Source organism: Schistosoma mansoni, chromosome 1 (assembly GCF_000237925.1).
Source record: "Schistosoma mansoni strain Puerto Rico chromosome 1, complete genome".
In the NCBI taxonomy this organism is placed as follows: domain Eukaryota; kingdom Metazoa; phylum Platyhelminthes; class Trematoda; order Strigeidida; family Schistosomatidae; genus Schistosoma; species Schistosoma mansoni.
The window spans coordinates 20,269,050-20,341,138 of NC_031495.1; the positions used below are offsets into that span (position 1 = coordinate 20,269,050).

Genomic DNA, 72,089 nt, shown 5'->3' on the forward strand with positions numbered 1-72,089 from the left:
AACGCGATAGCTTTTGAAGCAAACGGTACTCGGTTCGAGCCTCAGAGTGAACATCGACTCTGAGATGCAAGTACATCCATTTGACGAGTTCCAAATAGGACGAAACGCGCGTCCTGGACTCCACTGCTATCCACCACCCATCTTTGCTTATATTGCAAGTTTATCTATGAAATGAAGTCTCAGTGGTGTGAAAAATAGAACATTAGAAATCATTTCAAAATTTTAAATTTAATTTTGTGTAAATAAAACAATATGATTGATTTCTCAGCATGTGATGTTCTATTCTACGCCACAAGTCTGAAAAAATCCTCATAAATGTTCTATATGTTATGAAAAAAAAAAGTAATAACTCACCATGAATCTTCTTTCAAAAGATAGACACATGTTTTAATTTATATACTAACAGCTTTTACGTCTCGAATTCATAATAATCCACACAATTTTTTTTGCCTCTTAATGTACACATATCGAATTCCATGTATTTTGACAAGTTAAATCAAAATTTGAGACAGATTTCAGTTTAAAATTCAAGTTAGTTTTATCAGTCTCATCAAAGACATAACATTCTATAATGAATATCATTTTGTTTTGTTAAATATTAATATCCAAGTGTATGTATATATACCAAAAGAGATTGTTCAGTTCCTCTCCTCAATATCAAAATGAAGATACAAGCATTTAAAAATTAAATTTATCACCGCTGCATAAGTTTGTGACTATTTCGAAACTATGAACCGCGTAAAACGTTTGAAGCAGAAGGCATTAGGTTCAAGTACCGGCATGAACATCAATACTAGGATCAAAGTCATCCAAAAGACTAGTTTTCAATAGAACGAAACTCACATCTTGGATACCATTAGTTGCCACTATCAAAATTAGAATAAACATTTATTAAATATTATTTCGCGAAAGTCTTCACAAGAATTATACTGAGTATAAAGTGATATTTCTAGATCTGCTCGGTTCAATTTTACTGATTACGATAACTTCAATATAAAAGACAATATATACCAGTTATTATGACTGTTCATATCGTATATATATATATATATATATATATATTGGTGGCTCGTAAAATGTATTATGAGTGGTGCTTATCACTACCATATAATAACTAAGATAAAATAGTGCTCTCAATTTAAAGTCAGTAAATTAAATAATAGACTAAGAACACTGAAAATACTAGTTCAAATTCGCTTTCCGTCATTGTATGTGTTTAGTGTACATTATTTGTGCCGACAATTATGAACATTGCATATTCAAGTCAGTGAGGGAACGACTATGTTAATCCTAATAATAATATATATAATTTTACTTTCATTACAAAATGGAGCTACGTAGGTACCAAGGATCAATATTAGCTAAAAACTAGGATAAGAAACTCGAAATTTATTGAGTTTTGTAGATGTAAAGTGAATTAATTTCATGATGGATATGCCCACGCTCAAAACTATCAGTCGCCTACAAGCTTAAAATGGTTTTCACTTTACCAACTGGTTTTTATAAATCCTATCATATTTTTGTAAAACAGTCATTGGCACTAGAGTTATTTCCGAAATCCGTTCCGATTCTATCCAATATAGTAGACTATAGTGACCAGGCAAAAGAGTTAAATACGGTGTCATTCGTATTTAATTATTTAAAACAACTGGAAATTCAACATCTTGACAGTCTTCTCAAGCTATCGTAGTTCACATTAAAAGAAAAGCAGATAACTACTCTGGTGACAAAGGCTTTCAATATGAAAATTTCAATGTGAACAAAACTTGAGTAAAATGGAAAATAAGTTATTCAATTTCTCCGGATAAATATACATTTTTTAGGCAAGGAAAACTTTGTGTTTTGTCTTCTGCTTATTCTAGAAAAATTATCTCACTGACTAACTTCATTTCAATTTCAACATATTTATGCACTCTAACATTTAATATTTAAAACATTATCATACACAAATGGCATTTTCTCTAAATATATTCTGAAAAATATTATTAATCCGTATCTCGGAGTGAGCATCAACTATGGTATGCAAGTACGTCTAGATGACGAGTCCCAAGTAAGACGAAACTCTCTTCCTGGATTCCACTGCTAGCCACCATCTATATCTGCTTATAAAGCTTGTGACATAAGGTAATATCAAAGCAATCTACACAGGATGCATATATGCCAACAAGAGACTAATCAATCGCAGACCTCAACAACAATGGGAAGATATAAGCAAACAATACCAAGTGAATTTTACTATTAATTCATTCAGTAAATCAAATGATAATATAATACAATTTATTTTATTTTTCATTCTATGGTAATATATAATAAATGGATTTTTAATCTAAACATAATAATAACATGTACAAAACAAATATACCGACAATGTTGCACAATTAAAAAAAATAATAATTTGTAGTGTCGGTTGATATGTTAAGCTCATATACTTTATTCTAGCTTCTGGACAAGCCAATTTACCTATCCATCTTGAGTCATGTTTTGACCTTGTTAATTATTCACTTATTAACCCTGACCATTTTTTATATGAGCGTATGTGTGTGTACACTTCTTTTGCTCATGTGCTTATAGCTTTCTGGCCTGCGTCATTAGTTAATAAAACTGTAGTTGCCGCTTCTCTTTGCCTTCTGATTTTATGCACCGTTAAGATTTGTATTATAACGGTTATCGAGTTAAACGATTAACGAAGCACGGCACTACAAATTTACCTGATCATATGTTAGTTTCTTTTTTGCTTTTTGTTTATTTTTTTCGATTCTAAGCGAATGAATGTCAAATTTAACATATAAAAATCATGTATTAAATAGAAATCCTGACATTACATCATAAGTGTGAATGATTTATTATTTAGGAGATTGAATGTACTATGAAATGTACTATAAAATTCCGTAATCTATAAACAGAAAATAATTTACGCTAATAACTAGTTTATTGTTTATATTTATTTGAATAAATTATTATTTCATAAATAGTTTACTTCTAGAAAAAATTCTTTTCTTGTTTTATTTTAAACTAAATGAATTGTTTATAATCAGAAAGGGGTATTGTGGATATTATAGTGATTTATTAGTTAAATTCACGAGTCAAATGGAGCTAGACCACCATGGAAAACGTGGAAGCACTGGACGGCCATTATATTGTAGTATATAACTGCACAACAGTGCACATCCACAATCTTTGTTGTGAGGCAGTAACTTACTGAAGACAATGGCGGACAGTGGCTCAATTTAGTGAACTGTTGTTACTGTTTTTTTCTTACTCCATCACATACATTTTCTGATGATATTAAGGTAATTAATGTAATTTATCTGTTACGTAATAATATTGTTTTTATTTTTAAAAGCAATTTGTCGATGAAAATGGCTTCCTAAAAAGAGAAAACCTGTCAGTTTGAATAATTTGAAATGAACAGTAATAATTACATTGGTAGAAAAAACCCAATTTATTATCTTTTGTGTGAGATAGTAACTCACTTAAGACATTGGTGGACGGTGGTGCAATTTTTTGGATTGATTGCAGTTAAACATTGACAACGTTGAATGCCGGCTTAGTGGTCTAGAGGTTAAGCGTTTACGCGCGAAACTGAGGACCCTGGGTTCAAATCCTGCGAGCTGGATCGTAAATGCGCACTGCTGAGGAGTCCCATACCAGGACAAAACGGCCGTCCAGTGCTTCGAGTTTTATCATGTTGGTTTAGCTTCAAGTGACTCATGAATTCAACTAATAAATTACCATAGCATCCACAAAACCCCTCTCTGTGTATATTTTCTTATTAGTTGTTCACAATCTGTGATATTCTAGAATTGAAACTAGAAAGTGGACTTGGTAACGTAAACATAAAAATAAATTTATTTGCAAGTTTATGTGAAAAATTCAAAATAGGTTAAATGATACGAACTGAATACCATTCATATCATGTACACTAAATTGTCTACATTAGCATTGAGTTGTAGGAATAAATATAAAATACATTACACATACAATTTGGTGTACAACATGTATAAAGTCATTTAATTCATTATTGAAAAATAATTATACCTTCCACATTTTTTGTGTGTTCAATAAACAGATGAATGTATTTAACGAGAGAGTGAAAGAGAGATCCAGATACAATTGAGTGTAAGAAACATGTGTAAATTGTTATACCTACACTGAACAAACAAATGAAGATATTAGCAAATAATAATTTAAAAAAGAACAACAACAGTGAGGTAATCAAAATAGAGGTGATAATAAAACTGACATCGTTAATAATAGTTGAAGAAGGTGATGATGACTAAATAACTTTGTACATACTATATACAAAATTACGTTTTTATGACTTTTCTCTATTCAATTCAATACATATGCAAAAGATTAATAGTACATGAAATGAACTCATTTCATCTCACAATATTCATTGCTCTTCCTGTACATCACTAGAAATTAGTTGAAAGTTGGTCATGAAGTAGTCGGATAATGAAAAATTGTAATTTAACTAAATAGGACCTATTTCGTTAACTGAGAACAACAAACTCTGTTAAATGGAACGGATTTATCTCATTTCTTTTGTTATAAATATACTGATTTGTATAAATAAATAAAATGCTTTATAAATGTCATTTTGTGTATAAGTTGCATAGTAGCATTCATACTACCGGGACAAATAAAGATTAATAAATGATTTCATTTTGAATATATAAACCAGGTTCCAGATAATTGTTAAAAATGGATTCAGCAAATGTCCGAATGATAGAGCATGGTTTTTTGTTTATCACTTTGAAGGACTTTATGTTTCTGTTTTATGTTGTATTCCTGATGTTGTGTCACCAAGAAATATCTAGAATTTACGATGATGAGCTTTACTATTCTTTTTGACTGAAGAAATTTTGAAGCATATTATAAATTCGAATTTGGTCCAAATTTTCGTTCTGCCAACATAGCTGCCTTAGTAACTATTTGTAAATTTATACGCACGAATAATGGTGGCATGAAAAATGTACATTGACGCTCTCCGGCTGAGTTGGTGAATATGCTGTTTTATAGAGAATTAATAATGTTCGTACACAGTGGGTTCTAGTTAATATCATGTTTAAACCTACATTAACCTTCCCTGAAACATCATCACCTGCACTGTTGAATTAAACGAAATTGTAATCTTTATGAAATCTTGTAAATTATGAACAAACTTTATTTTGTCGAATGTTAACCATTGATTTTACTCAAATCATTCTCTAAGCATATATTTTTAAGAAAAAGATAAGACTTGTATACATTAAAATCCATACACTTAAAATTACTTACTGCACTAAGGGTGCTTTATTGAATAAAATGATTAAGTTTTTATTCAAAAAATTGATGAAAGTATCACTTTTCTAAACAACCATTTTAGGCAATGAAACTTGAAACGATTGTTGTAGTGTTAAACGAAGCACATAGTATTATTACGGTTTTGTATTGATTTAAACTAACATAACATGAATAAACATACATTTTTACGTTACAATGGATTCTTTAAGCTAAAACTTAATTAATAAATCCATATTATCGTCCAACTATTTAGGTTAATACAAACAATTGCATTCATTTTCTTTGGATTCTCATTATAAAATCTCGTACTGAAATTTATTACAAACGTTTAAATTTTCACCAACTCGTTAATCCATAAATTGATTCTCGCTAAATAACATTTGATGAAGTTCATGCATGAGCACTAATTTTGTTTTACTCTTCCATTCCTTGGTTAATGAAAATCTTTTCTCTTTGTATAGAAATAGTCATTTACCATGAAGATTAAATTAATTATATCATCCTCAGTTTATTCCATTGTGTAAAACACTTTATCAGCAAGTATTATACAAGGGAATTTAATCAATTCCGGTTTTCTGATTATTCACTTTATTCAATCGTGAAATCATTTTTTACAAGGTAGTAGCCGTTGTACACTCTGCTAAACTTTTATAAGTCATACATTTAAAAATGAAGTAAGAGTTTTATTATTCTTACTAATGGAGACCGATCTTTCTTGATACGATTCAAATAATACAATGATACGAATTGTTGAATACTGACATGAATAACCTGGAAAGTCATCTATGAACTTTATCATTATAGTATTGATATATGAAGAAAACAGCATGGAATCATATTTATGCATACATGAAAATAATTTTATCCTAGATATAGTTTGAATTACAAATAAGTGCTTTATTGATCACCCTAATCAGAAAATCCACAACTAGCTATTGTTTGTAAGTTATCACCGAAATTGGGGTCTGAATATGATATCGTATAGCGGGAAGGTCTTAAGTTACTTTAACCGATGTGACAATTTAATCATCTATTAAACTGTAATGCTTCCTGTTGAAACTACGCACAATCGGTAAATTGCAAATATCGATTTTCCTCAACTATTGTTCCGTAATTCCGACCTCATTCAGTAAGCAGTTTTTAATCGACCATCATTCTTTGCCATAGATGATAATTAACGTAATTGTTATGTGGTCGTATTACGCTAATCACAATAGCCTACAATAACCTGGTGACATCTATCTTAAGTTATTCAATTGTGAACAGTTGGTTATTAAAATAGAAAATTATGTTAAGGAGTACATTATAAGATGAAAGAGAATATTTCCAGCTTAGTATGAGGATATTGGAGTTGATGTAATACCTGAGCCAGATGGATTAGTTGTGAAGCTTTCATTGGACTTCTAAAAAATGTCATCAGCACGTACTCTTGAGTGAAATGAGCCACTAGAATTTCTTCACGATTAACCTGAAAGTTGAGTGGTTTTTATCAATAACTGTCAGCTCTTTGTTCATACACCTATCTAGATTGTTTTCACTCCTTACCTGAACTCTGACTGTGTATTCGCTAATACGTTTTCTTATTGGTTAGCAGATTTGATCGATTTCAATGTACCTATTGATTGATACTTGTTGATTTTTACTTGTATTTCCACTGTTCACTATTTTGACCGTTTTCCTACGAATTCATTTTAACAGTCATCCATATGCATTGATATGAGTGATAACTTTACCCGTCATGAACATCTCCGATTACATGAACCTCAAGTTTATCTTTGAAAAGATTCCTACATTGAAAATAACACTTTGTATTTTACTATTATTCAACTGAAAGCCTTCAAATAGGTGTTTCTTTTTGAAAAATGAATTTATCTTTACCTATTGTGCTATAAGTACCCACTAAGTTTATCTCACTCTATAATCATATATACTGCCTATTGATTCCTCCTTAATTTCATTTTTGTTATAATTTACCAAAAACCCTTTGTGTAAAAAATTTCCAAAATAGTTTCTACTAAATGTTTCATCTGATCTAAAAAAGTGAAACGAATTCAGCTTATAATTGACAAAACGGAGAAAAACATATTGAACACACAGAGAAAGCTTTTGATTTAAATTAATAATCCAGTGTTATTTTCACAATGCAGCATGGTGCATGTTGCGATTTTTGTGAAGTATTCAAGGTGAATCATTACCGTTCCTAAAGAGATCCCTCCCATTGATCTTATAGATCAGCGTAGTATACAGCAGGATAAGATTTTGATGCTGATTGATTAGATGATATCAAGACTTCCAATACGGCTGAAATTAGTTAGACAAAGAGTTTGGCTAAACTTAAGGTCCTTGTAACTTACGTCTCCACAGTGAATAAAAAAATCACAATCAGTTGTTATAGTAGCAGCAGTACAACCATTGGATGGAGCATTAAATATAATTGGAAGAACGTATCATTAGATATTTCATAAATATTAACGTAAGTAGTCCTGAAATTACTTACTTTATGATACGATAGTATCGTGAATACGTGAATAAAGGGAGAATTTTTTCCCATATCTATCGTGATATGATTCTACCTGTTGTGATTTTTTTTTCAGTGTCATGTTCCTCTCTCTATTTGGTCAGTTAAATTAGTGAATTGAGTATTTGTGACCCACCGACAAATTATTTGTTCAGTAAATAGTTTTCTCAATATCTAAAATAATAATGGATGTAAGCTCGTCATCGTATTGTGAAATAATCGAAAAAGCAAAGATCATGAACACATAAGTTCTTCATTACAAGTTGCGATTTTTTGTTGATGAACCATTGATTTTATACACAGTTAACTGTTTCGTAAAACCAAAATTGTCTTATTAGATAATATACTTTGTAAATTGATCCTTGACAATTTTCATCATCGTCGATGATAACTATTCCAAACCATCGGTTTCACTTTCACAGTCTAAACTATTAAGAATTTAAAATGTGAACAACACATAGAATTAAAACATTTGGCAAATAATGAATTTTTTTTATATTTGTTTTTCGTATTGTATTCAAACAATGAGACTTATTATGTTTGTGTACGCTTCTAAAAATTTCAGGTAAACCCATTCAATGTTGGGTACCACAAGAGTTCACACATTCTTGGGAAGAATATGCAGAAAATCTCTGTTGGGTACAGAATACATATTTCCTTCATCCAAGTGATCAAGTCCCTGAAGATGATTACGAATTGACAAAAGTTAGATATATAGGTTATTATCAGTGGATAGCAATAGTATTAGCTGGACAAGCGATGTTATGTTGGGTACCTCAAATATTATGGCGAGTCGGATCAAAACGATTACCCGTTTTACTGCGATCAGCCAAAGAGGCATCGGTACCAGACAGAGAACTTAGACAAAAAGCTATTTCATGTTTGGTAGCTACATTAGAAGAGCAAGCCGAATCAACTGCAAGGCACAGACGAGCAACAAGTACAATTAAACGAATATTATGTAGCTTTCGACCAAATACGCGTATAACTTTTCTGTTTTTTATAGTTCGTATTTGTTTTATCGGTAATTCAGTTGGCCAAATTTACCTCATGAAAAAATTTATTGGGACCAATAGTACAATGTTTGGCATGGATGTTTTAAATGATTTAATTACCGGCCAAGAATGGGAGACTTCAGGTAAATTTCCACGTGTGACATTTTGCACGGTTCGTGTCAGGAAAATGGGGCAAATAAAGCCTGCAAGGTGAGCATATTTTCCCAGTTACATATATATATAATTTTGTGAATGATTATTATTTGAGATGCTTCCATGGTTAGACTTTTAATATATGTACTTATTGTCCTTGAAAATGTAACATTTTACAAATAACTGTATTGACTGAAAGATTTCACTAAACTGAAACAAAACTTTCTAAACCATGTATTCAAAAGAGTTCAGGTTTTGTATTATTTCTGCTCTTCTTTGATATAATTTATACTTTCTTCTTTATCAATATATTATTTAATCATACTTACCTAGTCTTGTCTTATTTTATTAGTATTTATTCTTTTTTTATTAGTGCTAAGATTATCCTAATTTTCGACATTTATTTAGTTATTTAAACACGTAAATAGTGGTACAAAGGGGCACCAGATATATTTGTGCCACACGAAAACTTTTCATTTAATATTAATTACTTTAGGTTATGATACTGCCCGGGTGCCCAGATCAAAGCAGGTGGTTTTATTAGGAGGCCACACTTGGAACCTTTGACCCAAAGGTCTGATTCACAAGGCAGTGGAGCATCGTGAGGAGATGCAGTCCAATGGTAGCTGGTAACCAACAATTGGTTCATACGCCACTTGTTCCATCAGGATACTGCAGCCCATGTGCGCCATTGGTTTAGAATAAGGGTTTTCCAACTCCCCTAGGTAGACTTTCCGTGTCAACCAACCCGGTTAAAGTGTCGGACATTCACTTTTCGTCCTCTCAATTTCGTGAACAACACCCTCGCTACGAGAAGGCAGTGAGTATGACTTCCCTGGAAGAGGCTATATACGCGTGACCATGTGAGAGCATTTCGAGAGGGAGAGCGGACTCTCCTTACTCTCGGCCGTACTAGGGCATTTAGGGGCTTTCGACAATATTGATAATGATCACAGAAAATGAAAAACTGAATATAGTCAGAAATATATTGGATTGAATTGAATTTCAATGTTTATTGAGCAACTCATTTGTTCCAAAGTTGAGTAGTGTATATGTACACATTGAATTTCTAATATTAAAATATACAGCCTTTCAGTACTGATTAATTTTCGGTGAATATCTGACTTAAATCGATAGATGATTTTTGTTTACTTTAATTCAAACATTAAAACTTGTGATTAACCATATAAAACAAATACTATATCAACCATTTTATTACCGACTTTTATTTATAGTATGAAGTGACAACAAAATTGTGTCGTTTCTTTTTTCATCTAAAAATGATTAATCTTTTTATGTTAGTTACAAAAATAAAAATGATTTACTAACACTATCATTTCAAACCTCGTAAGTTATAGATGCACTATTACTAAAGTTCCGATCGACTAAATCAAGTATAAGAAATGAAATCTTTGAAACTAAATTTTTTAACCGTTCTTTCGAAAGTACTACTGAAATCGCAACATATTATATGTTTGTGCATTCTATGTACAAAAAAACGAATTTTTTTATTTTCATTCTCATATAAATCCTTCTTTATCGAATTATTGGTCAATCCTGAATCATATTATGTAATATGAGAAATAACTCGATTTTCCCTTACATGTCTGTTATGGTAATTTGAATTAATCAGGAGATATACATGTGCTAATGAATGTTATCAGAGAATTGAAGGAGGAGAATCATATGGACCTTACACTATTTTACTATATTTATTCGATTATTCAAAGAAAGTTTAACAATTATGTTTAAACGAAGAGAAAGTCAGTATTTCAGTAGAAAAATTAATTCATTTGAAAAATACTAGTATAGAGTATAAATTAATATGATTAAAAAGAGGCCACTTAAAAATATCGCATTCAACATTCCCTGTGCCATTGATTCGTCTTCTATATCTGCCACAAATGAAATTTAGGATGTTCCTTGGGAAAGCCTTAAATTCTTTCCTAATCTTATTGACTACATGAATCACTGTATGACAGATATTGGGGTTTCTAACTTTCAAAACAAAACGTCAAACGTTATACTTCAGAAGATTTCGATTACGGGAGTTTTAAACTTTTACAGAAAACTATTTCTGAATCTTCATGGTATGACTAGTGGTTTAATCTTGGTGCCATACAAATAGTCTTTTAAGAGCAACTATCAACTAATGGTTGAGTATCGTCTCCACAATCTTTATATAACACGTGAATGGGACCTAGCAGTTCGTAAAACATCATACTCATATGAGGTATGTCTGGAAACAACTTGAGCTTAGAAAATCTCCTTTTTATAAAATAAAGAAACATATTTAGATATTAGACAAGCCATCTGTTGCTTTATGTGTTGTCTAGACGATCCTGGCAAGTGTTCTTCACCTGTACAAAGAATTTGATTGTAACTGGTTTAACAGAAACTTATAATCAGTCCAAGAGTTCCTATGCACTTGTTAGATTGTTTTCACGAGTCATTTTTGTATTGAGACATTGTCTATCAAGCCTTCTATTAAGATAATTAGAGATATTTTTTCTGACTCATCCTGAATCCCACAAATAAATGTAGATGTACTTAACTTAAGCAGTTCATACATAGAATGAAAAGTTTTATTTTAAGCTTAATGAGGACACTTCATTGAATAAATTCAAAGAGAAAAGACCGGTGGAGTGTTTGAAAACTATTTATTAAAATTCATAGTTATATCCAATTTGCTTAACTATTGAATTAAGATTAAGATTTCGATGTAAACCCAGCCACTGAAGCATGTATTCTTATAATATATCATTCATTATGAAGCTCATAAACCTTGCGAAAAAAGTTAAGACCATTTATTCATCAGTTTTATTCACATGTTATCATGAAAAAGTATTACTGTCCATTAAGAATATATACGAATAAGTAAATATGTAGCACGAAAGCATTATTAAGTACATGTGTAAAAAATGGGATTGATGACCAAGGGATGCTGAAAATGTCAGAAAACGTTTAAAAATTTATAATGTTAATGAACCATTCATAGGCTATTGCTTATGATAGAGTTTTCTTCTGTCTGCTAGTATTGATACTTATAGTACAAGCGATCAACGATACAAAATAAATTCAGAATATGAAATGAATGACCTCATATCATTTTGTTAAGATGTATTTTGATATTACCGAGCATTTAGAACGTTTCGTTGATTGTGAAGAGTATAATATAAACTGTATTAAGTAGTTTTTAAAAATGAAATATAAACTAAATTGTAAAACGTGTTTTTACTAATGGATAATATTTGGATGTCGTTTTTACCTGCAGATAGTTGGTAACTCTGACATTAATTAAAGTGAGTTTTTCACAAAGGAAACTTGGAGTTTGTTACCTCATGGAATCAATGCTATGTTGTGATATAAACCTCTGGGAAACTAACTCAACAACACTGAACTTTAAAGTCAAAGCACACATCTTTGTTGCATTTCTAGAGTTATAAAAGAATTCTTAAAGCCTCAAATAGCCAATAGTTTCATACATGTTTTTATTTCCAGTGCTAGTTAACTCTATTTAGTACATTTTTGTACGGTACTGAACATTTAATATCATTTCGATACATTTCACTCTCTTTAAATGTCATGATTTTGGCTTCAGTTGAGGATTATGAAAAGAACTAATTATTTATTGTTACTTTTTTTATGTCACTCAGTTAATAAATGATTTTTAAAAAAGTGAAAAGTCAGTAAGGTCAATTGAAAATAGGGAAAGGGAATTTCATTTATCCTATAATGTTACAGTTTATTTAGTCAGGTATTTTAGTGAAGGACTTTTAGATTCGTAAACAATTCACAAAATAGAATGATGTCTTATAGAAAATTAACCAAAAATACAGAAATATGATAAACTGTTTCGTCATATATTATATTCTTTCAGCAATGATCAATCATGAATTCACACACCATTGAATATAGAGCCTCATTGCATACACTGTAGTGTTCAGCCTTAACTTATCACTCCACCAACGGTTCATTTATTTAAAGTGCAATTTACCTGTTTCCATCTAAGAAAAAAGATATTATCAATGGTCATGTAATATATAACTGTCTCTATGACATTATGAAAAACCAAGTCTTAAAAGTTACCACCTAGATCTCTGTATATAAATCTTTCTGATTAGTAGATTAGCCAATTTATAATCATTTCAAATATAAACTAGCTTATATGTATAATACCTATTCGTTAGAAAATTAAACATTAAATGCAAAATAAAAAAATAAATACTAGACAATGGAACCTTTTTTTCAGTTTACCAAAATATCTTTTTAGTTTTTTAAATCATGTAAAGTTACGAATGTGAAAGATCTTTTTACATTCGATTGTTACTAAAGTACAACCCCCCCCCCAAGAAAATTCATTTATACAAACAAATGCTTTTAATGCTTGACAATGATTAAGTATTTAATTTATTTTTCATGTTTTATTATAGCCTTATAAGTAGATTGATGATCTTATGATCATAAGGACAATGCATAACTTTTCCTAAAAAAAAACAAATACGTTACCTATTCTCCTCTCATTTTCATGTTTATAAATATATAACTGTATTAAGACAAACTAGTAACGGCATAAACTATGCTTCTAACCTTTTTTTGAACACATTAAGAAATGTTATAAATTTATTAGAACATTGAAGAAATTACAATTACGAATAGTGACCAAAATCATGTTTATGTATCTTTTTAATGACAAGTAATATAAAACTTATATCTAAGGTTTAGCGTCCACTTTATGTAACTACCAGCAAGGCTCTCTGATGCAACACAACATGCACCAATTAAATCATACTTGATGGGGAAGCTTTGGAGGATGTAAAAACCTTTATATATCTGCGCAGCGTCATTGATGAGGACGGCGAATCTGATGCAGATGTGAAGGCGCGAATCAGCAAAGCAAGAGCAGTATATTTACAACTGAAGAACATCTGGAACTCAAAAACAGTTGTCAACCAACACCAAGATCATAGTTTTCAACACAAATATCAAGACGGTTCTACTGTATGGGGCGGAGACGTGGAGAACTACGAAAGCCATCATCCAGAAGATAAAAGTGTTCGTTAACAGTTGTCTATGCAAAATACTTCGGATGCGTTGGACGGACACTATCAATAACAACCTACTATTGAAGAGAACAAACGAGATTCCAACAGGAGGAAGAAATCAGGAAGAAGTACTGGAAGTGAATTGGACACACATTGAGGAAAGCAGCCAACTGCGTCACAAGGCAAGCCTTCACATGGAATCCTGAAGGCCAAAGGGAAAGAAGAAGACCAATGATTACATTACCCCGAGAAATGGAGCCAGATATGAGAAAAATGAACAAAAATTGGATGGAACTAGAAAGTAAGGCCCAGGACAGAGTGAGTTGGAGAATGCTGGTCGGTAGCCTATGCTTCGTCTGGGTTAACAGAAGTAAGTAAGAACCTGCACAAACCTAACAATTTCTAATATCTCGGACTGAGGAAATAAGGGATAAAGGTCTGAACCAACTAAGAAGCGTCGGTTTCTACAAGATTACATGTAAATCTTACTGACGAATGTCAAACGGCATGAAACCTATCTTCTATCGATGACTCCACTAAACATCTTGAGACATTTTAACAAATTCCTATTATTTTCATTGATCAAAATAACCGAACAAACAACAAATGAACTGCAGTTATTCTAAAACCAGTTTCAAAGCTAGACAGAAATGTCATAAGAAAGTGTATTTTCTCTGTGCGAACCTTGTGAAAATATATTTACTATAGAATAGAATAGAATACGATGTTCTGTCGTACGAAGTTGTTGAGATTTTCTTGCCTCTAGTTGACATCTAGTTTTATTTACTTACAGCACACTTATTTGCTATCAGTTTGTTAATTTAAAATTACCTAGGTGAGGAAGTATATTTTCTGCTAAAAAGCAATTAAACACTCTTTTGTTTACCGTAGGTAATAGTTTTTTAAGATCAGTGTTATCTTCGCAAATTTGGTGAAAATAATAAAGTTTGGCATAGAACAACTGATAATGAATAACAAGAATATTCACTCATTTGTATAATATCGACAAAATCAGCGACAATTAATTTGCATACGAACATAAGTTGGTGTAAATTATTGATGGGTTATCTTGATAAGCAACATTAAAAAATTATTTAAATTTGTTTCAGTGGCTGAACTAAGTTTTCATATATAGTACAAATGACCGTTAATTATAGAGTATGACTGAGGAAACGTAACATCATTCACTGTTGTTGTACAATGGAACCTCTTTTGAATATCTAAACTTCATAGTGGACGAACTCATACGACTGTTAACATCCTTAGATGATTAAGATACATGTATTCAAGGTATTTTTTCAAGTGAATAATATTACTAGATATGATAGATTTCTATGTAGATAATCGTATGCACCTCAATGTAATGTGAATAAAAAAGAAACTACCACGTTCGAAACTCCTTTTGCGTATACTAGGCTTGGAAATAGGAAAAGAAAGACTTTTGAATAAATATACCTTTTGTTCAAAGATTGACAGATTATATGTGTTATACCGGAGTGTTTAGATAACTATAAATTGGATGAATAATAAATGCAATCAACTTTTCCATAGGGCCTTTTAACAAAGAGTGAATCATTGAACTTAAAAACAAATCCAGTTATTCAGTTGATTCAACAAACAGTTGCTGAACACAAAGCCAAATTTTCTGGTTACTGAATTACGACAAATGTTTTCAAACATGATCATCAAAATAATGGAGTATATATCAAAATACTAAAAAAGGACTCTCACTTAAAAGTTTTCCATACAAGTATGTACTATTGTCTATTAAACAGTTGAGAGATAACTTAATGTTGAACTCGAATTAGAAAAATGGTTCTTGTTATTGTTAGCTATGTATTTGTAACTAATCATTTAGCTTTGTTCTAGGTGTATAATTTCAATGTGTTTTATAATTTATGCTCTATGCATTTTTACAATCAAGCATACCCGTTTTACATCTTTGTCCCTACATATTAATTAACAAACCGTTTATAGCTAAAATCTAATGAATTTTCTGATGATAATGATTTATTCCATTTTTGTTTTGTCTATAGACATGAAAGTAATTGATTATGTTGGCGTTAATTTACATATATATTTCCGTTTCTCTCTTCCAAACGCAATAGTCATTTTGTGCTGTTGAAATTTCCTTTTTCAATATATTTTTTTTCTTCTCTTCACATAAAGCAATTAAATTAGTTTACATTGGGAAATGAATTGTTGTAATATGATTTGAATAGTTATTTAAATGAGAAAAATGAACTTTTGAAAGAAAAAAAACTGTAATCTATCAAGCAAACATTGAAAAAGACGGAAACGACATTTCAATGTAAGAAATTAAAATATTTAACTTCCTCCGACTATAAATAAAGTCTAGTAAATTTAATCGATTAATGAAAAAAAATCCATGTAGTGCGGTACTTCGTTAATCGTTCACCTTGATAACCGTTATAATACAAATCTTAACAGAGCCCAAAATCAGAAGGCAAAGAGAAGCGACAACTACAGTTTATTGTCAAATGACACAGACCAGAAATTTACAAGCACATGAGCGAACATTGTCAAGCAGCGAGCGAGTGCATGAATTTATAGTCAAATTTAATAAGGGCGCATCAAAACAAAACAAAAGCTGATAATAGGATTTACTTGCATAGATATATGGGGAGGAGTATAAGTCATCGAATGATATTTAAGCAATCAACATTCTGGCTAGAGTGTCATGTGCTCTAGTGGTCATAACAGTACAAAGATATGCAAATTGTCATTATTCAAATGTCTGTTAAGTAAGTTAATAAAAAGGCTTAACCAAAATTACCCTTAATCGAAATTGATTGTAGGATGGTTGCTATCTAACAATATTTTCTAAATATGAATTCTATGGTAGGTATCTCATTAAAACCAAGGATATTCAAGTAGATGTTATCAAAATAATTGAATATCATAATAACTGAGAGAAGTGTAACAGATAAAGCAATAATTCTCAAATAAAAGTCAAATGTTAGGATGTTAAATGTTCAAAATGAAATATAAAACAATTATAACAGTCATCTGAATAGTAATTCGGAATAATATTTAATAAGCCATTATGTGTGAAAATTATATTTGAAATAACCACAGTGATTGAAATTTAAATAATTCCAACGTTTCGTCCAGCCAACTTTTCTGGACTTCTTCAGGGTCTGAAGAACATCCTAAACAGAAAGGATGGTATTCAACTAGCAACTATTTGGCAAATATTTATTACCAAGTAATTGGGCCCTTTCTTTTTTTATTCAACTTGTTTATTTCACATGAATCGTTATTTTGACTGAAATTAATATGAGTTATTTTTAGCATTACAATTATGTACTTGATGATTCTCATTTTTACTTACAATTCAATGGCACAGTAACAATTTTTCAACCTTTAATTTGCACTTTCATTTGAACTTCATATAAAAACATATTAATACTGAATGTCATTCATTAATAACTCGTTCTTACAGACACATACACAAATCATTCAGTCACATCATGAACTTGTCGCATGATTCGCATTTAACTGACTCAGATTATCCTATTTACTGAATTCAATATCCAAATATGAATGGTTTAGCGTAGTGTAGATTTTGATATGATTGTTAAGAAAACATTATATATAACTTTGGTGATTTCGATTTTGATTATTACCCTGAAGAAGTCCGAACAAGTTAGCTGGACAAAACTTTGAAATTATTTAAATTTCAATCGCTGAGATTATTTCAAATATAATTTTCACATATAATGACTACTCTATACTGGGCACCCAATTTTTTTCAAGATATTCGTTCTAATCTTGACGAATATTAGTATAAAATATTCAATAAGGTTTTCTTTTCTTGCAGAAATAAAATGTTAAACGAACATTAAAGAAATATGTTGCTTTGTTACGGTTTTCCTCTCCCTATTAAGTTCTCCATTGAACATTTTCATTATATTCACGAAGTTAACTTATGGTTATGAGATTATTGGAACATTTCAAATGTTTGGTTACACGCAAAAATAAAAGATTTACAATGTTTTCCATGATATTATTTCTTTCGGCATGACATTATCAGACTACTCGTACTTCTCAGTCAGTAGTATGAAAAAAGAAATATTTGAATTAACTAAAAATTTTAGTGAATTTTTATTATGTAAAAGTCCGTTTCATTAAATTCAGCTTGATAAACTCCCTTATGTAAATGATAGTCCCCCATAATAACTCATTTGGCTTAATTTTATTCATAGTGACGAATTGTTAAGGAGTATTTTGATAAGTATGTTTGTTCACATTATGTCCAAACTTCAGATATTTATTTCTTATTATAAATAGTAACTATATAAAAGTAGAAACCTGATCGAAGCTTCCTCTTATTCCTTATTGGCGAAATGTGTATCTTATCATTCACGTCGTAACGAAACAAATGTCAACTGAAATGTGAAAATAACGCCTTATTGTTACATTTTGTGTTCACACGATTATTGAAGTAAAAAAGAACAGAAACGCCTGAACATCTAGCACTCACAGTTTGCGTTGTTGGTAAATATTTACTTAGTATACATTTTATAACCACCATTTCGTAATCAAGTCTAAACTAATCCCCACTAATGTCGCAGATCCATCATAGAAAATATATGTCTTAATTAGTAACATAGAATATAGTTTCTGAAAAGACATTTAAAATTTAGCTATATAAATGAGCACGGGTATTGAAGATGTAGAAAGAACACTTATACAACTTTGTATCCGATCATTTTCACCATCAGGGTTAACAAAAATCTCCAAAACAAATTCATAGTTTTTGTTACATTCTATTATTTATGTTTCAATATTATAACACAGATTACCAGTATATTTTCATAATTATCTGTTTGTGTCATATTGTGGGAAATAAATCTGAGGTCACTGTTCATATATATTCTGAATGAAATATGTATCTATTAAGCAACATGGATAATAATCACTGACATTTCGGAAATTATTTAATTATCTAAAAAATATAATATTTAATTACTGACTAGGAATATCATATTCATCACGTTTTGAACTACCATAGTTGAGGTGATTATGAATTTATTTATCGAACAGTGAATGGCTTCTTCTCTTTACTTGATTAAAGAGAGCGTGATGTGTGCTTCTGATGTTGACAGATATCAGTAGTATGTGTCATCAATCGAAAATGAAATGCCTGGAGGCAGAAGGTTAAGAAGATCGAAGAAAAGAGAACGAGAACAGTGAAAGATTGCTGCGGAAACAAAGAAACAATGAAGTTTGAGACGACTAATTGACATTTTGTGACTGAAGTATTTACTGTGTGGTACTCAAATCTCACTAAGACTTTCTGTAATTCTATGTTCAAATACATTCGATTGTCCCCGCTTTTGTTCTCGTTCACTACAACAGTGAAAACACATAGATATTTTGTTTTTTTCTACCTGGATATAACACAATTTAAGATCTCAATTTCTCATTAACGATGCTTACAAATGAAGAGAGGGATTTCCAGAAAATAAAGGTAGAACATCAATAAATGGTGTCCTGAATATACCGTTCAATCTTTAGTAAATTGTTCAAGGAAATAAACTGTGCAAAGAAAAAAATACAAAAGTCATCCAAATTTTAATTTAACAATTAAGGAAATAAGTGAGGGGATTATTCTAATTGATTAATCACCAGTTTAATTTTAAATTCTTATTAAAATAATATACATTTTTGTTGTATTTAAAATAATCCTATGAGACATATCAGGACTCAGTAGGTAAGTGGATAACGCGATGGCGTTTCAGGAGAACGATACCAAGTTCGAGTCTCAAAGTGAACGTCGACTCTGAGATGCACGTGAATTCAGATGACGAGCCCTAAACAGGACGAAACGCGTGTCCTGGATTCCACTGCTAGCCATTATCTATATTTGCTTAGTATCTCTTATTACAGTTTGAAATTTTACGGTCACTTAATTCACTATTAAATAATAATATCTGTCGAGTTGTTAGTTTGACGTTAAGTCTTTTAATTTACTACAGTTATATAATATATAATATAAGTATTATTCGATTGAAGTGGATGTAGCGTGACGTTGAACTTACATATATGAAATTAAAAACAAGATTCTTGTAGACAAATGACACATTGTTAAGTGATGTTATTTCTCATAATTTGTTTTAGTCTGTTTGAATATTATACGATTGTCCACTTTCATTTGAACTTATAGTTAATGAAGCAACATGAAATGATGAAATAACCATATATGTTTGATGTCAACTTTCCTTCATTTAAATTTATTTAGTGAATCAATTATGTGGAATTAATTAATATCTTTTTCAAGCTACTTATGATAGAAACAAGTAATACGTAGATATTTTAGTTGAATTTAAAGATGAAATAGTTGAGAAAACTTTTAGTAAGATAAACAAAATAGTGGTGTCTAACCTTTGATCACAAATTAATCGAAATTCTACTTATCCGAATGTAATTTTTAACAGTAGGATGAATATTAGAAAAATAACAGGTGGTGTTTATCTATGTTTTTTACATTAGGGCTCTCTAATAATGTGAATAGTAGAATCGCAACAAGTAATATTCAGTTGATTCATTCAGGTTAAATCCAATATTCCTTATCAACGTTATTGGTTACAACAATAATAAGTACTCTCGCATCTAATTAGTTTCTTTGACATACAGATCTTTTAAAGTCAGAAAAAAACAATAGAAAGAAGTTGTCTAGAAGGCTTTAATTTCTATTGTAAACAATAGAAATTATGTCAGAACTTTACAAGATTTATAACACACTTTTATTAATCATTATGAAAGTGTGAGCCATCTCAATAACTGTTTATTAATATACCCATATATATGTATATATATCTTCTATGAACACACCACATCAGCTCATTCCAAATGGCTCGATGTTAAGATAAATACAGTATAAGTTAGAGCTTCAAATGAAATCCGCAGTAAAAATGACACTGATATCAGGAATATTCAATCACTGAATGAACGGAAAATTGCCAAGAAATGCTCGATATCACACACATATCATGCACATACAATCCATAACGGATACATGAACTCTCTCAATTTTTTTCTTATATACCCTATAAACTTGATAAACGACATGTTTGCTGAGTATTCAAATATAATTAATGTAAAATCCACCATTTCAAATATACTACTCCTCCAAACTCAACCATAACTTTAATATGTACGCTATAATATCCTGTTTAGTGTGACACAGTATTAATGAATTTATATCTGTAAAGATTTAAGAATATGATATTAAAAAAAGATGTTCTCACAGTTAGTTTGTTATAATAGTAATAATGGTTTTTGACATTTAAATCAAGTTAAGAGTCTCGAAAAGTATAAGTAATTATGTAGGTTGTCGAGGTAATTGTTTTAAAGCAGTACTCATCCAACTAATAATTAGAACTATGCAAAAAATTCGAAATGAGGATTTGCATGGTTAATTTTTCTACAGAATTTAAGTTTTTTATTATTATTATTTTCCATTCAAAACATTTTTATGACTAAGCATTACCGAAACAATACTAATTTTATTGACATTACCACCGATACTACACCATTATCTTGTTTCATGCCACTACGGATGTGTAAAGATAATGTGAAATGATTCATTTCATAATGGTTTCAATTGCGACACAAAATAATGTTTTTTTAACTATTCAGTTAATCGTATTTTTATGCAGATTTTATATCTGACAATAAAAAAGAATCAAATCGTGGATTTGAAAATAGTTGAAATCATGGAATAACTTTATTTTGACAACCTTTATAAAAATAATGAATAATAAACATGTTTCTATTAAGTATATAATGGCGCAGAAATATCCACTCACGACATGAAAGTTTACCGGTGAACGATTTAGTTTTAAATCACTAAGCTACCCTACATTATTTCAAATTTTCATTTCCATTCAATTTAATTTAATGATAGTTATCTCACCACTAACATGGATGAAATTAAAAATAATCCTTAAAAGAATTACGGCATCACAACAAAGCGTTAACAATGGTATTTTATCTAACAATCATTTAAATAGATATAATTATTGTACAGCCAGTCTTAAAACTTAATCCGGCTTTATGCAAAAAAGTACAGCTCACATTTGTTATACCTTGATGCTTTAAATCTGTATCGTTTTATTTAAAGCGACATTTAAACTTGCAGATACAATTACCTGTATCTCAGTATTAAAGAAACATTCTTTTAAATAACTTCTAACTCTTTTTTCCATCATGAGAATTAACAGTTGATGCCTTTGTATTCAATGCAAGCATACATAATATGATTCACAACTATGACTTCTACGCTATTGAGCATAATCTAAAGCATCTCTTAGTTCGAAACAAATACTAACGAGTAATGGCAGCATATAAATCTGTTCTCTTCAAAATCATACTTAATTTCTAAAGAAAAGAAAAGAAAGTTTTTAAAAAAATAGGTTACAATCATCCTACTTAGTAACTTTTAAAAAATAAAAAAACGTTCTCCTGATTGTGTAACATTCAATTTTGAATTTCTTTTGTCATTTTAGAAAAAAAATTGTTTAATTAAACAACTTTTTTCTTCCATTTTTTTTCTTTCAACTGATTACTAATTGTATTCTATGTCAACCTTATTTATTATGCAAAAGAATTGAAAGAAAAATAGTTTTACATTTATATACCAATATATGTAGGTATGTTAAAGTGTCCATAATACCGATTAATTGAAAACTCGTTACTCATCGTATTTAATTGTTTAAGGGAATACTTTAATGTAACTGAAGTGTGAATATATATGAGTATGGATATGTGTGTGTGAATGTATGTGACTATGTCTTCTGATTTCTATGATTTACACTTGAATACATTCGATTTAGAATTAATAAAGAGTTTTTTTTTAGGATTCTTTCATAGTATATATATATATATATATATATATATATATATATATATATATGGTAGTCGAACGCCATCGGTCATTTAGCCGAAGCTGTGAAATTTGAAGTTGTATTAACCTATTTAATAGAATGTCAACATTTTTCAAAATGTTCAAAATTTAATTTGTTACCTTAAGAATTTGATTCATCTGTAAGATGATTAAAGGGTTTCGTACACAGTATATAATAAAGTTTAGTTGTGTATGATTAAATTATTTATCCGGAAATATAGTAAAAATGAAAATACTTATGTAAATAAACAAATTTTATAAAAAAATAACACCTCACCAATTTTAGTTCTAATGAATAACTTTTATTTCATATTGAAAGTTGATAAAACATTATTCTATTCTTCTTGAGCAAACTAAGCGATCTATTTTTAGTGTAAATAGTTTCATTCACTTGGATATTTTATAACATTAAATGATTTAAAATAATCGTAACCAAGCAGTTATTTGGCATATATATTATCCGTAAATATTAATGTTTTCACTGTTGCTTGTATTATGAACTGGATTCGTTCATTTTCTGTTGACATATGTGTTGATTAAACAAGTGCCTCAGTATCATCAATCGAGATTAATCAAATTCAGTACTAAATATCAACAAATTAGTAAACGCAGACCCTTACGGGCAGTGATAAGTATCTTATCCATTGTAAACATCGAAAGTGGGATAAAGATAAATCCACCTGACACTTCTTGATTTCGACACCTCCAGGATTCAAGATCTAAGCACTATCCTATAAAAGAATGTAAAAAAATTAGGCATCGCATAATAAACTAAACCTAAACTACCGAACCCCGATTTATTTAACAAAACATGTTTCCGTAGAATATCAGTAATTTGAATTATGATTTAAAGATTAATACCAGAAATCATAAAAAAATATTATTCAGTGTAACATAATGCTATTTTAATCAATAGGATCCATATAATATGATTATGTTATCTATTTATATTGGACTGAGTTGTAATTCGGATCTAAATGAATGTAAATCATATTGAGAAGTGCATACGAGGAGTCGGTAATTTAATGTACAACTTCCATTATCTTGTCAAATATTCAACGACAATATCCATTGTTTACTGAAACAAAAGTTTCAGGAATGTAATTCCCAATAGATATATTCGATTGATGTCATTTGAGTAAATTGTAAGAATTCGATTGAGTGTTTGAATAAAAAATAATTGCACGTACAATTGTTATAGAAAATCAGTTCGTATACTGATCATAATTTTTCAAAGTGACTAGTGAATCTAATTCGGGGGTAATCTAAATCATATCATCTTTTAAGTAACATAACAGTTAACCGAATACAATACCTTTCCTTCCAATATTTAGTGTATGTCTAGTTCCGAAATCCAATTGATGGTGGAAATATTATTCGTAATTTTATTTATATCACCTTGATATTTAAAACATTTTGTAACATTCAGTAGTATAAAAACATGGTTAGAAGAGAATTATTTCTTGTCATTAAGGTTCTCAATATTAACTTGTACTAATAAACGGGTATCACGACTGACAGTAGAGTAGAAAGTCTAATCACATTTTAAAAAGTGTTATCATCTATGAAATTACTTGAAATTTATTGAGAATGCTTGCAACCATGGTAGTTACTGAGCTCAAAATCTTAACCCCTAAGTAAATTTAAACTTATGGACAGATTACAGACAAAACTGATAGGATATGTAACAAATGTTACGAATGGTAAAGAAGCGTAACGATGATTTAAGACAGATGGTCCACTGTTTTCTGGATTTATTATTTATTTGACTAAACTCAATCCTTGACATTAAACTATAAAGCAAGCGACACATACAACCTTCGGTATTATGAATAGCGAAAGCACGGTCATGCTTTCTGGTTGCATAACAACAGCCAGTGAATCGGGAAGTCAGTTAAGTGATTAGTAAGTAACACCAATGCCACAATAGTTAAAAGAACGTAAGTTTCATCCTTAGAATAATTTTGTGGAAATTACTTAGGCATACTTCAAAAATAAAAGGTAGTAGCTTCAAAAACTTTGGTCTGATCATTTTTATTTTGAAGGTTAAAATTTTTTGACAACTTCATAATTTTGTTACATTCTATTATTTAAATTTCAATATTATAACACAGATTACCGGTATATGTTCCTAATTATCTGTTTGTGTCATATTATGGTAAATAAATCTGAGGTCACTGTTCACATACATTCTAAATTAAATATATATGTATGACAAGAATTTGGATAGAATTATTTGAGTGAGGTTATATAATTTCGTTGTATTTAACGCTCGTAAATACTAATGTAAGCCGAATACGACTTTAAAAGCAGTTTATAATTTTTTTTACTCATTGTATATACTCAATGTTAATCAATAACTCGATGAGTAAAGTTTTAGCATCCTCTAGCATTTTTAAAACACAATTAGATAATTGAGATCATGAACCGAACAATGTTAGACCACTATTGGAAACCTAGAAGCACTGGACGATTGTTTCGTCCTAGGATGGAACTCCGCAGCAGAGCACTTCCGAGGTCTCGCACGCGGGACTAGAACCTGGGATCCTTGACCTGGAGCGTACGCTTAACCTCCATGCCAATGAACCGGAACCCAAAAGAGTTAGTGTCTAACCTCAACTAATCTATGATATTACGCGACCATCTTCCATTGTATTTGGTAGATAACTGCCTCACATCTGACATGGTGGATCTCGCGTACGAGATCATGGATACACACTGCCGAGAAGCTCCATATTAGGACGAAACAACCGTCCGGTGCTTCCACGTTTTCAATGGTGGCCTAAAATCGATCGATTCATGATCCTAATTAAAACTGAATAATCTCCATACCCTTAGACTGATAATTAAGTAAATCAAACAAAATTCGATTATATATATATACTGCTAACCCGAAATTCGATTATTATTGTAAATTGGGATGAATATATACTTTAGTTGAAATATTTTTCTCCTGGACCTGCGTATAAATGAGGAAACTCTGGAAGGTTTCCTTGAATTTTGTATTTCTATTATTGTTAGTGTCGCTGATAGGAGATTAATTTATGTTAACATGCTCACTCCATTTTACGGTAGCTTTAATTTCATATCATATATTATTTGATATTGATTAGTGTTGTAATCCAAGTAATCAATAAAACTTTCTGGTATGCCTTAGCTGTAATATTATCATATAAATTTTATAGTATATTCTAATCGTTTTCAAAATCACTGTGGTATGCCTTTTCTTTTACTATTTATTATTAACTATGATGAAACCATCATGAACAAATCTTACATTCATCTTCAAATAACCTGCCTTCATTGTATCATTAAACATTAACACAATTAATTCATCCTGATTGATCAAAATATATTCACATTGGTTTACCAATCAACTTAGTGTTACACACATTTAGATCACAACAGAACTCGAAAATTCCTGATTAATTATTATTAAATGTACCTAACGAAAATATTACAGTTTTGAGCATAGAAACCGAAAATTAAAAAAATAATTTTCTTTTTGATTATTGGTGTTCGTAAGAAAGCAAACGAATGACAGTTAAGATTATATTAAATTTCTAAAGATAAATAAATGGATAATTATATGCCGATTTGTAAATGTAAAAACTGTATTTTGATATCAGTCAAATGCAGGTTTCTCTTCAAAATTATATATATATATATAAACAATGCCCAAGGGAGAATTATCTCGATAACTGAACAGCAGTAAACACTTCCTGACTTCTTTTTTTTAAAACCAATCTCGTCTTCATTCTGTTTGTTGTATGTATGTAAACATAAAATAGTGTATTATGAAAATTTAATTATTTCTCTTATGAAGCAAATAAAATAATTTTCATTTTAGCTAAAAGTATATTTATTGATTTTATCAATCTTTTTTGTTGTTGTTGGATTTAGTTAAGTACTCGTGAAAAAAAACGACATGTTTAACATTGATCAAGTTAATTTTTTGGCTTTACTCTTAAGTGTAGAAGCTATAAATGATTAAAGAAAGGCTATGAACTAAACAATCTTCTGGATATTATAAATTTTCAAAGGTCTATATTTGTTATGCATCAGATAATTTGATTCCGACATGGATTCAACAAATAAAAATCATCACTTTATTTCTTCTTTGAACTGCAACTTTCATTATCTTTGTAAGTAGTAATCTTTCAGTTGTTAGCTTAAATTTTATTTCCAAAGAACAAACATGGAAATGGAGTTTTACAACAGGGAAAGGCAGGTATTTAAATACCTATTTAGGACTTTTCTTGTGAATTTTCCCTTTATTCTCCCCATTTACCATATGCCATCTGAAACTTTAGATACTAAACGATGTCCTATTAAATATTCCAACCCTCTAAACCCACTTTAAGTACTAGTCAGAATACCCGTATTAATAAATAAACGTCTCATAGTAATCCTCATTATTTAAACGCTAGAAATCGTGTAATTATATGTAACAAAATGAGTGATAATGCACCATAAATACAAAGTCTCAATTCCCAACAAACTAAGACATTTATGATAATAAACTGACTAAAAGGTTTATGATTGACTAATTGTAATTTACGGAAGGTGAAAAAAATCTCAATAGTTAATGCGTCAAATATAGCTTTGCAATAGAGATAGGATAAAAAAGTTCTTAGATAATAGGCCCACTGAGTCTCTAGAGAATAGTTTTCAAAATTCCGCATTTTTACGTATTCTCACTGTCTTAGGATAATTACATTTCTTATGTATGGTCTAACCAATCGAAATAGCTTTACAAGATTGTGTTTTTATATCATACTAAACAATGGAAATGTATATGTTTCTACGCGATAACCGAAGTTTCTAAAAGCCTGTCAATAAACAAAGTTTAAAACAACATTTTTTGATCTAGAGTTAGCCTACAGTGAATACCAGCCGTAAAATTAAACAATAATGATGCACTTGATGCAGTCTGTAACAACTGTCAACATGTATATACATTTTTAGAAACTGAAAACTGCTGAGTTCTCATGGAGAAGTAAACAATTGATAGATTACAAGATAAAGTTATTTCGAAATACTCTACAAATATCAAGGTTTGGAGCAGAAATTGTACTTATAACGTGAAAAGGAATAGAATTAAACGTAGAGAATTCAAAATTTATTATGACGTTCAAAACGATAGTAAAAGGTACTTGTAGTGGTTGACTTTAGATTTAAAGAAGCAAATTAATTGTCAGTGTGACATTCACATATTCACTGATATCAATGTCACTCACTTTCTTTGAATCGCAAACATCTACTGTTAGAATTACTATAAGGATGGATGACAACACAATGGATGTTAAATGATTGACAAGCTAATCTTACAATCTACACTGATGAAATTACTACTTACAATTGTGCTTTATATACGAATGACATACTAATCAGTTAAACAACACTGTTCTAATTTATTGGTTTTATTTCAATTATTGAGTAGTCTAACTCATTTTGTCTACAAGACATGTCCGTATTTTTAAAAACTATTATTGAATTCAATAATTCATTCTTTACATGCCTGCATAACGGAAATAGGTAGTGAAAATCTATTCATCCAAAAATATACACTATTCAGAAGACAAGTTATCCACCTAAAGAATAGATTAGTTACTTTTGTATCGATGATCTCTCATACTGATTTCAACCAGAAAAGAAATACTGAATAACATAGAAACAAGTTACAACTATTTCATTCTAATTTATTAATCATTCTTTACGGGTTGACAAATGTTTAGCCTAGCTAATGTCTTTTCCAATAGTTGATATATATCATTCTATTTATTGATTATAAGGTCACATCAAGTATGATCAGTTCTAATTAAGTCTCATCAATTTAACGAAGTATGAAGGTTCAACGCTTATCAGAAGAAAGCGAATAAAACCGAGCTTTTGAATTTTTTGGTAATTGAACTGGTAAATGATACAGAAAGTAGTACAAACTTTAAAATGTCTGGTTTCCTGTTTATTTACATTTATTATCCAAATATTTATATCTAAGTATGTACACCTTCCGAGCTTATTATTTTTAAATAAAAGGAATTGAGATTCCCATTGAGTTGTTAACTGTCTTAAAGTTCAAACAAATAGCTGTCGAAGTCACTTTTCCAGAACAAATTTTTTTTTTAATCATCAACTTTGAATTTGCTGTTTTTAGAAAAATTTCACCGTGGATTAGCTGAAGTTAAACAATAACACTGTTGGATGCCAGCTTAGTAGTCCAGAGGTTAGGTGTTCTCGCTCGAGACCGAAGGTCATGGGTTAGATTCCCACGTGCGGGATCGTGGTTGTTTGCTGCTGAGGAGTTCCATACTATGACAAAACGGCCGTCCAGTGCTTCTAGATTTTCAATAGTGGCTTAACTTTGAACGGTTCATGATCTCAATGAAAAATTCATTGTATTTGTACTTGTTCATTTAATTTTGAAAGATTAGATGATCAAAAAGTTTTATTGCATGTTTAGTTATTCAGTTTTATCACTTATTATATTTCTTTTGTTTTCTTTTTTTAACAGCTATACTCTTCAATGTGTATTGCCAATTAATTATTTTGTGGAAAAAGTATATGTATTTTTATGGTTCTGGTTTGTGATTCTTTCAATTGTCACCATATTAAGTACACTTCAATGGGCTTTCAATACACTTGTACCAGTTAGACGAATAGCTTATATAAAACAATATATCCGAGCTATTCGACAACTTTCCAATACTGAAGAAAGAGATTGTACACGATTTGTAAATTATAATCTTGGTCCAGATGGTGTACTAATATTACAAGTTGTATCTAGAGTTTCTAGTGATTTAATTGCATTAGATGTTACAGCAACTCTATGGAGTAATTATAGACATGCTAAAATTACTGGTACTGAAGAAGATATCAATAGATTTTTGGAAAATGTTAATCGAGGAACAAATGCCGTATAGTAACAGCTCGGTCGGGTAATAAACAAAAAACAAATTCACATTTAATTCTTGCTATTATTTCATTAAATAACATGAATATAGTAAATTTATTCTAATCCCTACTTTTATATCCCTCACCTCTACTATGAACACAAGTTACCCGACCGCTAAACTTAAATAAATCCACTAGAAACGCTCATACAATTCCAATCATTCAAAAAAAACTTTACAAACCATGTACCAAAGACATTTCACAGGAGAATGTCCAAACATACTCCTATACCTACAAACACTCACACATAGATGTGTTTTCTTTACACGCCTTACTCTTCAAAAAGATATATACTGCATATAATCCTTCTGTGAGACAATTATTCTAGGTTATGTTTACATTACTAATATTATTATTATTACTGTCAAAAAAATCCAACACAATTTTATTCAGTTATATGTAATCAGAAACTCAGTTTTTTTAAAAAAAATATGTCACTGACATACAACCTTTCTAATCAAATTAACCGAAAATTGACTTCTCTTCAATATTATATATATAACTAAAGATAGACTACTTAATAGTTTATAATTTTTATTAGCATATGTAAAATTATTCAAAAAAACAAACAAACAGAGGTAAATACTCCATTTCATATTCTGTTCTTTATTACCGTTTTCTTTTTTCATACTCAGTTTCTTTTCCTTGTCTTTTTTCCATAGACCCTTATCTTTATTTCAATGAATAAGAGTAATCATCCGTTCTTTCTTTTTTTTGTTTATTTTACAAAATATTTAATATTTTGACTTTAGTTATATTCATGTTAAATAATCAATTTTAGTAGAAAAATAAAAAACCAGAATGAACGAAACAATTGAAGTTTGTATAGTGTTTTATTAGTTGATCGGGATCAAATAGAAAATTCAAAAACTTATTGATATCTTAAAGAAGAATTGGATTTTGAACTCAAAATATCAATATAATTGACTAAATTTTAGTGTTTAAGGTGAAAAATCTGAAGCTGATCAATTTAACAATTTCTAAGAATACTCTGTAGAGTAAAACAAGTTGGATCAATTCGGTGACTAAAAATATGGTGAAATCTAATTATTTCGGTAAGTCGTTCACTAACAAGGATATAGTACTAACAAGTATTTTATTACTGGTAGAATAAAGTAAAAATATTTGAATTCAATGAGGTACACGGTCGGTTTCATTGACCATTCGTCCACTGGAATTTGGACAACTGTAAAATATCCGTAGTTATTCCATAATATGTGACTCATAATTGAATACTGTTATGAGATGGTGGAGAAGATTTGTAGCTCAGGTGGGTGATTTTGATGTTTTGTTCTCTGAGCTAGATGGTTTGGTCGTCCAGCTTTCATCGTCCTTCTGAACGACATCATCAGCACAAACTTCAGGTAGAAGTGAAGTGTTTGAATTTCTCCACATGTGATTCACAGCTTGTCCTCTGCACCTCGATGTTGATTGGTTCTTATTGACCTTAAATCTGTCATTGTTTATTTCTTTGTTTTGGTTGTATCTCCTATTGGTTTGATTTTTGTTCCTATGTTCCTGCATAATTTTCTTGATTGGTTGATAGATTGGATTGATTTCAATATGTTTGTTTATTGCTGACTGACCTGAGTGCCAAGCTTCTAAAAATTCTCTGGTATTTTTGGAATTGCCTCTGTCCAAAATCTGCACATTTTCCCAGTCGAATTTATGTCCGTAGTTGTCCACGTGTATTGATATGAGTGAAGAAATGTCGTGGCGTTTGACTGCTAATTGGTGTTCATGTAGGCGAAGATGCAGGGGGCATCCGCTTTGTCCAATATAGTGTTTGTTGCAGTTGGTACAATTTATCTTGTAGATGATGTTTGTTTTGTCCTCTTTCGCCATTTCATCTTTTGGTTTGCATAAGATTGAGTGGAAACACTTTGTTGGTTTGTGGGCTACACCTATTCCGAAGGTTTTCAGCAGCCTTGTTGTCGTTTCCGATATGCCTTTTATGTATGGTAGAGTGATACTTTTGTTGATTTTTATACTTGATTTCGTTCCTAATGGTGTATGCGACTGGTATTTTTTGATGAAATTGATTGGATAGCCGTTCTTTTAAAGAATGGTTTTCAGGTATTTTTCTTCATTTTTTCGTGCTGTGATTGTATTGCAGTGTGTTCTCGCCCTCTTGAACAAAGTTTGTACACAGTTGATTTTATGAGTTCTTGGGTTGTTGCTATTGTAGTTGAGAATTTGATCGGTGTGGGTCGGCTTCCTGTGCACTTGAGTCTCTAGTTTTCCTGTGTCAGTTCTGGTGACTAATACATCTAAGAATGGTAACTTGTTGTCCGACTCTTGTTCCATTGTTAACTTGATGTCGTTGAAGACGTTGTTGATCTGCTTTTAGGTGTTTTCTAGTTCCTCCTTTTTGACGATGACGAATGTGTCGTCTACATAACGAATCCAAATTTTTCGTTTGATAACTGGTAGAATTGTGGTTTCTAGTCATTGCATTACTGCTTCCGCGATAAGTCCTGATATTGGTGATCCCATTGGTGTCCCTTTTGTTTGTTTGTAGATTTTGCTATTGAATTGGAAATATGTTGTTAGACATAGATCTACGAGTTCAAGTAGGCTTTGACTTTGAAGTTTCGTGTATTTCGCGAGGCTTTCGTCGTTGGTTAGAAGCAAGGACAGAGTTTCTTTTGCTAAGTTTGGTTCAATTGAAGTGAATAGTGCTGTTACATCAAAGGATATCATTAGTTCGTCGTCGTTGATTTGAATGTTCCTAATCTGATCAAGGAATTGTGTGGCTGATTTGATGGAGTGGTTCGACGAATCTACTAAATGTTTCAGTATTCTTGAGATTTCTCTTGATAAATTGTACGTTGGTGTTCCTGGTAGTGCTACAATTGGACGTAGTGGGATGTTTGGTTTGTGTATCTTTGGTCTGCCGTAGAACCGAGGGAGTACTGGTCCATTAGATTTCATTCTCCATTGATCTTGCTTCATTATTTCTCCTGCTTTGACGAGTTTGTTTAAAGTTTTTGAAATGCGATTGTCTAGTTTTTTGACTGGATTTATGTCCATCGGTTTGTATGTACTTTTGTCCTCGAGTATTTCCTCGGCTTTCTTGATGTATTCTTCTTTACCATAATCACCGTGGTGCGTCCTTTGTCTGCTGGAACGATGACAATATCTTTTCTGGTTCTGAGTTTCTTCAAAGCTGTTTGTTCTTGTGACGTCAGTTGGTTGTTGCCCTTCATCCGTTGAGTTAGTGGTACTATAGATTGTCTTATTTCCTGTTGCGTTTCCTCACTTACTGTTATAATTTTATGTCCGGCTCTTTATCACGGGAATTATCCACCGATCGAAATTCGACTTTTCTGATCTTAATACTGTGCCAAATCAATGACGTTTGACCAGTATGGGTAGTCTAGCATCCTTATTGGTTCGTTGTCCCCTCAGCCCTTCCAGTTGAGTTCAAAAACACCAATTGCAAATTCTGCTATGCGAATCAGTTATTTGAAGCATACTCGGTTTATATACCAGACAGACAGACCGCATCTTACTATAAAATCGAAAATAATATTTGTACAAGATCAAGTCAAATGTGACTGTGAACGTGGGAGACAATAATCAATGAACTGAATATAATTCAGGGACAGTAATTCGTATAATAGTAATCCATAGGTCAAAATAAAACTTATAATAAGATGAATATATATATATATATATATATATATATATATATATATATATAGAGAGAGAGAGAGAGAGAGAGAGAGAGATAGGTTAAATCTAATCACTTTATAATTATACAATAAGAATATATATAGAATAATAGTCCATTAATGGGTCCCGGGAGTTGCCTGTACTTATGTCTTCACTAGGTTATAACAAATACATTAATCTGTACCATTTTACTCAGTTGTATCAAAAAAATACTGCGAAAGAGTATATATACTTTAACAAATAATAAAACTCTCCAAATCTTCTGTTACAGACTTTAAGTATTATATTTTATTATTCAAGTTAGGAGAAAATATTGTACTCATCAAACAAATGATATTGTATTACGTTAGATAATTCAAACACAGCTCAGTTAAATGACAATCAATAGAAGAAAAGGTACAATACAGGTGATCATACATCTCACGAAATATTAAAAATAAACAATTTTTATGGTCTGTGCTTGGTGTCCAACTATATTATTGGGTGTTGTTTAACGTAATTATTGTCAAATTAAAAACCAATCTCATAATCAGTAATTACCGAAACGTCATAGAGGACCTTAGGCATGCCCTTTAAACAACACCTGTATGTGTAATGTTTATTGGGCACAAAATTTTGTATTCGTCTATTGTCCTATTGATAAACTACGATACCTGGAATGGAAACAAGGTAAGAAAATAAAGTAAAATAATTCACACTATTATTGCAACTCGATTATGAAAGCACAAAAACCCTTTCAGATATGTAATCATTCTTCATAAGGTTTTCAATAACAGTATAAAGTTCTAAGAGATGCATCCTCCCTTCTACTAGCCAATCTAACATACAACTGATCCTTCCGAAGATGGACATAATATCTCTATTCATTTTTATTATAAATGAGTGGACCAGCTAATTATGTACAACCGATCGTAACAATCAGCTTAATGATTTTGATCTATACAACTTCCAAACTTTTATTGCCTAACTTATCATAATTGCATACAAAGTTGCTCCAATATGTATAAATCACGTCTGCAGTGATTTTGATAGCCTCTGTAAATATATGATAAATTTTTATTTAACTGAAATGATATACGTCTTTGAATAATGTTCTTGAATAGCTCCTGAATATAATGAATTTACTGTTGCCTCAATTAATATGACGTACGATTTCTGACTGCGATTTACGGATATCTATTCAATCAGAAAATCAAGTAACATCTAAACTTTAATTTTGTTACCTTTCATGAAGTCGTCAGGGGCCAGAGTAAAAATATCAGTTATGCTGATTACCGTTGACTGTAGTTTCCAGGGAATGTTCTTTTAATTGTTTCATGTCATGATTAATTATCACTAATCTACTGTTCTTTCACACAAACCAAATGCAATGTCCATTTTCAATCCATAACCTGGAAACGGATGCCGAAAAGCAAACCTACCTCAAGCCTTCCTAATTTCTTATCCATCATTTATCAGTGTTGATTTATGAACTTTGCGTACATTTCAGTTAGGGATCCATTTTGTCTATCAATTAGTTCTGATAGTACTTTAATGTATATTTGTATCTCAATTTCAAGATCCCAGAACATCTTGACTGATGATTTTCCAGATTTTTTTGTGCCACAATACTCGTGCAAACTATTGCTTATTAAAAAATACACAAATGGTGTAACTGAGAATTGTCCACTTTTAGAGCTTATCTAGCAGTATTTTATCCACATTTTAAATTGTTGCTGACCAAGAAAAACTGCCTACTACAGTACACTATCAACGACCAATCATCATTAATAAATACTGATGATATAGTCGAGATGCGTGTTAGTATGACTCAATTCTTTCGCCTATGTACTGAAAACGTTTTTATTTTTACGAATGTAATTCCTGCTATTCAGTATGTAAACGATGCTGTTCATAGGACTCAATTTTCTATTCAACCAGAAGTACAGTTAGTAGGAATGTAAGAGAAGACAAAAAATAGGCATAATTTTGCTACACAGTAACACTGGATCTCTACAGAATCGTACAAAACAACATGATATAAACAACTGAGAGATGGAATCAAAACAAGAATACGTACAGTTCTCTAAAAACTAGCACTTTTGATTCCCTTCTAAGTTCACGTCAAAATAGCGACTGATATTTAGGTATCAGTAAAATGATTTGTGTATTGGTCAGCATGAGTTGATTTGATCATCACAAAGGGGCTTCCAATCGTTCACCCAAAATCGTCACCATATACCTGTCTTGAGATGTCAGTGTTTCTATTAGAGATCTGATATCATAATATTGAGGGCTGAAATACTTAGGGGGCACTTTTTTTTTAAACAAGGAAGATAGTTTTATGAGCGCCACTACACTAAATTAGTCACATGTAAGCAAGCTACATTGACAGTAAAACATATATCGTCATTACCAATATAAGAAACTTAAAATTGTTAGTGTAATGATGCTTTTGATATTGTATAGGTCAAGATTTATCCTTGAAAGTTCCCACTGTACAAAACCGAAGTCAAACGTACAAAAAACACCGTAAACTTTTTTAGACCAAGAATTAGCTATCTGAACTTAGTAAAATGTATTTTACCGTGTAGGCATTATCAGATGAAGTACTGTTTCTAATTATATAAAAAGTATAACATTGCCACTTGTGAATCACAAAACGATCGAATAATAATAATTTAGGTATCAACCCAATGAAAACTTATCTTTCAGGATTCGGAAGGGCGAAACATTACTGTCTTGCACTCCTACCTACCAAAAACGTAAGCTTAGACTAACAAATTATTTATTTAAGAAATATATATTGTCACTGAAATAATAAGTGCAAACACATTGTATAACTCACTTTTGTTAACCACAGACTTCCTATTGTTTTACTTAATACCGCATAAATATTAAAGAGAAAGAATAGGTCATGCTGAAATCTCGATTTTATGCTAACTTACAGCTGTATTTTTTATTTTGTATAACACTGTAATGATGACTAACACATTTGGACATACAAGCAATGCATAACATGAATAGTTTTTCATTGATAATAAGAAACAATGTAAAATATGACTTATTATCTAATAATTTATCTTCACGCAAAACATGCCTAAAACAAACAGTAGGTTTACGCACAATATTCGTTTATTCAGTACACATTGATTAATTGTTTATTCAACAAAACAGTTGAATACATAAGCAATGAAGGATAGTGGCTAGCACTAGGATCCAAGACGCGTGTTTCGTCCTATTCGAAAATATCAACGCAATATTCACAGTATGTACATATGCCAACAAGAGACCGATCAATTGCAGTCCTAAATAACAAGATACAAGTAAACAACACCAAGTGAAGTCAAATACATAGTGTATGAAATATATTAAGGATTGTCTTTATCAACATTGTATCTCCCTTTCTTTACTATTTTAATTAAAATTCTTTGTTTACAACGATGAAGTATCATTTGCCTAAACGATCATGAAAATAATTAAAATTTCAACACCATTTATTATTCATTTACCTATTTAATTAGTAAATTATTTATTTGTTCAATTTTCTTTTTTTTGAAAGATTTATTAACCAGTTTTAATCATGGATTTCCCAATTGAATTATTTTGATGTTAATTTAAACATATAAAAGTTTTCGTACCGGTTATTCGAGTCTTCTCATTGATATTTAGGTCTGCAATTGATTGTTTACATATGTGATTCCTGTACATATTGCCTCGATATTGTCTTAAGTCACAAGCATTATGAGCAAAGGTGATGATATAAGAGTTTTCATTGCTTATTTAACCAATGACCACAAGTGATGAAAACTATCAATAGCAAAACAATTTAAATATATAATTTTAACGACAACAGGAGGTTTAAGGATAATAATGCCTTGGTACGGCCAAGAGTGGGGAGGGCCCCCCTTTTCTCTAGAACGCTCTCACACGTTCACGCGTATATGGCCTCTGCCAGGGAAGTCCTACTCACTGCCTTCTCGTGGCAGGGATGTTGTTTACGAAATTGAGAGGACGAAAAGCGAATGTCCGACGCTTTAACCGGGTTGGTGGACACGAAAGGCCCACCTAGGGGAGTTGGGAAACCCTCATTCCAAACGAATGGTGTGCATGAACTCCAGGATCCAGATGGAACAAATGGCGTATTCAGCCATTGTTGGTCATCAGCTACCATGGGACTGCATCTTCTTATGATGCTCCACTACCCTGTGGATCAGTCCTTTAGGTCGAAGGCTCAGGCTGTGGCCCCCTAAGAAAACCACCTGCTTCGATCTGGACACACGGGAAGTATCACAGCCGGACATAATTAAAATGAAATGACAACATTTTTGTGGCGTATATATATCTGATACCTTTTTGTACCAATATTTATGTGTTCAAATAAATAAATAACTTGACATTAAATTTAAAAATACTAAAATGACTGAAATAGACAAATTTTTCACTGTAGTTTGACATGATTCTCTCACAATAACGGTTACTTACAATAAAGCTAATTATTAGAAGTAATTTTTATCGTTGATCAGGTTCTTTCACTGATTAGTTCGACTTGGAGATAGTTTTGATAATGGACTTGAATCAGCTGGTTTTCTGCTTAAACAATCATGTTAAAATATCACGATCAACTGTAGACTGACTGTAGACGAATATAATTATCGTTGTATTTCCAAAGACTCTAAGTGTGTTTCCATTTCAGTTGTGAGTAGGCCGTCGTTATATCGCATTAAAATTTGCTTTCAAATGATGAAAACATACAAATAACACCTTAATTATTGATATATAATCACTTTCAAAATGTTTATTTTCCAATATCGATGTAATACTGTGTAAATATTTTCTCATTCTTTAAGTCATCGGTTGTTTCAGGATCATTCAGAACATTGTCAGTCATATATATTTCAGGTTTTTCAATCTATATTGTCACCTTTTCTAAAAAAAACAGTTTCGAATCAAAAACAAAGTAATATGGTTGACATAACTTAATTTGTGACAATTAGGCCTCAGGTTTGCTGAATGGTGAATGACCTAAAAATTGTTTGGATCCAACTATTCAGTATTTCTGTACATCACTATTTCTTTTTACAGGAAGAGAATGATACTTGCTCCTAGCCAACTGTTTCATAATCTGATATGTGTTCGATAGGGATTTTAATATCAACAATTCATTTTTTTACGGGTGCACATTACTCAACATTTCCCATCACCATGGATTGTACAACAATAGAGAGCTAATATATGATTCGCATCAATATAATACAAATCTAGAAAGAGGTACTTTTCTGTTTTAAAGTTAACCAAAGTAACTAAACTAATTCACTTGTATAAAGTAAAATTTGTGCTATTTTGATTAATGGTATCCTGTATGTTTGCTTTTTTTAAAAGATTGCATGTGATTTTTAGAAAACAAAATGTTGCTTATGTAAATTGTTAGTTACATTAATCGTTTGATGAACAAATTGAAATAGACATACAGGTGGCTTTATTGTGAATTTAAACAAAAAAAAATTACTTTTGTATATTACTGTATCCACTTTCATAATAAAAGTAACAAAAGTATTAAGAGTATTCAGTAATAGAATTACTGAACATTTTGTGTATAAATGAGATATGACTTACGTTTTTGTTCTAAAGACGTGATTAAGTAGGAAATGAATAAATGGGAAGAAAAACTATATCACTCATGATAAATGATAAACTAAGTATATAGAATGGTAAGCAGAGATGGATAGTGGCTAGCAGTGGAATCCAGGACGCGCGTTTCGTCCTATTCGAGACTCGTCAGCTTGATGTACCTGCATCTCAGAGTTGCTTTTCACTCTGGGACTCGAACAATACGCACAGTATGCACATATGCCAATTAGAGACTGACCAGTTGCAGTCCTAACAAATCGATGGGAAGATTCAAACAAACAATACTGAATGAATTTAAGTATATAGAGCTTCCAATGAAAGTCAGCAAAATAGAACAACTTTTTTGTGAAAAGTTTTGAAAAACTTATATAGCCTAACTAATTCTTTATACATTATCAGATCACTGAATAGTAGTCTTTATCTTACTATCTAGATCCAAGTGCTGATCACTATCTTTCAATGAAATTACACTGTGAACGACTTTCCCTATTACATAGTCTCATATCCGAATGGTTTTGTAAAAACATAACATTTTACAACAACATCAACATTAAGTTTACTTGGTATTGTTTGTTTGAATCTTCCGATTCATGTTTAGGACTACAATTAATCAGTCTTTTATTGGCATGTGTACACACTGTGAGTGTTGCCTCGATGTAGCCTTAATTCACAAGGATTGTAAGCAAAGATGGATAGTGGCTAGCAGTGGAATCCAGGACTCGTGTTTCGTCCTTTTTGCAGCTAAATGGATAACGCAATGGCATTTTAGGAGAAAGGTACTGGGTTGGAGTCTCAGAGTGAACATCAATTCTGAGGTACAGGTACATTCAGCTGTTAAACTAAATAAAAATGTAAAAACAAAACTAACTACTTTAATAATACATCTCTGTTTCATCAACATTTACTTTAGAAGTTTGATCTTTGCAGTCTGAGATTTTCATTAGGCAAACAAAGGTCTAATTTACAGAAAGATACACTATTTCACATAAAATTCAATGAAAATGGTTAATAATAGGCGGCATCGTGGATGCGCACTGTTGGGGAGTCCCACAATAGGACGAAACGGTCGTCCAGTGCTTCCAGGTTTTCCATGGTGATGTAGCTTCAATTGACTCATGATCGCACCTATTAAAATTACTATAATATCCACAAAACCCTTTCTGATTTTAATAATTGTGTTTTATCATCATTCAACTTTATTTTCTTCAAATTTTTCCTAATTTTGAAAGAAACATTCAAACGAAAAACTTTCTTCAGATATCGACTTAATTATAAAACGAATTTATATGCAATCAATATAGTGCATAATATATAAAAAAAATACTGTTTAAGTATTTTCATTCATATATATATGTATATAATCAGAGAGAACAATTATAAATTACCGGTATCATTGGAGCACTCTAATATTATCCACAATTATGATTGTTAATTATTGTATTTGTTTAAGGAACTAAGATCATTTAAAGAAATTACTCAATAATTTATAATTTCTTAATAAATTTTATAAATGGTTAACAAAATTAAAAATTGATTGAAATAAAAATATCAAAGAAAAGCAGTATAGTACCGCCTAATATCAAAAGTAACATATTTTATATAAAATGAATTACAGGCATAATGTATTCTGTTTATTTTACCCTGAGAAGTTTGTAATTGAATTTTATTTCCTAATGTTAAGTGCCTTTCAATTAGTTTCAAACGCGCATACTGAGGTAGTTGATCTCTTAATACGGTAATGTAGTCTATATTGTACCAGATTATAATATTGAATAAAGCCATTAATAATAATAATAATAATAGTAACGAAAATGACTATATATATATATATATAGTGGTTGTTATAGTAATTTTAATAGTTGCGATCAAGAGTCAATTGAAGCTAGACCACGATTGAAAATCTGGAAGAACCAGACGGTCTTTTCGTTCTATTGTGGTACTCCTCAGCGATACGCATCCAATATCCCGACTCGTGAGATTTGAACCATGACCAATCTGTCTCGCGCAAGAACGGTTAACATCCAGACCACTGAGCCGACATCCAACGGTGTTAATGTATAAATTCAACTAATCCACGAAATTGAATCACACATCCAGCATTGTCTTCAGTGAGTTACTATCTCACAACAGACCCGGAAGAACTCCATTGGTCACTGCTTCCCACTAGAACTCCAGAAAATGCCTCTTGAAGCCAGTCACTAGTGAGCATATGTTGAATAATATCAGTTAGTTGAAGTTAGACAATTACACCATTATATGCCGGCTAAGTGGTCTAGATGTTAAGCGTTCGCGCGCGAGACCAATAGCTTTTGGATTCGAATCCCGCGAGGCGGGATCGTGGATGCGTATTGCTGACGAGTGCCACAATAGCACGAGACGACCGTCCAGTTCTTCTAGGTTTTCCATTGTGCTTTAGTTTCAATTGTCTCATGATCACAACTATTAATATATATATATATATATATATATATATATATATATATATATTCAAATAATCTTAACATCGTTGGTAGCTAATTTGTGTCCTACTTAAAATATTAAAAGGTTTTATATTGAACGGTGTACTGAGAATCAAATCTTCGAATTTCCAAGCCACAAACAAATTCGAACATCATGGTGGTCCATTAGAGAACTATTAAAAAAATAATAATTGCCTGTTTTCAATTTCGATTAACATTAAATTTATTTATGACTTATTTAGACTTATTTATGATGATAAACTGTACAGTGATAACTTTCGTGATCATGTCTAATATAACGAGTTGGAAATGATCAGATTAGGAAACAGGAAGTCGCTTTTTATGTTTGAAATATCATATATTAGTTGTCTTGTTTTATCTCATCGACACATATCTCGTTATTAATATTGTTATTAAACTAGGATCAATGAAATATAAGTGTATAACTAATCAAATTTTCAACAGATTTTATCTTTGTGACTTCATCATGATGAACAATAAAAGAATTTTTCAGGTTCCAGACAAATGGATGATTATAAAATACCAATTATAGTTTTTGTTTTTGTAAGTAAAGAAATACGTAACTATTTGAAAATGTTTGGATGACTAGTGCGTCATGATAAGTTCAATAATCGACTTATATATGTATATTAATATAAATGGGTAAGGGATGATTGTATAAATGATAATTATTTCAAATGTTTGGTAAGTGATTTCGTGATTCAGAATGATGCGAAATAAGTGAAGAATGAAGACAATGAAAAGGGTACCTATGAAACTAATTATACAGTTATAGAAAATATGTATGTACATGAAGCTTATATAATAATTTAGCAGTATAGATAATTATTAGATTAGCGTTTCTGAGGTTGATCATGTTATGGAAAACTTAGCATCGACTTTCTTTTACCATAATGGTCCGAATTTTGTTATCAGTAGTTATTTAACTCTGTCATCAGAATCTGATCATTTTGACTATTGATTTTTAACTTGGCTAGTTACTTCAAATTTAGTTTACATACTTGATATTCATTATTGATTTGAAATTCAGACAAATACCTACTTCGTGTACATATTACTTACAAAATTCAATGGAATTACACACAAATAATTAGAATGATCACTAAGTACTAACAGACAATAAATATTAGATATGTTCATAATGTGTACAGATATATAGTTTACAAAATGAGTTCAAACCATATATCTACATAATGGTTATAACCATTATTCGTTGGTGGGCTACTCATTCGATATTCATTATAATGAAGTATACAGTAAAGCTTTTAGTAAACATTTTAAATTTTTTCTAATTCAAGACGTTAATAAAATATTAAGCATACGTTCTGTGTGGTCACTTATTATTATACTTATATGAAAATATAGAATCTTCTTCCTGTGATCTCTTTTCTTATAGCTAACCTTATTATTACTAACACTACTACGAATAGTAATGAGATTACTGAAGTTGATAGTAGTAGTACTTGAAGTATCAATAGAAATATTAGTACCATTATCAGTTATTATGAAAATTTAAAAAATATATATTCTTAGCACTATTTAAATCTATTCTCTCAAATAACCGTCCTGTAGGTAAAAGTTATATTTTTCTGTATACCTTATAAAGTCCCATTGAATATTTAGTAAAGAAAAATTTACAATTTTTTTTAGAACTTTCGAGTCCTGATATTCAAAAAAATGAAGTCCCATGTTTTTCATCATGGAATTTAGCGAAAGTTTCATTTTGCTGACATTTTGATTTTTAATTGATCATTGTTTTCTTTTAGTTATCATACAGTCATACCGCTTTTAAATAAAATGAATCAAACATTCCTACCACGATCAATCTACAGATCCAAATTTTGAAACCGAATTGACTGAGCTAAATTAATCTGAACTAATTCATTATAACAATAAATCTATAGTTATGTAATTAAGTCAGCGTATCATAAAATCTAGATTCAAATAGAATAAACCTTGAATACATCAGTGATTCACTATTTATAATAACGACGATTGGTTTCCGATAATTAAAAATATCGGTGACAATCCACTGGACATTGCACATTATAGGAAGGGGGGTTTATGAAGATTTTAGTAATTTTATATAGTTGAGATTATGAGTCGATTGAAGCTAGACCACAATGGAAAACCTGAAAGCACTGTATGGCCGTTTTGTCCTAGTGTGGGACTCCACAACAATGAGCATCCACAAACCCGCCTTGCGAGATTCGAACTCAAGACCTATCAGTCTCGCGCGCGATCGCTTAACCTCTAGGCTACTGAGCCGGCATTCAATGGTGTAATTGTATAACTTCAACCAATCCACGAAATGGAGCAACCGCTTTGCTCAGGAGTCCCACAATAGGATGAAACAGCCGTTCAGTGCTTTCATGTTTTCCATTGTTCATTACTTAACTGTACATTTATTGCAGATTATTAAAAAATGCGGGTTATAATTATCATCATTAGAATATTACATAGCCACTGACACTCCAAATCTAGCCAATAATTTCTTTTTTCGCTAACCTTATTAGGGTATAATTTGATGTTCTTGAAATAATATTTTTTTAAATATCAATAGTCTAAAACTAAGCTTTATTAAGTAATACTTCTTTTTGATAAATTCATAAATGTTCTCAAAGCATTAAAATATCTCAACCGTTTCATTATCGAAAAGGTTCATTTAAAAAAGAAGGTAAATACTTGTGATCATGAACATAATAATTTACTTGCTCCACATAATTTAACTTTGAATCTTTTTGAGTATCTTCTACAAACTGCTTGAAATATATTAAACGAATACTGTTACCATACATCAATCTAGTCAATAAATGATTTCATCAAAGAAAAAACAATCATAAATAATTGAAGGACTCCTCAGCAGTGCGCATCCATGACCTCGCCTCCCGGGATTCGAACCCAGGACCTGACCGACTTCGAGAGGTAAATCCTGGAGTTATAGTGAGAAGCAGTGACCAGTGGAGTTCAAACCACGTCTGTTGTGAGACAGGAACTCACTGAAGAATATTGGTGAACGGTTGCTCAAACTTCAGGGATTGGTTGGAATTAGACATAAACACCATCGGATGCCGACTCAGTGGTCTATCGGTTAAGTGCTCTGGCGCGAAACTGGTCGGTCCTGGGTTTGAATCTCGTGAGACGAGATTGTGGATACTCACTGCTGGGGAGTCTCACAATAGGACGAAACGGCCGTCCAGTGTTTCCAGGTTTTCGTTGTTGGTCTAGCTTCAATCGACTCATGCATTCAACTTTGAAAATACTAAATCTCCAAAAAATCCCTTCTGATAATAATAAGTATTCTTATACTTCAGTGAAAACATAATAATTAAATAGCTATGAAATATATCGAGAAAAATTTATAGTTTATCTGTTAGCAATAAGGTAAATTGTACTTCTCTCTTAAGAAATGATAATAACAGTCTTATTATAATATAAAAGTGTATTATTTATAAAAAAACCGGGGTTTTTTTAATTGCACAAAACTTCAGACAGAATCAATCCCCAGTTATTTTAGACTGCCATATTGTTTTTTTTTAAAAAAAACGGAGAAAGGTTTCGTAAAAACACTAACTACCAGACAAACTATCAATTATTTGGTTAAATGAAGAAGAGAAAAAAACTTATAATAGTTTCTGGGAAATTTAAATTTGTCAATATTTCAAATATAAACAAAGTCTGATAGTAAAGATGAGCGAATGTAAAAACAAAAGCAAAAAAAGAGAACCGTAACAGGATATTCATTTAAATAAACCACCTTTTTTCTATAATAATTTGATAGAAAAAGAAGCACTGTTATCGATAGAAAATATCATCAAAGTTATATTGGTAATTTCATTTTGAGAGATTTTCAAATAAGTAATACTTTACAAGATTGACTTTTAGTGATCCGAGATCTGACTCCAAGTAGATCGTTTGATTGATTTCTATTGATAATATACATATCACCTATCCTCGTATATAATTATCGACTTAATCCACGTTAGTGAATAATGGAATTAAATAAGTCATATATGAGAATGAATTTTGAATATGTGTATTTCATACGGTCGTTAATGTAGACAAACGATCGGAGAAACGAAGTGAAGAGAAGAGAGTGAAGCAAAATGACATACAGTGGAGAAGTAGTGTGAACCAACTCGATTTAACCAAAAGTTTTTCTATATTTATAGTCACACAAAAATAAGTTACGGACATGTGATGAGTAAGATAAGACGTACACACATACGCTCATATAAAAACATTCAGGGTTGATAAGTAAATAATTGACAAGGTAAAAACGTAACTCAAGAATAATGGATAAATTGGCCTGTCCGGAATCTAGAATAAGTTATGTGAGCTTAACATAGTAACCGACACTACAGGTTTTCTATCAATTCACCTTTATTTGAATGTATTCAAATGTACACCTTTATTATTGATAATTTTTGCTGTTAACTTGTTATAGAGCGTAATAAAAACTAATTTCAGTCTATGAATTACAGACATTTGAGAGAAGAATATTTTCCTTTCCGACAATATCATTTACTAATATTGTACAATTCTATTTATAGTTATTAAAAAGTATAAATAAATCTATCATTAAATATATGAACATTGAGTCATTTAAAAATTAATTTCACGTACATAACATTTATGTAATAGATCAAGAAATTTAGATATCTCCGAGAGGATATAATTATCAACCTGGAAAATATAAGGAAATCATGAATATGGGGAAATGTTGAGTGATGGATTATTTGGAAGTATTAATTATATGAAATATCTAACAACTTTTGGATTACAAAAGTCAGTCAGTAGTATAATACTTCAACATTTAAATTCTAATCACGTTGCTCCATCATAAACCCCACTCGTAGTCATTCATATAATCAAAAGAAAAGTTTGAAAGATATACAAATTGGAAGCCAATGTAACCCAGAGGTTTTAGTAATCAAGCGGTTACGGCCTAATCTTTATATACAAAAACAACATGTTCGAATTTCTCATTCCACTGTGTTCTTGATCTTCAATCTCTCTTTCATACTTAGTAATTAGTCGTAGTTATCTATTTATTCTTTTTTCACAATTATTAGTCAACTAATCTGTTCTTCATATTCATCGTAGAAAAAATTGTCTCTACAAAATATCGTCTTCTTGACCAAAATCTTTCTTTTCGCCTTTGATATTTCCAAACAATTTGTGATACAATATCACTCTATATTCATAGTTTATCAATATTTTTAAACTGACAATTGCCTTCTGTCTGTTTTCAGTCCTCGCTTTTGATCTATTATGTAATGTTTTCGTACTTGTCTTTATCTATTCTCTAATGACACATTGTGTTTCTTTCATTATTTAAGAATAATTTGAATGATGTTTTATTTTGGAATTCTGATCCCCAACTTGGTATTTTGAATTATAATTGTCTTTTATTCATTACTATCCAGTTCATTAGATAAGCAGGAAATACAGTTTTAGCATACTACATCTCATGAGGTTAAGGAGAATTTACAATTGATCGGTCACTAAGTAGCGATCATTGTCATGTGTCAAGTCCTTCTTAGTGCTCATCGAATTCTGTCGATTATTTCGCAGTACGACTACTACTTTCAGCTCTGCATATAACCGTCTAATTTATAAGCAGAAATCAATGTTTTTATTGAACTCCTGGAATAGTGTACTATACTTTGCATACATTAATTGTTTAACTAGTTCATTTATCCATAAAGCAAACATTTTTTATAAATATCAGAAGGGGTTTATTTGTGGATCTTATAGTAATTTTAATAGTTGAGGTAATGAGTCAATTGAAGCTAGACGACCATGGAAAACCTGGAAGAACTGGACAGCCGTTATAACACAAAGCTGTAGATAGTCTTTGTAGAAAAACATCACTTCACAGAGTATGTGTATTATTAGATAAAAAGACGTGGCTACATTGATCCTTTCAGATATACAATTATAAATCGATCGATTAAAATTACCAAGGTATCTCAAAATGAATATGGATATTTTTATTGATGGTAAAAGTTATTTGCTGGCATTGTTACGTAATCAATTTCAAATCATATTTGTTAGATATCTATTTCAAATTTACTAGTTATTTATTTGTTTCTTGAAATTACTGTTGAATAGAGTTTCATAAACATGTATAAACAATGATGACTGACATTACCCATGATATAACTAAGAAAATGATGAAAAAAATAATAACCTCTAAAGCAAGTAAGTGTTGGAAAGTGAATCCTAATGATGACCCACAGTAGTTGAACAACTTAGTTTGCATGTTTAAGACATTATCACGATGAGGGAAATGTGTTTAATTTTGTTTCATACTATTATATACATTGTTATTGTTTCCTTAGGCTAAGACAGTGTTATGTACAAATGTAACATTCTTCTGGCCAAATTTATGAAAACCCCAGAAAAAAACGAAGCAAACTAATGGAATAATTCTATACCTTTCATGAAATTACTGTCATTCAAAATATCGCTAAAAGTAGAGATAACAGATTCATAAAACTTGTATTTCTTAAATGTATTTATTTATCAGAAGATAAGGATACGACGTTATCTACAATTAAATAATCCTATCAGTGATGTTTTCCTTGGATTTAAAAGTACAACCTTAATGACTTCCTTGTATAGAAGATAACATAGAATTCCTTGATCAATGATTATCATAGTTTGACTGAAACCAAAGATACATCACCTTCATGTGTAATTCATTGGCTTGCAAAGCTGAAGTTGAACATATTTCTTATCATGAAAAACATCAGCTGATAAGTCTAAGAAAATCAAATATGTGTTTAAATCCTCAAACTTGCCCAACTAGTTACACGATTCAACCAACTAAGTGGTCGTTCACAACCAATTAGCTTCTACATATATCTCTCGAGTTCCAGTTAATAGTCATAACTCGTGAGATCCAACGTTATCTCAGTTAATTCAAGTACCAAACAACGTCAGTGAATAATCGTAGTGCGATTGCACAGAAGAGATGAAATCAAAAATGGTAACTATTAGATACTAAGTCATCGGTTTGAAAATATCCTGCTACTCTTAAAAGATAAAAGACTTTTTTTCAATCTAATGTATAGTTGTGAATGCTGAATGTTTACAGTATCCATCATTATTCTTAAACTAGCTACAACTCTATTAATTTTGATTAATTTAAGTAATACAAACAACAGGAAATTTCATTTCGTGTAGGTTGCGTATGTTTGTTACTTATTTCTTGAAATATCAAGAGATTCACAGACTTTCTAATCACTGTAACCTGTCATTAACTTTTCAAATTCATTTACTTCTCTTGAGATACTTGCAAAATGGAAATGCGTTTGTGACGTTGAGTTTTTTTATATTATTTGAATCGATTATGATGTAAAATAATATGTTCACCGAGCATGGTAGGTTATTCAGTATATAGAGATGGTTATAAACAAGATCATGGTTATGCTAATGACTTTTTAAATTTCATTCAGTTAGCTAATTTAAACAAATGTGGTCAACTACAAGAATCTAATAACGACACCTATTATATTTGTATAAAGAGCTATGAAGCTACAATCAACCTAGTGTACACAGTAAGAATATAATGTAATTTACAAATTATTATTTCAGTATTGAATCGTATCTGAATATTACCTACAAAAAAATATCTTGAACATCTGCGCTGACTTCCATTTTTTAAGAAAATGCAAATAATGCTGTTGTAAATCTGACATTGTGGAGCCAAACCTAGTTTTATACCAAATCATTCCAAAGATACTCTGTAAAAAATTTCCTTATAACCTAATACTTTGCCACCTGTTCAACCATAATCTGTTTCAATAAGCTTATTTCCTAATGCTAATTGAATATAAATAGCTTGTTTGTTATCCCAGGAGGGATCTTCCCTGATGATCATGTGTTGAATACACTATATTTTTGATTTTCGAGAGGCACTTTATCATGTATGGTAATCCTGATGTGCCAGGATAAAAAATACATTGAAACAAAGTTAAGAACGTTTAGTTGATTGAGATAAAATTGAAATACTGTTGTCTAGTTTACGAGAAATTTCGTCTAGATTTGAACGAATAGTTTCACAGTAGTTCGGGACCGAGTTAATGTTACACATTAAGGAGAAAAATATAATTGTTAAGTCGTAGCGAATGAATTTCAAGTAAATCCAACGTTGATCTCGGCAGTATGTTCCGACCTTTTCAACAAAATACAATCAAACATCAAAATTATCGAAATTAAATGGGTACATTATTCTCCAGTTAACTGTATACTGAACAGGTCATGCAATCATGTTAACAATGTTGAGATTAAGATTTACTGTAGTGCACAAGAGACATCTAGTATATAAAGAAAAGGGTATTAAAATAAAATATTGTATGTATTTTTAAATAGATCTGAGGTAGAAAAATATCATTGACTATAAAACCCTTCTGATCAGTGAAATTTTTGGTAGAAATGAGCAATTTTATGGACGATATGAGGCACATATGTCACAGCGTGCATAAAATTAAGATAGATAAACAAAAGACAAATGTACATTTTAAAGGTTGAATTTACGAGTCGATGTAAGCAAGACCACCATTGAAACCTGAAAGCACTGGACGGCCGTTTGGTCTTAGCATGGGACTCCCCAGCAATGCGTGCCCACGAACTCAGGACCTTCGGCCTCGCGCACGAACGCTTAACATTTAGACCACTGAGCCGGCAAGTGATGATGTTAATGTCTAACTTCCATGACTGCGCAGCCATTCATGGATTGTCCGAGGTAGATATCTGTCTCTACCCGACATGGATTGAACTCCACTGGTCACTGCTTCTCACTACAACTCCAGGAAACTATCTTGAAGCTAGTCACTAGTGAGCGCATGATGATTATCATCAGAATGGGCATTCGTGGAGATTGTAGTAGTTTTAATAGTTGAATTCATGAGTCTATGCAAGCCAGACCCCATTCTGACAAATATATATGTTTGTGTTATTGTCTTGATCAAGTCAACTGTTCATCATATATTCAGATAAACCAATTTATTAGAACAGGTGAAAGTAATAGCTGTTATTCAAATAATAAGTGATAGATTAAGTGAAATACGTTCAGGTTTACTTGTTAATTAGTAGTTGCCATGTGACAGCTAACTGTATTCCATCCCAAATATTAACCATTGATTAGTCTTTCTCGGTTTTCAGAATAGTCGTATAGATATTGGTTGAACATAATTTAATTATGAGCATTCAATTTGTGTTGTCTGGCAGCGTCATTGATAAATAAGGAGGATTTGACGCGGATGTGGATTCCAATACAAACCTCACGATAGTTCACTGTATGGATATTAAACTTGGAGAACCGCTAGAACCATCATCATAAAGTATAGGTATTTACAAAGAGTTGTTTACACAGGATACTCAATATCCGTTGGCCTGATGCCACTGTTAAACACTACTAAACATCTTAGACTCGTTTATTTCAAAAGTAAAACTAACTAAAACTTAGATATTTTAGCTGCGTTTTGGACACACGGATTAACATTTGTGATAATCATATTAAATGGCAAAATGTAAATGATCCGAATTTCTCTGTTATGTCATGATCTGTTTCCTTTGTGACATATCTTCTATCGTCAACTGACTTATATTTATATCGTAAGAGATGAAAATGGTCACCATTTTTTAACATATAACATTGTCAAATCCATTAATCCATGCCTTATTTTGGCCTTTGTCAAATATCATTATTATGGACATAAAACTGTAGAGCCTGATAACGAAGTTATTTGTAACAAATGTTCACTCAAATTTTCTTTATTTTTTGGGTATTCTATGGGGATCTCTAAACTGCTGAAATCTAACGAGCACGCAATTTCATTGAAGAGACTAAATTAGTACTTGAAGTATAGTGCGAAACTCATAGAAGCGAAAACTATTCTGGATTTTATTCGTAATCGCAGTTACACACAGATATCCAAAAGACTATTACAAGTCCCTTCATCCAACATCACACAAATAGTACATTGACCGATGAACATCGAGAAGCTATCCGGAAACTAAAATCAAATGAGCACATTCTTATCACTAAACCTGATTAAGGATCTGGCAATATAATTCTAAACAAGACAGATTACATAGATAAGATGAGTGCCCTGATGAGTGATCAAACTAAACTCCAAAAGCTTGGGTCATGTAAAGACCTCAATGAAAAGAGCGAACACATTAAAACTCTTAAAGCAACATCACTTCATCTCTGAGTGCACTTTTAATGGGCTCAAGCCTTCTGGAACACATACCCCTCGACTCCATGGCCCATTTATGATTCATAAACGTGAAGTTCCTTTACACCCGCTTCTAGACATGTCAAACTCCCCATACCATTCAACAGCAAAATAGTTTGTGAAATCACTACAACCATTACACCGAGAATCGATTAAGTACAGAGTTAAAGACGTATTTGATTTTGTCGATACAATAAAAAATATGAATATAAATGGTAAAACCATGTTATCATTAGCTTAGCATCTTTATCCACTAACATCCCACTGACTGAAACCATCGATCACAGGTGTTAACAATTGCTAGAAAAGAAAATAGAGATACCGATCGCAATAAATAAAATGCAGGACCTATTGTTTAAATGTACTATGAATATCTACCTTATGTTTAACAATGAATTTTATAAATAGATGAAGTAGCAATGGGATCACCGCTGGGCCCGATCCTTGCTAATATTTTTCTGTCCAAACTAGAAAATAGACTGTTGGAAGACATCCTGAATAAAATAGATTATTACTTTCGATACTTAGATGGCACACTAATCATATTTAACGAAAGTATCGACAAAAAAGCTTTTGAACCGTCTCAATAACGTCCACCCAGTTATTAAAATTCACCAGCGAAGAGGAGGACGACAAAAGTATAACTTTCCTTGATGTTCTACTTTCTAGAAAAATAGACGGTCCCATAAAAAGAAATATATTTCAAAAGACTACATGGAAGGGTCAATATACCCATTTCCATAGCTTTGCACCTCTTCGATACAAAATAAATTTGGTTAAATGTCTCAGTCACAGAATTAAACTATTATGTTCTGAAGATAGTGTAGATAGCGAAATAGATAAATCTAAGAACACATTAGAACACAACGGCTATCCGGATATCTTCGTCAGAAAATTTCTACTAGAAGGTATTAAAAAAATGGAAGAAATTGTAACGCGGTCAATAAAAATACGCTGTATCTGAAACTGGGTTTTAAAGGGGACATAGCGGGTGACATTCTGACAAGTCGACTGGAAAGATCTGTTGAAAGGACCTTTCACACCATCAAGCTACATATAATTTTCTCAACTAAGCCAGTACTTACACAACTAATCAAGGATAAATTACCGAAGATTGGCTCTTCCATGTGTGTATACCAATCCCACTGCTCCTGTGGAGCTAGTTACCACCAAATCCATTAACAGCACCATCCTTTCTCACTTGGTAGATAGTGAATATCATATCAAAATAGAGGAAGCTTTCTCTGTTTTATATCAAGTTCCGAAAAATCTACATCAAGAAGCTAGATTACGGTTACTCTACATAGCCGAAGCCAGTTGAATCAACTCCAGAAAAACAAACTTATGTATCCAGAAGAGGTATATATAGCCTCTATGTCTACCATAACCCACGAATGGATCACCAGATACCTAAACTAGATGTTACAAACCTTTTATCCTTCCTTCTCAATTCCTTTTGTATTCATATCTCTCTTGTTCTTCACATTTTTCTTCCACAATTCACAAGAATTATTTTCTATCGTGATTACCTTGATAACACCTCTCTTATTACATATTACATTCACACGTTATTATTATTATCTTGGTTTATAATAAGACAACCTCCTACTATGCATTTTATTCACATGATTTCTATACTATTATATTGCCATTATATTGATTGCGTCTTGACACTACTACACATCATTCTGACCTTTATTAAATGAACTTTCTAGTCTACAAATAACACAATTTCGAAGTAATTATATCGTAATAGACACAAACGTTCATCATTTTTAACACATAACATTGTCAAATCCATTAATCCATGCCTTATTTTGGCCTTTGTCAAATATCATTATTATGGACATAAAACTGTAGAGCCTGATAATGAAGTTATTTGTAACAACTGTTCGCTAAAATATTCTTTATTTTTGAATTACATTACACAATTTAAGATACAAATAGAGTGTAAGAGGTTTTTGTAGTGTTATTGAAAATGTGTTCATGTTAAACGGTTTGAAAGGTTATATTAACCTACCATCGTATAGTAACTGATCCCAAATTTATCTGTTTGTCATCGTTTGCCAAACTAATCAACCACGGGAAGGTTTGGTCACCAGTCAATATTAATTCACGTATTATGTTTTTATGATATGCGGTTAAAAATAACCAACACGAAGCTTATGATATGTATATAGGGTTAGTTTTCTCTTATGGGTATTGCTTACTAGACAATGATTTGTGTGATTACCTCAATTTCATAGGTCCGTCTTTGCTTGAATTTGACTGCAACATACAGTAAATTGTTTCCGAATTCCACGAGAAACATAAGTTCCCTGACAGTCATAGATATTTCTAGTTAATTACAGACAACTGGCATAGAATTTAAGTCCAAAGCTTCTCTATGAATGTTTCTTACAAGAATAACATGATAACTTGAATATTAATAGCCACTAGACTTTTAGCCAGATACATAGTGCTGATAACACGACTGTTAGGTTCATGTATAAATTTAAAGTTATTATTCAGGTGATACTAATCTTTTTGTGAATTTGTTTCGTGAAAAACATGAATTCTCCATAAAGTATCGAACTGAAACAACGGTTTAATTGAAAATAAGTAGACAGTTTTCAAGATTGATGTGAAATGAATCCTTGATAAGAAAAACAACTGGACACTAGGTAAATAATGTTGATCTACAAGTAATCCACTACTACAAAGAAAAGTAATGATGTAGATTATATGTTGTTAGGTTTAATGCATTAATACTACCAAGCATTTTAATAAGGAAAAATAAATTCAATTGTTTAGCTTGCGAGCTCATTTGTAAGTATGGGGTTGTGGAGATTGTTGGATTTCTTTCAAATCATGAACCGATCTAAGTTGGGCCATCATTAAAAACCTGAAATTACTTCAGGGCCGTTTCGTCCTTGAATGGGACACTACAACAGTGAGGATGCACCACTTCGTACGCAATAATTGATCCCAGGAGCTTCTGTTTCAGGAGTGAACCTTTAGCCTGTTGACTACTGAACCGGCATCCAACGGTGTTAATATCTAACCTCAACCGATTCATGACATTGCGTGACCATCTTCCATTGTCTTCATTAGATGAATACCTCACACTTGACACGGATTAACTGAAACAAAATGATACTAAATGAAATAGATTTCAAACCAAAGTTGTGTTTGATGACGTAGAAATGATTTCTTTATATCCCTGAGGTTTTATAAAAATAATTGCGTTTCGGTATAAATTTTTATCTTGTAGTTTCTTTTATTGTATTGTTTAACTCTTTTAGTGTCGTAACTGATCATGATTACTTTTGGTTGTCATTCATTATTAGGTTATATCCCATTAATATATTTTAATAACATTTAATAAATGAAATGTCTTGCCCCTATTTCTTATAAATGAATAAGTAACAGACAGAATAAGCTTTTTCTTATGTGTGGTAGGTAGATCGATTTTTGTTTAGACGTTTATGCGTGCGGTCTATTATATCACCGTTTTTTTTAAGGTTCACCGGGAACAGTTAAGAATTCTTATCATTACAAATGGTGGTATGTTATCTTCTAGTAATACAAAGTAGGAAAAACCAGATAACTCTTTTACTTCTATTCTGTTTTTCAAGTTTCCACGATATGGTATATAAACGAAATTCTGTTTTTTTTAAATAACCACATAAATATTAAGTACGGTGTGTATGTGGCATTATAAGTGTATGATGAATTAGAGAAAACGTATCTGACCAGTTGAAATCAATATACCATATATATATATCAGTAGTTACATGTGAAATTTTATGTTGTTGACTATATCAGCTTTAACTGATGGTACAACCTAAGAATAATTCATATCACTGAAATGTTGAACTAGATGCCCCTGTTAATAAACGGATGAAACTTACAATTTTTCTAACTTGGCCTCTGACTTCCAATCAACAACATATGCTTTATCTTTCTACTAGTTGAAATAAACTTGTAAACCCTGTATAATCCAGACAGAAGATATAAAAAAGCATTTATTCATATGAGTAACTTAGGTAACTAAATTTAAATATTCCTATAATGCAGCCCACGCTTAATCAGCATACAAAACAAATATCATGTGCTTATCATCAATGTTTATTTGTTGATATCAATACTGGAATTATGATATATGGATAGTGATTTCAGCCAGTGTTTCATCAGCTTTAATTTCTTACTACGTTCTAACACTTTTTCCAGTGTATGTTTTCTAACTCAATTTCAACACGTCTCAGAATCAATTTAACCCTGACATTTAACGTATAAAGACATTGATACACATTATATTTAACAACTAAATTACTAATAAAATGTTCAGCCTGAGTAATAGTTAACATATCTGACCCATAATTTTGTATGTCCCTAGCAAATTTTACCAGTTTTGCTCGTCTAGAAAGTCATCTCTTTATTCAAAGATATTACTATGAACTATGACCTAATACATCGATATAATTAAATGTATAAACGTTATCAACCGATGATAAGTGAAGATATGAAACAGTTACACTACTTTCTCACATTTTACTTATATTTGTTCGTGAAGTTATCATTCTTTTTGATAATATAATTACAGATTACTTCACGTAGAAACGAGCACTAAACCAGACTCTTCTATTGATCATATCTAGAAGTGATTATCTTTTAATGTCTAGTCAGCTTTATTATTTTCGGTATTCCCGTTGACCGTTTTGTTCTACTGGTATCTGTCCACATGATTGGTTAGCTCTTTCCACATAGGTTGGCGAATAAGGACGATGTCGACATGGTTGTTGTTTGTAAATTGGCTTTTTTTAACAACATTTGCTCGCAACTCCCTTTGTCCCCTATTTAATTGTCCTTATTGTAATTTAGTCTTATATTTTTGGCGTGGTAACCTATGTACTCGTTTTTCTAAGGTTCATATATTTATATCCCACATCCATCCCACCTCTTAGACTACGTAATTTGTAAGTACACATAAAAACCGAATTGACAAAAAAACTGTGCTGGAAATTACAGGAGCCTTACTAATTGGCAACAACGAAAATGTCATATGACATCAAAATCGTTGATTATCGTTAAGCCATTTTGAAAATTATTTCTGTTTCAGAAGACTGAAGACATTTTGTCGTTGTTATTTTTTTCACTTTATTACAAATATGTTAAATGATTGTTTGCAGTAAGACGTAAAGCTTTAAATTAATGTGATACACAATACAATTTTCACAGAGAATTAAAACATTTCTCTAATTTGTTTGTATTTATACTTTAAAGAAAAGTATCGCAAATTTAACTAATACAAAGTAAGCTAAAATTACTTGTCGTGAAGTGACCGTCTGAAAAATATTTAATTTTTATTTCTAATCAAATTCATTTTACCAGCAGAAATTTATAATGAAATGGTAACTGAATGTAGCTTCTTATAGCGATCTTTAGGTATTTAAAGTAAGGTAAAACATTAGATAGGTGGGTGACAGGGATGAAAGCCATACTTAAGGCACTTATTATATGACATAAAGCTGAACCAATCAAAGTTGTCAGTCTTATTATATCTGAACGTTACTTGGATTCCGCTTTTATATTCTACACATAGTTGACGTCATAGAGAATCGGGTCAATGATCATTATTTTTAAATGATAGGAAATATTTTGTTATCTTGTACATACACATCTACCAGTTTTCACAATCTTTCTCCTCACTTCATGTACTTTCTCTACATTATTGCTACTTACATGATTCATTCTTCATAAATTAGTAGTTTTTAATGAATACGTAATGCTTGTTTATTTCATCATATCATTCCAGAAATTCTTCTCCCAATTATCAACTGAATAACACATTATTACTAACTACCGACTTTGAAGGCCAAATTTCATTCCGAATTATATATTATTGGGTCTTGTGGCGATTAAGTTCGGTTCAAACTACGATAATTGCTTTGATGAATGATAGACGCAGTTTTAGTACCAAAGCAGTCTATTGCAAACTCAAAAGGAGGACGATTGATACCCAAAGCTGTTCATTAGTATATATATATATATATATATATCCAACGTGGCTTCGGTATACATTGTAAAATTAAAAAGATCAAAGTCAGCAATAACCAATAGGAAGATACCAAAGATTATTCGGAATTACGAATTAGAAAAATTGCATATGTAGTTATCGTTACAAGAAGTAACACTCATTCGCAAAACTTGATAATGTGAGGTCTTTTGAGCTTATATATATGCGAATCTTGCAGAAGGTTGATTAAAATAATTATTTATCTCATTTTAAATAACAATCCTTTATTCGTCGATATATCATAACACTGAAGCTACTTCACACACATATATACAATATGAAGCACATACATTTAAATTTATTGTTTTTTTCTTAAAGCATTATTTAATTTGTAGTCGTTATTTTTCTTATTTTCTTCCTGAAATGTTGTTTGCACGATATTTTATCTTCCCAACTAAGAACATGATAAACATTATGTCATCAACAATGCATAAACATTACCCACATAGGATGCATTATGATGTAAACTAACAATCCTAAATTAAGACAAAGTGAAATATAAATAAATAAGAACAATGTAATCCCATGGGATATAAGCTACATAAAAGCTCATTAAAAAATTCAATATTTAGTAATTCAGTAATGATTCAATGTTGAACAAATAGTGTTATTGCTTTAACATTTACAAATATTTAATGGACAAACAAAAGTTGGTTGATTACTAATATATATGTAACCTGAATAATGTTCAAAAGTCACTAAGTATTGTATAATGCCTTTGATCACGTTTGAGTATTCAGTTGTGGATTTCAACTGATCAAAACAGAGTTGGATCTTCAGCTATTATGTCTCACAACAACCATTGGATCAGTTGAATATTTCCACTTCAGTCAACTTCAATGGTTCTCAAAAATATTTAACATCTTAGTAGATAGAGTTGTCAAAATGTACCAAACGACTTCACAATAAGATCATATCAATAAACAGTATTATAATTATTGGTAATGTATTTTTCTATTTAGAATATAATCTCTGTTCTTTAACCCTGATTGAAGATCAATTGTGTACAAACTAACAACGTATCTCTAAAATAAATATAAACAAAATTATGAACAAACATTTTCATTACATAAAAGTGAGCACATAAGGTCCTATCCCTTTTAATTGCTAAACAAAATAGGTCCATTAAACTTGGACGTCATCCGACGTCACAGTCACCATTGAACTACTTAGACTACATATTTATCAATACTCAATGCAGGTAATAAAATTGAATATTTCGGTTAAAATACTCAGTGAATCTTTCATTATCCACAACATTCAGTTAATTTATATGTATATATAACTTTTTAATTAGCTATTCATTATCGTTCTTGTTATATCTAGAGCTTTGATTCTTACTATGCCGCGTACTACTAGACTACTTAAACGATAGAACCCCCCAACGTCGCAAGAGAGAAGACAGAAGACTAGTAAGTAGGAGATTTATTCCCCAAAACAGTGTCAAAATATGGTACAGAAATCTCATGTATTTATAGTTTTTGACTGTGAGTAAATCATCATTTCAGACAACTAATAGGCACATAGGGGGTCATTCGTATCCATCCAATGGGGAAGCTACACGTCGACATTCTGGAATATTCCACTAGCAGTGATTAGATGGAATGTCTTCGGCTCTTTCTGGCCTTCTTGAGGCTTCCTAGAGTTTACCAACGAGCCATCTTTACAGTTCTACAGTAATTTATGAATTTTACGATCGACATAATGATCTTTAGATGACATTGATTTTTCAATTTTAAAAATTTCCATGGAAAACATTCAGAGTTATCAAGAAACCCATTTAAAGTAGTTTTTAAAAAAAATAAGACAATTATACTGTTCAAAAACTCATCTTCTTAGTAATTTGAACAAGATTATGTAATAACCGATCAGTGAATTCAAAATCATGTTAAGTTGTTAAATGAATTAATGAATCATTATAAATTTAGAATAGTGAAAGTTGATAGAATTTGGATTATAATAAATTACGATAGTGTAGTAAGAAGAGGAAGATTATCAGAACTATGTGATACATTAGCGCAATACATTTCGAACAATCTGATCACACACATATACTTGTTAAGAACATTTATATATAAAAATAAAAGGTCAACTAGACTGGAAATAATCAATGATAAAATAAATGATACAACTATTCAGTGTGTTAATTACCAAAAGTAATTTCGGAAGAGGAAATAGTCGGCCTCTCGAAACATGAAAACGTCGCAAAATGTTTACCTTATTCTTAATCCCAGTTTAGCAAACCTCACCCTTCAACACATATTACATAGACAGATAACATTACGAGATAGTCTGAACATGGTCCACAATTCATTTGATTACCGCAATCACAAATCGAGGAAGTTCCTAGTATTCCCATTTGTTGTAGTCGCTCAATTATCATCCTCTGTGAACTGATCATACTTTAGTATGAGATACTGAAATTGACGCAGCGACCTTGAAATCCCTCAACCATTTCTGATTAACTCGTTCATACATTATAGTCTCACCGACTTTACAAGAAATCTCTATTTAAACTTTTTTCTCATAACACATGCATTGTTAAAACGAGTTAAGATAACTAATAGTGTTGTTGATTTTCTTGCTTCCTTCTTTATTTGGTGTTATGTAATGCAACAAATTATATTTCCTGTTTCCTCTTTTTATGATTTATCATACTGAAATATGTTTTGAACAGAATTTCATTTTACAAAACATTGATCCAATCAACATTATTATTGTTACTATGCGTGAATTCAAGCAGAACATATGTCATATTCTGTTATGTGTTTAGATCATCAGTAACAAAATGAATATTACTGATTTGATAGTAAACCGAATTAGAATGTAAACAATGAAGACATCAAGATATATAAAACAACTTTAGTGTTTCATAATCAGCTTAAATGTTATAAACAATTTGTAGAATAGAACAAGACTTGATGAATAGAAAATCATTAGCCATGTTTCATAATTTGATTATAGAAAGAATGCATTACTAATAAGCATTTCTCTAGTATATATCATTGTAAATATTTGCCAATTAGTTGAATTTCATTTTGCACGACCGTGTATATTTCAGTGTTCATTAAATGCATAATCTGAAGTAATAAAAATCTCGATTAGTAGAGTTTACAGTATAGTAATTCGACCTTTTTCAAAATACTCCACTTAGAACAGTAAATGTGTCATCATGGTAGTAAATACATAAGAAAAAGGTTAATCAATGACTTCGTCAGTATTTAACCGAATGAGAAAGTTTAAGAGAGTTCAAGGACAAATAAAGGCAACAAAAAATGCAAAGACAGTCAACTACATGTTCACTAGAGCAGATTGATTTAACAAATATAGATAGTCCCGACCATAATAACACAACATTAGCAACGTGATTACAGTTACTTATCAGTGATACCGATCAATATTTATCAAAGAAACCGATTAATTAATAATGAACTCCTAGATTTCCATAAGCAAAGGAGTTGGAACGAACAAATTGGTTGAAACAAATGACTAAAAAGAAATAAGACTTTAGTCGATGTAAATATAACTATATTTGCAACTCTACTTTCACTAGGCATGGGAGCGCAACTCATCTTAGAGATCCCGATTAAGTCACAGTTCACTATGAATTATGCAAAACAATGTCTCATAAAATAGAATAATAAATGTTGAGAAAAATTACTTGTGCAGATTATCTGTAATCATTGCATTTAAAGCTTTTACTATCAAAACAGAGATAGTTGATTCTTTAAGTTAAACTCATGAATAGGTTTTATGATTACACCTTTAACGAAACGGTAGTAATTGCACTTTCTATTCTTAGTGGAAGAACTTTTAATCAATATAATCAAACAGATTTTAAAAGTTAACTGTGGATTGTACAACAGATTTTAAAAGTATTTGTTTAGTTTTCTCTTGCATGTTTTTTGTAGGTGTTTTAAGCATTATATGATAATGTCATATAGTGGATAGGGATTTGCCTTTTATCATAAATACTGTATTTAATAACCACCCATTTTGGTCACATGGCAAAATGATATATTGTCTTAAAAGTGTAATCAAGTTTCATTCGCTTTTCAGAAAAGTTGGACAGTAGCTAACAGCGGTATAAAAAAAATGATTTTCATTTCATCCTCAGCTCGTTAAACAGGTGTTCCTGCTAATCAGCGTTGATGTCCACATCGAGGCTAAAGTCCAGTACCTTTTAATTCAGACGCCTGATGCATTATCTACTGATCTACGGAATCTAGACAGCCCCTGACTTGTATGACTGGAGTGGATTTAACTTGTATCTCACCGATGTTGATGTTGAGAACCGCAATCGATGAACCCCTTTTTGACACATGGATCCCATATCTCAGTAGGAAACAGATTTAGAGTTTGAAGCGAAAAGTACTGGGTGTGACTCTCGATGTGAACAACAACACTGAGTACCATATACATCAGACTGACAAGTTACAAATAGAACTAAAGGGGTTTCCGTGATTTCTCTGATAACCAGTTTTACTATATGGCAATTTCAATGCAATCCACTCAGGATACACAAACGGCAACCGAGACTGATCAATTGCGGCCCTTAAAATCTACTACGGGAATACATAAACCTTTTCAATTTATTAGGAGACTGAATTAATAAGTTGGTTTATGAATATAGTACTGGCTTGATTTTATTTGTTAAGAGCCCATCGAATGCACAGTCATAACATCATAATTCTCTATTAAGACAATTGTTTAAGTATAAACTATGGTCATTAAATCCATATAAAAACTATGTTACATTGATAAACAATATAACATAAATGCTGAATGTCTATTAAATTATTTATATTATAATAAATGTTTCAAATCAATGTTTTTTTTGTTTTACAACGATTGACAAATGAAACAATTGTTTATTTTAAGCAAAGATCACAGCTATATTGAGGCAATACGCACAGTATGCACATATGGCCAATAAGAGATTGACCAGTTACAGTCCTAAACATCAATGGGAAGATTCAAACAAAACAATACTAAGTGAATTTAATTGTTTATTTTGTTACAAAGTGCACAAAACTTTCTACACAAAAATTAATCCATTTTCAGTTTAGATCTTGTAACACTAATGCAAATATACCTTTATCTTTGTAGCTTATAATAATATTTCACTTATATACAAAACATTGTAAGCTACACTTATCATTCACTTTTTGCTATATGCATTCATATAATTTATAGTTCATCAACGCTTCGTGAATATTTCTTTATTCTTCATATATTTTATGCACTTAATCATCTATTAAATCATTACAATCGGACTGTATATTTTTACATATTTGTATCTTCTCTGATACTGACCTCATTGATTTCAAAAGTGTTTTTTGGAGGCTGTGAAATAAAAAAACGCGTATTTATCAGACACGGGAAAGCGACAAACAGTTTTGTAATTGTGATGACATAGTTAGATAGCCTTTACTTGTAAATCTTTTTTCAATATATGACAGGAAGGAGACAGATACATAATTCTAGTGATACCTTCATTAATATACTTCATATGCATTACATAAAGGACTGCAACACAGAGTGGTGTAATTTAAAGAACCATTGTAAATAATGAATCAATAAACATACGCTTTGTTCTGGACTGAGATACCTTGGCAGTGAACCTTCACAAACACAGGATCTTTCCTTTTTTTTAACAAACACTATCTATAAAAAATCGACTTAGAATTTATATAAATGACTTTTTAATGCTCTACATGTCACAGTGACTAACAAGTGTATATTGTCAAACCTGTATATTATTCACAGAGCACCGAAACAAACAAAGAGCTGTTGACCATTTCATTGTCGTTCACAAACGATGTGGTACAAAATGAAACGATAATACAGATATTAGAAAGAATATTTGGACATTTCAAGGGTAATAAATACACTCACTTTATCAGTGTTGTCAAAATTCGTTCAAGTCGACATAAAATATCCATCTGTGTATTTGACCTTTGCCTTGGCTTTGAGTGCTCTTGTTTCCCTGTTATTGATTGTTTTCATCTTCTTTTTTTTGAATCTTGCCCAGAGTATCGATAGAAATACACTCTGTACATTAATGCTTCTTGCACTTCAGCAACTCCTGACATATTTGCAAATCTGTCAACATTTTCGTCCCTTTATCATAGTTAGTATATGTCGTCCCACCATGTTTTCAAACCCGGTGTTGTCCATTCTGAATTTGACGTTTAGGTCTCCTCGATCAGGATAGTTGGGTTCTTTCATTAGCAGTTCTTTGCGATTGAATTCAGCCTCTGATAAAATTGTTGTTTGTCGTTTTCGATGCTATCATTTTTGAATACATAACATTGGATAGCTGCTATTGTGATTCCCTCCTTCTTTGTGTTAAAGGACTCTTTAAGGATCCTTGTTCTGTGAGATTTCCATCCTGTAGGTGCTTTTCATGCTTCTTGAACAGCACTGGTGAAGCTCCTTGTGTATGTGAGGCATTTTTTCATGACCAGAGTACAACTGCACCCCTCTCGAGGCTAATCTTTTCTGTCTAGCTTGCGCCCACCAGGCTGTATCTTTTCGTTTTTACCGCTATTTGAATGGCCCTCCCGGTCTCTCATATTGTTCGAACATTCCATGCACATATATTAATTGTTGTTCTGGTTGCTGGAAGGGATATATGCCTCATGATTTCCGGAAAATCTTGGCTTTTACTGTAAGGCGTTATAATCCATCTGAATGAAGAGCAAAGGGAGAGTTTAAATGGTCTAAATTTTCTTTCTGGCTAGCGTCTTTTTAGCAAGGTTGTTTTTTAGGGAATGAGGTTTCTAACCTCATGCCCAAATTAAATCTTTATTTTAAAATACAATTAGGGTTACCATTTCCATGATCACTAACACACTTTCCCTTCAATGAATCAGAACTCAGTTATTAGCATTTCATAAATTTGAATAATATGCATTATAGTTTCACATTCATCATCCGAATCCAAAGATAAGCAAATGCTACATCCACGACATAAATGAATACATAGTTTGTAGCTAATCATCAGATCTTATACATATTCATTTCAGGGAAGTAAATAAGGAGTTCAGTACTATCTCTGAATTCAACATTTGGAAAGTTTTCTGATATTCGATGAAAATTTCAATGAAAAACTGACGTAACCAACAAAAAAACAAAAACGAACAACAAAAAGCATGATAGACGTCTCGAATACAGAATTCATTCTAGTTAAAACCTAATATTACATTCTTATTCATTAGAGCAGTAAAGTTTTATATCGAGTGACATTTGAATTTTATATCTCTAATTGGAATCACATACACACAAGTAGTAAACAGCTGCCCAGTGCTTTATCTAATCTTTACTAGTTTCTCATTGACAATGTTGTGTCAATTATTACTTAGTTTACTGCCGAAAAGAAACAGTATTTGCCAATATCAACAGTATAAATAATGAAGTCATTAATTCTAAAGTTTAATCTATGATCTTTTATTAAATCAAATAGAAATTAATAAATTAATGAATAAATTTCCACAAGAAAAGAAATGAGGTAAACAAAAATTTGATAGAATCAACAACAAGAGTGATATGTAGAAAAAAGAAACGAGAAATGAAAAAAAGAAAAACAAGAAACAATATGCCACAATAAACATAAAATGTATATACAAATAATATTGTCATTAATTCCAATTTGTTGTTTAGTTTAAAGGAAACAAGTTCTCTGTAAACAAAAAAAAGGGAATGTCCAAATTGTTGACTTAATTATTTGCTGTTTTTTCTTAAATTTTTTTAATGATTAACCTTGTTTTTTTATGAATATAAAGAAATAAGCAGGGTATATACATTTATGTATGGTCAAAAGCGAAACGGTACTTTGAATCGATGGATCACTCCTTAATGATGAAAACAATTATGATATATTCTAGCCTGTTTAAAACGGTTTTTCGTGAATGTGTTCATAGGGATTATAGTGTTTGGTCATCTGTTCATTGAATTAAAGAAAAAATATCCATATACTTTGCTTACATTTACTTTACATCTCTATAGATAAATGAAAAAAAGATGTATTACTTACTTTGACATCGTAAATCATTCTTTAGAAATGGTAGAATTATTGACTATAACATGCATAGGACATATATTAATGTGTAATTAAAGGAATAAATCATTGTAAAATCTAAATATGAAACTTACAAGCTAATGGGGAATAGAACAGTTGTTATTTGAGTAGGATTATTTTTTTTTAATGTTTCTTATAATCTGACATAATATACAATTCTATGTATATTGACCCATATAATTTTTATTATTTTAAAAGAGAGTGAAAGATGGAGATTTAAATACATTTTTAAGTAAGAAGTTGATAGGGTCAAAATAAATGGAAAACATTTATTGTAGTCGTTTAATTATCATGTTTTCTCCAAAATCCTTGATGAACTGATCGCAACTTAGTATCAGATACTGAAATTGACGCCGTGACCTTGAAATCCCTCAAACGTTTCTGACTGACCCGTCCATACACTATTGTCTCGCCATATAATTTTGTAATTAGTTTTAAATGAATCACAAAAATATCAAACATACACTAAACGTATTTATGATTCATTCCTTTCAATTACATATAACAACTTTTTAATTTTATACTCTTTCAAATAAACTAAGATATCACAATATCTTATTCAATATGAATAGTACAATAAACATATAAACAGTTATTCAGTTTCAATATTAGCTTTCATAAGACTATTGAATAATCAAGAACAATAATTCACTTGGATAAATAACGTATTTTACTAAACAAAATGTTAGATAGTTTTAAGGCATATCCATATTTATTCCTATTGTCAACTAACAATAAGAATGTATTAAATGACTGATGAGTTTCCCACAATTTGATGAGCACGTGCTTAATATTTAATAATATTATGAAGCATATAAATAATAAAGTTTATCTTCACTTGGTATTGTTTGTTTGAACCTTCCCATTGATGTTCAGGACTGCAAGTGATCAATCTCTTAGGACGAAACGCGCGTCCTGGCTATCTCGAGGCAATACGTACAGTATGCACATATGCCAATAAGAGACTGATCAGTTGCAGTCCTAAACATCAATGGGAAGATTCAAACAAACAATACTAAGTGAATTTAAACTTCACCACATTGCACAAGCAAGTGACTATCAGGACTCAGTGGCTAAGTGGATAACGCGATGGCGTTTGAAGAGAATGAATGGTACTGGGTTGGAGTCCCAGAGTGAACATCAACTCTGAGATGCAGGTTCATCCAGCGGACGAGTCCCAAATAGGACGAAATGCGCATTCTGGATTCCACTGCTAGCCACTCTCCATCTTTGCTTGTAATAAAGTTTATCCTTTAAAAACAAATTAAGTTCCTTTTTTACATTAAGTTAAACCGTAAAAGGTATTTCAGATTGGTGAAATCCTAATAAACTAATATTCAGTCTTTACCATACTATATTACTGATTGTATACAAGTTTAGCCCATGATATCCTGTCAGAAAGAAAAACAGTCTCACATATCCTATCTACATAAAATTGCTGTCACCATATAACTATACTTATCCTATGATTTTTATGTCCATCAAAACTGTCCAGATGTTTTTTTCTTATTTACATAATATTATAAACATTTAAAATTACTTGTAAGGCCTACTGTCATAATACTACTTTAACGTGAATAGATTTTCTGTTTTTGATTATCCATCTATCCAACTGTCTGCTTATTTACTCGTGATATCTCAAACTGAATTCGAGTGTGGGAAATCGTGCTTAATAGCAGATAAGTAACTAACAAAGAATAAAAGAGGAAATGATATGTTAGTAAAGAGGTTGATGAAATAAAACATGTATGAAAGAATTATTTAAACAAGAAAATATATTTTTCATCATCTATTGGCTACAAGATACACCATCATTGTTTCATAACAACCAAAAATAATTTTAACAGACCAAACTAGGAAGAATAGAAATTGAATATAAATGAGAAAAGTGTACATTTAGCTTTGACAACTATATTCTGTACTAAAATACCAATTCTTACATGAAGTATGAGACATTTTTACAGAAATAATAGGTTCAATGTAATCAAGGCTTTCATTGCAGATTGAACAGCTTATGAAAAAATGTACACTAGACCAATATTTTATCCTTGCATTGGATTCCTCAAACGTTTACACACATTAAAATGGGATATAAAATGTCTAGACAACACCTAGCCTTAACACCTGGCATGCTTATTTGTTAGCTTTAAGAAATATTGCAAAACATTTCTTATTGTTTTTGATTTGTGCTAAATGACTAATTATGTTTACCGCCAAATATATTCAAGCCCTCTCAGAAAAATCTTACAATATAGATTCAACCCGAAGCATTGCAGTAATTAGTGAATTGTTAGCCTGATGTTCTCTTCGGAGAAACTAAAGATGATACCATGGCAACTCATGTATCAAACATAATGTTAGATACCAAATATGTCATATGAATAAAAGTGGTCAAAATGTGGTTGTGGATATAGAGGAGTAGCAACAGTAGCAGGCCTTATTCAACGTATATTAATATGTAAATGGATATTAAATGGAAATCGGTTACGATATTAAATATTTCTCCTGGTGATACTGTGGTTAAATATATGATACTGAACTCAAGGTTTTTATAAATTTATATATATAATCTAAAAATATCTCTTATCCACTAAGAGATATTTAGGCTAACATATCAAAACAACAGAAGAATGCGTATAATATACCCTTTTCATTAAATATCAACTGATTAAAAAAACCAAATTTATTCATGGCTCTAGTACTCTAATGTGTTACAAAAAATATAATGAATAATCTGTTATACGGAAAAAAATTATAGAACTGAACGAACATTTACCGCTATAACGCTATTAAACTTTATCATTAGTCTTATTTGTGTAAGGAAACATTGCAAATATGTGGAGGTAATGTCATTTTTAGGAGATATGTAGTCAGAAAGTAGCCTTAAACCTAAATCTATATACTCCATGTTATACGGTTAAATTCTTAGGAAGGTAAACGTCTCTTTGACAAAGTATTGGAAACTGAAGTTAATTATGAAAAGGTAATCTCTCTGTGTATAGATATTGTTTTTTCTGGTTAACGTTTTTTTAGCGAGCTAGTTTTCTACGGGATTGGGTCGCTAACCTCATGCCCAACTCTCCTCCTTTTTCCTTGTTTTGGAACAGTCAGTAGCCCCCGGAGGAGCTACAGGCGAAGTTATACATATTGTTCATAGTCGCTTTCAACTATGAAAATACTAAATCTCAACAAAACCCCTTCTGACATACTGTTTAGCTTGTCCTAATGTTTTTCTTTATGGTCCAAAGTAATTTTTCTTTCTCCTTTTAATAACAGATGAAATCATTGAATTATAGGCTGAAATAAAGTTCTAAATAGCTAACTAGACTATGGATATCTATTCAATTCAAACTTGTTTGAATTATTTATGAATTTTTATATTTTCCTTCAAGATTTACCAATAAATTAATTTATTGTTATTATCATTTAATATTGAAAGACTTATTTCCTTTCACATAATAAATTAAGAAGTAGATTATTAGAGAACTTAAAATTTTGTTTGTCAATCTCAAATTAGGTGGGCGGCCTATGCTCCTCCACGAGGGGTAACAGGCGTAAGTAAGTAAGTAAGTATTCTCAAATTAAATCATCTATATTATTTCAATAGTTCAATTGTTTATAATTATTTTAAGAAATTGAACAATATATACAGATATATCCATATTCATTTGTCTACCTTTTTAGTTTAAGTATACTCTTCTGTGTTTCTATATCAATTATTTTCATACAAACAATGTCCATTGAATAATAATCATTAGGATATTTCAAGTTCTTAGTATTGCGTGTCTAAGTATTAGTTGTGTTTTTCTTTTTTTATTTTCTCGTCTAGATTATTCATTCCATTTCTTTTTTGTTGAAAATCAAAATATGAAAATATATTTTTCTAATAGAATCTGTTCTATTTTATATTTAAAACAAAACTACCATGACAGAATCTGGCAACACAGCTTCTCATTTGGTCGTCTGTAACATTTACTTTTGAGTTATCAAAGAAATCAACGTTGTTAATTTCATTGAAGGCTTTAGTAGAAAAAAGACATCATTTTAGATATAATATTCATTTTCAAAAATATTTGTTTAAGAGATGATTGAAGTTAGAGAAGAAGTAGTAGTAGCTATTCATCATAAATACGAACCGCACAAAATGAAGTCCACCATCTCCAAACTATAAGATTATTATTGAAATACTAAACTTCTAAATTGAAATTCACGGTTTATAAATGAATTTTAAAATACTTCTATGAAAATTTGTTATTGAATGAGAAAAATCACAAAACATTTAACTTATTGAGAAGCTTATAAAGAAAACTGATAGCTTGGTTATTTTCCATACCAAGTAGAAGGGACTTATTGTGAGGCTGTACGAAACCAGAATAAAATGATTTTGGAATGACATCACATTTTGATGTCAGTTAATGAAAACAACTACAGTCAATGAAAAGCAGATTGATTGTGTTTACGTTAGCTGTTGTAATAAACGATTAAATAACTGGGAACCAAATTATTACTGAAGGTCTAACCAACATAAACGGAAAAAAACATGGAAATAATATTTAGGTAAATGTTTCATATTGTTAAACGTAAGTTTACTCCTTTTAGAAACCTCAACATTAACTCATAGAACAATGAGTTGCTATGACATTTTACTACGTAAACATGGAAATCCTATCTCGAACATATATATATATATATATATATATAGTTAACTTCGGAATCTATGAAATACCAGTATTAAATATAACGATCGTACATAATAACTGAGCAGTTGACTACTGGCAAACACTAAACAATAGAATTGTGTACCATAGTAATTTATTGTAAACTATCGTGGTATGGATCGTTATGTATCCTTAGTTTGCATCATTTTAATCAAACCTCAGACGCAGATATATTGAAATGATGAAGCTTGACTAGATAAAAGGCTCATACTAGATTCACCTCCCAAATAATATTTACTACTTTTCTATAAACAGGATAACAAAGAATGTACATCAGTTATCAATGGATTGATGTCTTTTTAATCAGAGTTTCCTATAATGAAATTTATTTTCTTAAGGATGGTGAATATAGTGGGAAGGAATAATCGTGATATGGACTTAAACAAATATTCTCAATATTAACACCGCTGGATGCCGGCTCAGTGGTCTATCAGTCAAGTACACCGGCGTGAGACCGGTAGGTCCTGGGTTCGAATCCCGTGAGGCGGGATCGTGGATGCGCACTGCTGAGAACTCCCACAATAGGACAAAACGGCCGTCCAGTGGTTCCAGGTTATCCGTGGTGGTCTAGCTTCAATTGACTGATAATCTTAACTACATAAAATTCTCAACAAATATGTACATATTTATTCACTTGAACAATCGATCCTTATAAATTTGAAAATTATGTTTAGTGAAGTCAAAAACCTCTAGAACCATGCGAAATAAAACAAAATAACCGAACCATAGTATTTGGCTTCTCATAGTTGTTTTTAAAATCATTGAGTTTTTTGTCTAAAAACATAATCTCACTTAATGCCATAGTGTAATCTGTTCAAGTAGTAAATGGTTGCAATTTTCACATTCAAAAGACTTCTGTTTCTTATTTAGATTTTACTTCAGCAGATTGATATGATCAAGGGAGACCTTATTGTATTTAATTCAGTTTCTTTATGAAAGCACTTAACTGAAAATGATCACAGATTGTCTTCTACTAATGTATAGAAGTATCTTAATGAGTATGACTACGTCATCATAGCTTTATTATGTACTAAGTAAGCAAAAATAATTAGCAAGAACTATACAAGTGCTTTTCTCAATAACAGATAGCTTATTCAGTGAACATGAATCAAAGATAACAATCATAAATAGTCTCAACTAATCCTCACCACACTCCATTTTCAATCAGTATCTATGTACATTAACATGTGAAATCACTCTTGAAAACTTTGTCTAGTAAACAAATATTTCTATACTAATAATCACTAACTCCACAACTCAGCTTAACAGAACCATAACCATTTCAATTAAAAATCCGAATTCAAAAGTTAACAAATCTTA

General features: G+C 31.0%; 3 protein-coding genes across 3 annotated transcripts; all 3 read left to right on the top strand.

Moving 5' to 3' along the window:
• Window positions 1-1,327: 1,327 nt before the first annotated feature.
• Window positions 1,328-10,694, top strand: Smp_140850 (putative innexin; the record flags this gene model as incomplete). Its single annotated transcript, XM_018793594.1, has 3 exons — window positions 1,328-1,337; window positions 8,373-9,012; window positions 10,589-10,694. 3 exons carry the CDS (start codon window positions 1,328-1,330, stop codon window positions 10,692-10,694), a joined length of 756 nt encoding a protein of 251 aa, XP_018648091.1.
• Window positions 10,695-11,107: 413 nt separating this feature from the next.
• Window positions 11,108-15,656, top strand: Smp_034580 (hypothetical protein; the record flags this gene model as incomplete). The annotated part of the gene is made up of 2 exons (XM_018793595.1): window positions 11,108-11,188; window positions 15,552-15,656. 2 exons carry the CDS (start codon window positions 11,108-11,110, stop codon window positions 15,654-15,656), a joined length of 186 nt encoding a protein of 61 aa, XP_018648092.1.
• Window positions 15,657-24,763: 9,107 nt separating this feature from the next.
• On the top strand, window positions 24,764-30,221 carry Smp_140860 (putative innexin; the record flags this gene model as incomplete). Its single annotated transcript, XM_018793596.1, has 2 exons — window positions 24,764-24,840; window positions 29,450-30,221. The coding sequence occupies 2 exons, from the start codon at window positions 24,764-24,766 to the stop codon at window positions 29,856-29,858; spliced, it is 486 nt and encodes a 161-aa protein (XP_018648093.1). The 3' UTR covers window positions 29,859-30,221.
• Window positions 30,222-72,089: the final 41,868 nt, after the last annotated feature.